The following is a 68,022-nucleotide window of genomic DNA, read 5'->3' on the forward strand; positions in this document are numbered from 1 at the left end:
TGGGTATCGTCGGCATAGATATGATAGGGAAGCATGTGGCGGCGGATGATATGGGTCAGTGGCCTCATATAGATGTTAAACAGGATTGGAGATAAAGCCGAACCCTGGGGGACTCCACACGTCAGGGAGATGTTAGAGGAGTAAAATGTCCCCAATTTTACCCTTTGAACCCTGTCGTGGAGAAACGAGGTCACCCAAGCTAGCGCCCTGTCATCCACACCAGCCACAGTAAGTAGCCTCTCTGTCAATCTATCATGATCGATGGTATCGAAGGCCGCCGATAAATGCAGGAGTACCAGGGCAATTTCCTCCCCTCTGTCCAAAGCCCACAGGAGATCGTCGTGGACTTTAACCAGGGCAGTTTCTGTCCCTCTACCAGGTCGAAATCCCGATTGGAAGTCATCCAGAATGTGATTAGATTCCAGGTGAGGCTGAATTTGCCATACCGCCGCTCTCTCGATGATCTTGGCCAAAAAAGGCAAGGTGGAAATAGGTCGATTGTTGCTCAACTCGGAGCGTGGCACAGTTGGTGTCTTCAGCAGAGGGATAACCACAGCCTGCTTCAGAATGCCAGGAACAACTCCGGTGGCAAATGACATACTAACAATGTCTGCAATATAGGGGGCCAAAGCATCAGCGGCATCCTTCACCAGCTGAGCAGTGCAGGGATCCAGCGATGAGGACGATGCCCTGAGAGACTTGAGGATGAACAGAATCTCGGATGAACTAACGGGTTTAAAATTCGAGAACATCGAGCCATCATAGGGTGTAAAAGTTTCTGCATCAGGTTCCACCACTATGTTGCTCCTGATTAGATCAATTTTTTGTTTAAAAAAGTGAGAAAGGCTTTCACAAAACTTTTGAGATGTTTCTTCTTGAGGAAGCGAACAGTTAGGATTTGCTAGGAGGTTTGTTGTGCGAAAAAGCTCTGCCGCTGAGTTTTTCGCTTTTGTAATCTTATCTGTGAAATATTGTTTTTTCGTATTTTTAATACTAGATTTATATAATTTTAAAGATTTTAAATATTCCAATTTAAGGTCAGTATTGTAATCTTTTCTCCACCGTTTTTCAGCTGCTCGACATCGCCATTTCATCTCCCTGGTCGCCTGATTAAACCAGGGAGGGTTTTTATCTACTTGTCTTACTAGACAAGTTTTTTTCAAGGGGGCTAGAAGTTCTATTGATTCTACGATCACTGAATTAAACAGTAAGATTTTCTCTTCTACTGTGTGGGAATCATGAAATTTAATAGGGTCCATTTTGCTGGAAAAGGTTGTGCTAAGAAGAGGTCCGGTGACTTTGGAAATGTCTCGAACCCATGAACATATATTATTTCTTTTTGGGATGTGGGGGATTTTCTTCATTTCAACACCTACTGCCTCAAACTTGATCAAATTATGATCACTCCAGGCCGTGGGTTGAGGAGTGGCAGTCGAGGAAATCAACCCATTGTGGAAAATCCAATCTAGTGTATGTCCGGTTCTATGTGTAGGGCCGGATACTGCTTGGTTATACCCTATGGTTTTAGCGTAGAGTATTAAACTCTGGGCATGAGAGTCCATAGGAGAATCAGCCCATAAGTTAAAGTCTCCCAAAATGATGGAGGAGGTAAACTTAAGACTTATAGTAGTTAGCAGTTCAGATATCTCCTCCATAAAGACGGGGGTACTAGTATTAGGCGGATGATAAATAAGAGCTAGGCCTGCCGTTTCCCTCTCAGTGCGCTGCCATAGGAGAGAGAGATATTCAAATGTGGTGGGGGATGTCACCTCCATCTCAATTTCACTGATTTTAAGGTGTTCTTTAAAAATAATCGCAATCCCCCCGCCTCTTCTTGTGGCCCGATTACACATAAGTATGTGATATCCAGGGGGGGCCAGTTCATCAAGACGAGGTGGGGTTGAGGGAGAAAACCATGTTTCTGTTAAAAACAAAAAATCAAGGTTGTTATCCTTAATTACAATATTGATGGCCTCAGCGTTCTTAATTGCTGAGCGAGCATTCAATAGAGCACCCTTAAAAGACGGGCCATGATTACTCTTTAGAGTATTATTAGTCTTGCTAAGGTTGCTAGCCAAATTAAGAATAGTTTTAATCTGGGAGCTTCCATAGTGAGATAATATTTTATTTTTCTTTAATTTGAGGGCAGTACGAATATCTATTGGGCCATTAGTATTTAAAGCCTTCAAATCAGAGGCAGAGTAATTCAAGTTACTCATGATGCTACAAGGTTTCAACAACTGAGGCACAATCTGCAGATTATATATAACAATAACAGATAACGACCAGGTTTACCAATTGTCAAAAATATGCGATCTTAACTTTTAGCAAAAAATGGTCAATAGCCAACAATGCGTAGAGTAACACTTACAGTTGAAGACAGGCTAAAGTTATCAAAATAAAAATAAAATAAAAATAACAGCATTAAAAAATAAAATAAATAGATAAGCAATAAGAAAATAAAAATGGGGGGATAATTAATAAAAACAAGTAAGAGGTAATTAAATTGTCGTTGGTCCGCCCGTCAAGCCCGTCCGGGGCACGGACGGGCACAGACGGGCTTCCCTCTGGCGCGCCTCCGGCAAATAAGGGGATACCAAGCCCCTCCTCCTGGTAACAGGATTGGCTCCGCCCACAGTGGTGCTGTCAATCAAGATGGCCACCAAAGTGAAAAAATAGGTGGTTTTGAAAATATAAACAGTGATGCCTGCGGTCTTCCCCGCCTGGGCAGAGTGCAAGTTCAAAGTGCAAAATGATGATAAAAGTGCTGAGGTGCAGTGGTCACGGCCACGTTTGAAAAGCTGGAGCTGGAGCTAATGTTCATGCGCAGCGCGCGGCAGCAAATAAGGGGATACCAAGCCCCTCCTCCTGGTAAGGTTTAATGGGGTTTAGGAAAGTTATTACATTTTCAGTTTTTAAACATTCAAATTTGGACTGGGCCTATGTTGCGTTTAAGACCGGCAGCCCAGGAATGAGAATTATCCCCATTATGACATACCATTTGCAAAACTATACAATCCAGTGTATTCAAAATGGGGTATGTCCAGTCTTTTTTAGTAGCCATTTTGTCACAAACCCTGGCAAAAGCTAACTTTCATATTTGTTTTTTTTTCAGTTTTTACAAAAAAAGCTGCCCTTTCACCTATGATATTATCATTATACATTTTACTGCTTTAAAACACTTAAATTTGTATTCAGAAATGTCTCACAAATACAGCAGTACTTCCATGTCCATGTTTAATGGTGTTCTGGAAAGTTACAGGATCATATTTAAGGCTTGTCCATTTAAATTTTACACATTTTACACATTGAAATGTATTGGTTATATCGGATGTACAGAGTCCGAGAAATCATTGTCTAAAGTCTGGGGCTCAAGGCTCTGTACATCTCCGAAATTAGTTCCATGAAGTTGCTTGGTTTAGTCCAGCGAATTCAAACTTTGCACCTAAACCAAGCAACAACCAATCAGCTGAAAGGTGCAAAACCAAATCACGCCAATCAGCTTGCAGGGAGGAGAGGAGTTTCACCTCCCAATCAGGCGAAAGGGCGCGAAACCCGGTTGCACCAATTGGCACCTGGGGAGGAGAGGGGTTTTGCTGCCCAATCAGGAGAAAATGCCATGTCTAGAATGAGGGGGTTGGATCACATAGTGACTCCCCTATGTGAATTAATATCTACAGTATTTTGGAGACAGATTCTTAGCAAAATATTCACGTGTTAACAGCAATGTTTGATAACAAGGATGTGTATGTTTCACTGTGAGCCTTGTATATCTAATATACCGTATATACTCGAGTATAAGACGAGTTTTTCAGCACATTTTTTGTGCTGAAAACCCCCCACTCGTCTTATACTCGAGTCAATGTCTGTATTATGGCAACTTACATTGCCATACTACAGACCAGGACCGCCGGGCTCATTACAAGTCCGGCGGTCCTGTTGGGGGCTGGCAGTGAGCTGTAACTTACCTTTCCTGCAGCTCCTGTCAGCTCCCTTCTCCTCCGGTCCGGTGAGCTCCCCTGTCAACTCCCACTGTAAGTCTCGCGAAAGCCACGGCGTCAGAGCGTTGCCACAGGTTACCCGCACGTCACTCACACCGCGAGACTTGCAGTGGAGCTGACAGGGGAGCTGACCGGACCAGAGGAGAAGGGAGCTGACAGGAGCTGCAGGAAAGGTAAGTTACTGGTCGCTGCCAGCCCCCCTCCTACACAGCCCATCCACTGGACCACCAGGGAATGAGCGCCCCCCTCCCTGGCCATGTATCAAGCAGGGAGGGGGGACGAATACAAATGTAAATAATAATAAAATATATTTTTTTTAATAATATAAAATAATAATAATAGAAATAATAATAATAATAATAATAATAATAAAAAGAAACAAGAATGCCCACCCCCCCCCCACCAAGGCTCTGCATCACATACACAAACACACTCTGCATCACACACACACACACTGCATCCCTACACACACACACTGCATTCATACACACACACACACTGCATGCATACACACACTGCACTCATACACACACACACTGCACTCATACACACACACTGCATTCCTACACACACACACACACACACACACACACACTGCATTCATACCCACACACACAGCATTCATTATATACACACACTGTAAATAAATATTCAATTAATATAATTTTTGGGGGATATAATTTTATTTAGAAATTTACCAATAGCTGCTGCATTTCCAACCCTAGTCTTATACTCGAGTCAATACGTTTTCACAGTTTTTTTGGGTAAAATTAGGTGTCTCGACTTATATTCGGGTCGACTTATACTCGAGTATATACGGTACACATCCAGGTGGATGAATTGGTATACACATTTAATTGTATACTATTTAGGATGTATAATGTATTAGAGCAATACAATCAATTAGACATCAATTATGTGCGTTTAAACATAGGGACAACTTTCTTTGAATAATGTTGTGTATAATGTCTAGATCACTTGTTTCAAAAATGTATTTCAGGATTTTTTTTTTATGGATTATCTGTAGATAATAATAAATCTTGAATTATTTATCCTAAAATGTCAGGACTCATTGCTATGTAGCTTTATAATAATGTAACTAAACAAATTCAATTGGAAAGTAGCTGCAAGTCACATTTATGGGTGCTTTCTTAAAGAAGCATCCCTTAATACCAAACAACATACTATATGCAAAAAAGATGCACACCTTAAAGGGACACTATAGTCACCTGAACAACTTTAGCTTAATGAAGCAGTTTTGGTGTATAGAACATCCCCCTGCAGCCTCACTGCTCAATCCTCTGCAATTTAGGAGTTAAATTCCTTTGTTTATGAACCCTCACACCTCCCTGCATGTGATTTGCACAGCCTTCCATAAACACTTCCTGTAAAGAGAGCCCTATTTAGGCTTTCTTTATTGCAAGTTCTGTTTAATTAAGATTTGCTTATCCCCTGCTATGCTAATAGCTTGCTAGACCCTGCAGGAGCCTCCTGTATGTGATTAAAGTTCAATTTAGAGATTGAGATACAATTATTTAAGGTAAATTACATCTGTTTTCATGCAGGCTCTGTCAATCATAGCCAGGGGAGGTGTAGCTAGGGCTGCATAAACAGAAACAAAGTGATTTAACTCCTAAATGACAGTGAATTGAGCAGTGAAATTGCAGGGGAATGATCTATCCACTAAAACTGCTTTATTTAGCTAAAGTAATTGATATGACTATAGTGTTCCTTTAATTAATAATCCAAATCTCCTTATTATACAAACAAAGTAAATCAAACAATAATACAAAACAAACACTGTTACAAAACTATAACAACCAGTGACAGAGGCTATAAAATATGCTCTAAATCAAACAGGCATAAAAGCTCACTTGCATATTACCTCAAAGGGCTGGACACGTGTACAGAAAAACAAAAAACAAAACAACAAAAAAACAAAGTTTCGGCAAAGCTACTGGTGCCTTTTTCAAGGGATCCCTTGAGAAAGGCACTCATAGCTGTGCCAAAATGTTGGGATTTTGTTCTGTACTATGGGAGTTTTAGAGATAAAATGTTTACTTTTATTTTCTACATTAAGGAGGCATAATGCATTCCAGCATTACAATCTATTTTAATATTAATGACCCATAGTACTCTTCTGTCCTGTGCCTTTAAATATGGGGCAGAGTCTGTTGAATAATTCAACACTATACTATCTTGATCCTCTTGACCCTGTCTAGATAGTTCTTTTTGACTCCGACCTCTCCTTCACCCCTCATGTCCGATCTATCGCCAAATCCTGCCACTTTCATCTCAAAAACATTGCGTGCATCCATCTCTAGTTAACGCCAAATACGGCTAAGGTGCTGGTCGACGCCACTGTCCTCTCTCCTTGACTACTGCAGTCCGTTTCTCAGTGTTCTTACGTGCTCCCAACTTGCCCCATTGCAATCTATAATAAATGTGGCGTGAGGCTTATCTTCCTTTCTGCCCGCACCTCCCATGCCTCACGCCTCTGTCAGTCCCTAAATTGGCTTCCCGTAAGATATAGGCTCAATATAAAATCCTTGTTCTTGCTTTCAAATCTCTGCATAATTCTATCTTCCCTAATACACAAGTATGTCCCGTCTAGGCACCTACGCTCTGCCAAATACCTACATCTATCCTCTGTTCGTACTCCCACCTATTATGTTTGCCCTCAAGACTTTTCTAGGGCTGCACCGTTCCTGTGGAACTCCTTTCCATTTTCCGTTAGAAGCTCACCCAATCTCCACTAGTACTTCAAAAAACTCATTCACAAAAGCATATAAATTAAACTGTTAATGGCTCCCAGCTGATGTATCTCCTGCAAGTGTCATAATTTTTTTATTTTATTTTTTAAACACCCTAAGTATTCACTGAATACTAATCTACCAATCTACTTTCCTACACTTCCCTTACCTTTTGTGTCACTTTACCGACTCCCTCTAGCATGTAAGCTCATTGAGCAGGGCCCTCAACCCCTCTGTTCCTGGGCGTCAAACTTGTCTGGTTGCAATGACATTTGTTAGTCCACCCACTGTAAAATGCTACGGAATTTATGTAAATTATATATAAATATAATAAGTTATTTTCTCTGTACACCTCTGATTGTGCATAGGTATAATGATCACATAGGTCTTTAGGTTAGAATGGTTAGTTTTACAATGCCTATTAGTTGAATGACATGACTGGGGGAGGTATTTCGTAATGTAATAATGAACCAAAAGTCCATGCCCCCCTCATTTTTTATTATTTAAACTTGTGGAGTTCATGAATCTTTTGCTATGGGTTCCTGGCAAGCTATATTAAACCAGAAATGCGAGTCAGGCTGTATATGAGTTTTTGTATGTTTTTCAGGGTAACTGTGGAGATTGATTTTGTCATGTTGGTTGCTTAACATTAGTCAGTTTTCCATTACACAGATGACTAGCTTAATTAAACTAAGGAATCCAGAACATCCTGGCTAGCAAGTTTCTAGTAGAAAAAACTAAGTAGCTGTAAGAGCACAAGTAGAGGTGATTGAATGTTTAGGCTGTCTTTGGTGCACTGTATACATTATGTAGATTGCATTTTTACGATAGTAGTATATTATAGGTGCACTTAGTTTTGCCTTCAAGTATCATGAAAGGTATTTGTAGTGGTAACAAAAGATTGCTGTATCATGCGATTTAAGGTATGAGACAAACCTTTAGTATGAGCATATACAGCCAGGGACAGAAAGCTTTGACACCAGTTCTACAATAGGCATCAAGCTAATTGAACAGTAACTTCATGACCTGATTGATAGGCAGGGATTGTATCAAAATTGCACGTGCCAGATCTGCATTGTATATCATTTTAACTGGATAGTTCTGTATCCCGATGAGCATTTTATTTACCACTAGATGTCACTCTACTCACAACATTGTAATAAATTGTATATATTTGTTTTCTTTCTGTCACATATCTCTTGCTCTGCCTATTAGAGAGCTGGCTAAACTGCACAGTCAGACTTCATCCTGCATGTTGGGGAATAGTGCCTCCTTAATAGTTTGTTTTTCTCTTCTTAGGTGCACTTTATGTATACTCATTTAATTACACTGCAAATTTCACTTGATCACTTGTGTGAATTTTAAATGATCCCGATAACATTTCCTTCTTTATTTTTGTGTGTGTATATATTGCAAGTTTTGTTTTATTAGTTTATTCCCCTTCAGCCCCCTCTCCTTGATTTTAAGGGAGTAGCATAAGTAATTGTGACTATTCATCATTTAGGCTCACACCATTTTGTTCATCTCTTTTTGAGACTTATAGTTCTACATAAGTTTCACAAACTAAAAATAGATCAAAAAAGCTAAAGGGGTATGTCATGCATTTAATGATTATGAATGCCTCTAGACACTTTTGGATTTGTTAAACTGTAATGAGTCTGAACTTCATACTTAGTTTTACACCTGAAAAACCAAATAAGATAAATAAAAGCATACAACAGGCAAAATAGACAGAGAATATATGAATAAAAACTCAAAAGTCCAGGGTAGACAATCTGTAAAGGTGTTACTTTGTAGAAAGGGGTACAGTCTTTTGGTAATGGGTGTATTCCTCAGAGTGGTATAGATACGTATTTGTAGCTCATATGAAATAGATAAAAATAACAACTGATGGTGTAGTATGTCCCAAAAGGAGTAAAGTATAAAGAATGTATGGTCCTACACTCACCCTGTGGAATCCAGAATGTGTAGAGATCTGTGATGTATATGATGAGGATTTTACAATCCATCCAGAAGAAAATGTAACCAACTCTGCTGTTCACTGCTGTTCCTCAAGTGACTCTTATTTTGACAATGATGAGCCTCGGCGATTCCGGGTTCTGATCAAGAACCCTCAGATTGGAGACTGTGAAGGGGACCAGGAAGATGAGATGCAGAGGCTACGAGACGCAGTGAGATGTTTGATACAACCACCAACAGCTGGGGTGTCTGTTCGGCGACAGACTAAACAGACAACAGTGGGTGTAGCCGTTATTAATGAAGACTCCCAAAGACTTATTCAAACAGATAAAACTGCTGTAAATTACTCCAACACTCCACCATCCACATTAACCAGCAGTTGTGATGCAGGTTCAGTGAGCCAATCCTTCCCGTCGCAGGCTTTATTTAGTCCTCTTCTGGAATCTGCTTTTGAGCCAGACCGGTTCACAGGGTATCCGGCATACAATCTCAACTCCAGCCCATCTCTATTTTTTTCCTCCTCACCTGAGAATGTAGAAGCATCTGATCTAGATTCTCCTTTTCACCCTCTTTCTGGACCGTCACCAGATTCTAGACCCTGGACTCCTCAGGATGACTCTTCACCTTGTGATTCTCTTCTAGTTCCCACTTCTTGCTCAGACTCTCCAGTAGATCTCACTACGGTTATGACATCTGAAACATTAACCTTTGAAAGTAGAGAAGCCTTAGAGGAAAACAATAATAGTCCCTAGTCCTCCAGTCATACCAAAGCTGGGAAACATGGAATCCTCATCCCGTAAACCTGATGCATGGGACTCTTCAAGTCTTCATGCCACTTTTTGTCCTCACACTCAGCCCTCAGTAACAGCACCTCATATTCCTAAGAGCAGTAACCTGAATATTCCTACGAATCAGTCCCTGTTGACGCCAAACTTACAGTATTCTTCACTCAATGATCGTGGATTCTTCTCTCCTCCACCCGTAGGATTATCATGTGGGCCAAGTCCAGTTATCCTAGGATCTCAAGAATCACTCCCAGTGGTGGCTGCGTTTACCGAATATGTTAATGCTGCATTTCAAGGGGGGAATTTAGAAGGATCCGGGATTAAAATTTCCAGAGGGCTCACAATGTCCTCTCCAGTAGGAATACTCAGAGTATTTACGGGCACCACTCCACCCCCAGTGCTTAGTTTCCGGCTGGTTCACACTTCCTATGTAGAGAATGTCACTCCAAATTCTGACCTTCTGTACAGTGACCTTTCTCAGAGCGCTCACAATGTCCTTTCGAGGAGGTATACTCAGAGTATTTACGGGCACCACGCCACCCCCAGTGCTTAGTTTCCAGCTGGTTCACACTTCCTATGTAGAGAATTTCACTCCAAATTCTGACCTTTGTCAGAGTGACCCAAAGGGATTTCTGGCTAGACATGCCAAGGCTAACTTGTTGTCTGCAAAACCTAGAAGAGCAGCAAACTGCTCCACACTACAATGCTATGTTGCTGAAATATCAGGTGTTTAAGTCAAGCCTTTCTGCTTCACCACTGCATCTTTTCTCCTCCTGGATCTGTGGCCCCTCATCCACTGAGTTTTGTCTGGATTACAAGCAGAATGGGACTGACCTGAGTGACCTTCAAATTATGCTTCCCCTAGTAGAACCTTTGTCCAACCTGTGCTGCACTGAGTGACGGTTGATCTGGCAGATCCCACAAATATCATCAGGGAAGGAACAAGAAGGTTGGGGAAGACTATGTGCTCGATGGCAGCCACTTCGCTCTCAAAGCAATCCTTCTCCAGCAGCGGCTCAGTTTACATGTGAGTAGTGATGTACCGAACTGTTCGCCGGCGAATAGTTCCCGGCGAACATAGCATGTTCGCGTCCGCCACCGCGGGCGAACACATGCAGTGTTCGGTCCGCCCCCTATTCGTCATCATTGAGTAAACTTTGACCCTGTACCTCACAGTCAGCAGACACATTACAGCCAATCAGCAGCACACCCTCCCTAGCAGACCCTCCCACCTACTGGACAGCATCCATTTTAGATTAATTCGGAAGCTGCAACCATTTTTTATTTTTTTTTCAATGTATTATTTTTTTTTTTTTTGTGCATATAAATGTTACAAGTAGATACTACCCCCAGACACTCTGTGTTACTGCAGATACTCCCTCCAGACACCCTGTGTTACTACAGATACTCCCCCAGACACTCTGTGTTACTGCAGATACTCCCTCCAGACACTGACACAGAGCAGAATAGGGACTGTTCCCCCTACATAGGGTCACTTGGCAGATATGGATTGACACCTATCCTAAGGATCCCTGATAAACACTGACACGGAGCCCTCCATGGGTGAAGATGGATTAATTTTTTTTTGTGCTCGAGTTTTTTATTTTATTTTTAAGTTCGACGGGTATGATGGCTTTTTATTTGGCATTTTTTGGGGCTAAAAAAATGAAGATTTTAGAAGAAGAAGACGTTGAATAGTAAGTTGAATTTTACTTTACAGGGTAGTAATTTTATTCCCCCTTCACTATTTTTTAGGGTGAGGGGGGTAGGTAGGGGCTTTTTTATTTGGTTGTGTGACTAGGGGCGTGGGGACACACACTGCATACACACTATACACACACTGCACACACTATACACACACTACACACAATATACACACACTACACACAATATACACACACTATACACACAATATACACACACACTGTACACACACTACACACACTGCATACACACACTACACACACTGCATACACACTGCACACACTATACACACTGCACACACTATACACACTCTGCACACTCTATACACACACTATACACACACTGCATACACTATACACACTCTACACACACTGCATACACACTGCACACACTGCATACACTATACACACACTGCACTAACTATACACACACTGCACACACTATACACACACTGCATACACTATACACACACTGCATACACACTATACACACACTGCATACACACTATACACACACTGCACACACTATACACACTATACACACACTACACACACTACACACACACACTGTACACACTATGCACACACTGCATACACTATGCACACACTATACACACACACTACATACACACTGCACACACTGCACACATTTACAGGGGAGCCATGTTACTCTGTATATAGAGAGGAGCCATGTTTACACTGTATATAGAGGGGAGCCATGTTACTCTGTATATAGAGAGGAGCCATGTTTACACTGTATATAGAGGGGAGCCATGTTACTCTGTATATAGAGGGGAGCCATGGTTACACTGTATATAGAGGGGAGCCATGTTACTCTGTATATAGAGGGGAGCCATGTTACTCTGTATATAGAGAGGAGCCATGTTTACACTGTATATAGAGGGGAGCCATGTTACTCTGTATATTGAGGGGAGCCATGTTACTCTGTATATAGAGAGGAGCCATGTTTACACTGTATATAGAGGGGAGCCATGTTACTCTGTATATAGAGGGGAGCCATGTTACACTGTATATAGAGGGAGCCATGTTACTCTGTATATAGAGGGAGCCATGTTACTCTGTATATAGAGGGAGCCATGTTTACACTGTATATAGAGGGGAGCCATGTTTACACAGTATACAGAGGGAGCCATGTTACTCTGTATATAGAGGGGAGCCATGTTACTCTGTATATAGAGAGGAGCCATGTTTACACTGTATATAGAGGGGAGCCATGTTACTCTGTATATAGAGGGGAGCCATGTTACTCTGTATATAGAGAGGAGCCATGTTTACACTGTATATAGAGGGGAGCCATGTTACTCTGTATATAGAGGGGAGCAATGTTACACTGTATATAGAGGGAGCCATGTTACTCTCTATATAGAGGGAGCCATGTTTACACTGTATATAGAGGGGAGCCATGTTTACACAGTATACAGAGGGAGCCATGTTACTCTGTATATAGAGGGAGCCATGTTTACTCTGTATATAGAGGACTGTTTGCGGTGCGTTAAACGGGGAGTTTGGTCTGTCACTGTGAAGCGGGCGTAACCCTTACACTACCTGATCGATACAACATCATACCTGATGTTTTAAAGCACGTTATTCCAAACAATTTAGGAATGTTAGGTGATTTCTGCCCTTTATGGATTAAAACCAGACTCTGCATCAACTATGTAATTTTCCATGGGAGTTTTGCCATGGATCCCCCTCCGGCATGCCACAGTCCAGGTGTTAGTCCCCTTGAAACAACTTTTCCATCACTATTGTGGCCAGAAAGAGTCCCTGTGTGTTTTAAAATTCGCCTGTCCATTGAAGTCTATGGCGGTTCGCACGGTTCGCCCGTTCGCGAACATTTGCGGAAGTTCGCGTTCGCCGTTCGCGAACCGAAAATTTCGGGTTCGCGACAACACTACATGTGAGGGTAGTAATCTGTCAGGTGTGGATATAGAACTGGCGGGCTCAGGATACAGAATGTTGCTGATCAAGAAAAGGTTTGCAGCAGGTAAATATGTAGTTTGCTGAAGGATGTCCCTGGCTTGCTCATCTTCGACCTGTTTGAAATCAATCTACTTCTGAACTTATTGCCATTGAAGCACCTTCAAAATTGCTCTTTGCTGCCAGGAGCTTCTGTGCTGGTCATATCAAAAATAGATAGAGTGGGAGGGACAAGATAAATTAAAATTTGATATGTGCCTGGCATAGCCACCATTTTAATACGCTTATCTCCTATGGTGGGAAACCTCTGAAATTTTAAGATGTTCCAATCTTTAGCAAAAAAGGTGTTATAGTTTGTGAAATATGAAACCTTTTCAGACTTGCACACCCAGTATCAAGTGACTCAGATAAATTGTACACATTAGTACAGTGACATGCTATTGAAGGATTATAACATTGTGAAACTCCTCTGCTACCTAGGTAGCAGGCATCTGAAACGGAGTGGCAAGTACTTGGCAGTTAATAAGATTGGGAACTTATGGAAATAAATGTGTTAACTTTCCATAGCATGTATGTAACGAGATGGGCACATTATGTACGTACAGAATTTTTGCTATTGAAGCTCATTGTTCATCTTAATTGTACTCCTGTTTTGTCTTGTTTGAGCTTCTGTGTGTTGAATATACGAACTGAGAAAAAATATATATTCAAAATATTGTGTGTAAAATAAAGTTTGATGTAAAAAAAAAATGTCAGACAAAGAAAACATTGTTTTGATTAACCCCTTAAGGACCGAGCCAAATGTACACATTGTGATCAAAACAAAACATAAAAAAAACCTGGAATTTGACTATATGTCTGTTCAACCGTAATTCACCTCTTTCATATTAAGTGCACCCACACTTACTATTTATAGTTTTATTCAGGGGAAACAGGGCTTTAATTTAACATCAAATATTTAACTATGAAACATAATTGAATTTGAATAAAATATAAAGAAAAATGGGGGAAAATAAGAAATTTTATTTTTTTATTCCTACATGACATTTTAACTGTGAATGTCATAATACTGTTTGCTTTTACTGCAATAAAATACACATTTGTATTCAGCAGTGTCTCACATGTAAAAAAGTACCCCCTATGTACAGTTTTTTTGGTGTTTTGGAAAGTTACAGGGTCAAATAGAGCACGTTACATTTTTCATTTTTTTCACATTGAAATTCGCCAGATTGGTTATGTTGCCTTTGAGACAGTATGGTAGCCCAGGAATGAGAATTACCCCCATGATGGCATACCATTTGCAAAAGTAGACAACACAAGGTATTGCAAATGGGGTATGTCCAGTCTTTTTTTAGTAGCCACTTGGTCACAAACACTGGCCAAAGTGTGAAAGTAGGTAGGGGTGCTTGTCATCAGAAACACTCATACTTTGTGGTAGAATTGCTAAATGTTATATCTACAATATCTTCCTATTATTACCAGGTGCAGGGGACTGCAATGTGGACTGCAATGTGGACGCCTTGTGCTGCATTGTATGTCTACTTGGACCTAATTTTGATGCGAAAGGTTTGTGGTGTTCTCAGAGGAAAATGTTATATAAACTTAATTTGTGTTCCTGTGGAAAAGAAACATCAATGATGTATTAATCATCAGGACTAGAACTGTTTAAATGGTTAAAACCTTTGCAGGATCTTTGAACAGTAATGAACTTAATCTTAAATTGACAGTGGGAATTGGTAACCTTTTATTAAACCCTTAAGGACCAAACTTCTGGAATAAAAGGGAATCATAACATGTCACACATGTCATGTGTCCTTAAGGGGTTAAACGTCTTGGATGTAACCATCTCCATTGATAGAACCAACAGGTTATAAATTTCCCTGTACAGAAAACTGACTGCAACCGATAACATCTTTAGCTGTGATAGTCATCATGCCCATTTACCGTAAAGGGGTATCCAAGTAGGGCATTATCCAAGATTCAGGAGAAACTGCTCCACAAGGAACATATATACCTTAACTGGTGTTTAAACTGCCTACCAAAGGGTTTTGAATATAGATCAAGAATGTTTGTTGCACAACAAGACTGAAACTTCCACAGATCAACCTCTTCTAAGGTGCATTGCAAATTCCGACACCATGTGGCATGAGGCCAAGCCAGCGATTAAGAGATGTTGTCTACATTTAAAGGAGATTGTCACCCATTTCTCTAACAGCAAGGAGAGTATGCAACCTTACAGGTTTTTTTTAATTCAGCTATTTGTCAAGCCTCAAAACTAGTTCTAATTGGTTACACAAACCCTAGGGGCACATATCGGTGTGGCTGATGTGTCAATGCAAGTACATATTACTTGAATCAAAAACTCATGCATAGCAAAGGATAAAAGGTTCAAGTTAAGTAAGCTTCAAGTAAAACAATTTTTCAGTTGCAGAATGATGGGGTAGTGTACCTGCTTATATGCTTTTGTGGTGTCAAATATAAGGGGAACATTTTCCATATTTTAAAAAACAAATCTTGGAAAATGTTCATTCAGTTTGATCCTATATTTAAAACCATCATCACATGTAATTTCAAGCATTTAAAATACATTTTCACAGGGACGAGGGGGCCTGATGGTAAGCTGATGGAGTAGGACAAATGGATGCTGAGCTCTGGCTTGGGATCATTGACTTTGCATCATCCACAGCAATTGCCTTTGAGTAACTGAAGTACCTGCTAACAAGACTCACCAAAATGCACTCCAAATCATGTAAATCCAATTTGTATTCATGTTGATACAAAATGTCTCTAATATTGTATTGGTTTTTACTTTTTATTTTGGTCTGTACTTTTCATTTTTTTTGTCACTACATATATATATATATATATATATATGTCACTACATATGTCACTTTGATGACAGGACATGCAGTGGCATCTCACTGGGCAGGAGGAGCAGATTCAAACTCAGGGAAGACAGTGAGGGAAAGCTTTTTTGTACATTTGCCTTTTACAATCACTTATTCTTTATTGCTATGCCAGTGACACTGTTATGTTTTAAGAAACATATTTTGTTCGGAGCGAACATCCTAAATTTTCCTCTCAATATTTTCCAATCAGCTATCATTCTTGATGCAAGACAAAGAAAATTGCAATGTCTGTTTTAACTAGTTTCTCAGTTGATTTTACTTGTACAAAAAGATAACTAATTAAAATGAGAGATTCCTGATTTTGCTATTTTTTTTTTAAATCATAAACTACCGTATATACTCGAGTATAAGCCGACCCGAATATAAGCCGAGGCCCCTAATTTTACCCCAAAAAACTGGGAAAAATGATTGACTCGAGTATAAGACTAGGGTGGGAAATGCAGCAGCTACTGGTAAATTTCAAAAATAAAAATAGATACCAATAAAATTACAATAATTGAGGCATCAGTAGGTTAAAGGTTTTTGAATATTTATTTCAAAGAAAAACAATATGGTATCAACAATAACTTTAACAGTACAAAAAACAACTAAAGCTAAAACAGCTAAAAGAGTTAAAATCCTTCAAAACTGGATTCCTCATCGTCTGTATGTCCAAACAGAGCTTCAACTGTAGCTGGTGTGAGGTTATCAGCGTAGACATTGTCATCATCACTGAGTTCGCAGTCATCACCATCACTGCTGTCCTCATACAAAGCGCTGTCTTCACTGCCATCCATAGCATTACTAATGCCACATTTCTTGAAGGCGCGTTGCACCATGTCCTCTGGAATCTCTTCCCATGCATCACGAACCCATGTTGCTATCAATTCTATGTCGAGCTTCATCAGATTTCCAACTTTTGTCAGTCGGGGTTGACCAGATGACATCCATTCATGCCACCTCTTTCGCACACGGTCTTTGAAAGGTTTATTTAAACACACATCTAGGGGCTGCAATACAGATGTAAGCCCACCTGGAATAACGGCCAAAGTAACTTGAGATGACTTTGCCAATTTTTTTATGTCATCAGATGTGTGGGCTCTGAACATATCCCAAACTAGCAATGATGGTTGTAACGGACCGTTTCAGCATATGAGGGGTTAAAATCCATTTAGGCGATAATCCCCTTTTCTCAGAAAGGCACAGCTACTGCAGAACATCAAAACTCACGAACTAGATACAGGCGAATGCATCAAACTCCCGAACTGCATACCAGGGAATAAGATAGCACTCCAAGCTGGAACCTCACGAATAGCTGCTAGCAGATGAATAGGAAAAGCAGACATCAGCTTACACTCCTAGCAGTCAATCTCCAACAGCATACAGTGAATCCCCCCAAGAACGAGACAAGGCTCCGTGTTGAAGGTCAAGCAGTGGTTTGAGGTGCTGGGGCACCCAGCCTGGTTTTTATTACATGAGTACACATACAGGCCACACCCAGGGGGAGGCATAAAATAACCAATAACATAGATGTTACCTCCCACACATCCCCTCCCCTTAGTGTGACACTTAATCCCATTATGTGTACAGTTCAAAATATACTTTTACATAACTTTCATAACTTTACAACCATACATCGTATCCACATAACAATCACATATTCAGACTCAGCATACTTTAAACATAAACACTTCCAAAATTCAGGCAAATCCCTCCAGTGGATCAAAAGTTACACGGAAGTCCTTTTATGACCGACCGCAAGCACATTTTCTTGCCCAAAACAGTTCCATAGATTTGGGCTGTGCGGTCGGTCAATTCCTGGCATAAAAACGGCTTCGACAGCTTCGACAGCTTCGACAGTGTCCAAAGTGCCATATACAAAAGTACCAATCTGTCCACAAAGTATTTAAAGAGCTAGGGACAGTATAATACAATCCACCTGCCCAAAAGTAGTTCTTAAAGGGTCAGTACATTATGGTAGCAGTCCATAAGCCCCAATTCAGTCCCTTAAAGGGCACTATCTCCCAGGGACCATAATCACTGGGCAGGAGGCTAGCAACCAGGCTTCTCCAGTTCTCAGTGGCGAGGTTGGTTTCGTCACAATGGTTTTTTCTTTAAGGCTGCTCCTGGTCGTCCGTAACAAATTTCTTCCAGCCATTTTTTTGTTCCGTCTTCATCCATCCAGCCTTTAACATGTGCGCGCACTGTAATTCGTGGTGGGAATTTTACCTTTTTAGGCAAGGTCTTTCTTTTAAAAATAATGACAGGCCGTAGCTTAGTTCCATTAGCCAAACATGACAGAACAACTGTGAAATGTTTTTTTTTCATTTCCTGTGGTTCTGAGTAAAATAGTTTTTTCTCCCAAACTTGCCACAGTTCTGTTGCTTGGAAGATCAAAGGTCATAGGTGTTTCATCCATATTCCCAATATCTCCCAGGTCATAGTCATGGATCCTTATTTGTTTTATGATGAATGAATGGAATGACATCACTTTTTCATCAAGGTCTTTTGGCAACTTCTGGGAAATCTTTGTTCTTTGCCGCAAACATAGGGCAAACCTATTCATGAAGCGGGTACACCATCCTGCTGATGCAACAAAATTTTCAATGCCTGGTGCTTTTAATTTTTCATCTTTAGCCATTTGAAGGGCACGTAAGCGAATTCCCATGCGTGTTACGCAGTAACCATTTTGACGACACTCCATAACCCATTTATTCAATTCAGTCTCTAGAGCCCCATATGAAGTTGTTAAACCACGTGGAGCTTTTTTTGCCTTTGGAATCTTTTCCAAGTCAGCTTTCATTTTCCGCCACTCCCTCACCTGTTTTTCGCCAACACAAAATTCCCTACTTGCAATACTGTTATTGCTTTCTTCTGCTCTTGACACAACCTTGAGCTTGAAACCAGCTTCGTATGACCTGCGTTTTTGTTTTGGTCCGGGATTAGAAGTACTGGGATCCATTCCTAACAGGATAAAAAAAAGACTTTGAAAAAGAATGGCAACTATGTTTGCATAGAGCAGCCTGTGTTGGGGCTCATACTATACACGCAGTGTTACTGCATGCGCTGCGTTACGGCCGGCGTGCAGGAGAAAAGAAGAGCGGTGATATCAATAGTCATTGGACCACCCACAGAGGCTGTGGAGGATGAGTGGGAGACACTGGAGAACACCCGCACTGCACCGGAGAACCGGTAAGTGGGACCAGTGGCCCCTCCCTCCCTCCTTCTTACCCCCCCGACAGACAATAACACACACACATACAGAGACACACACACATACATACAGGCACACATACATAGACACACACACATACATACAGAGACATACAGAGACACACACACATACAGAGACACACACACACACATACATACAGACACACACACACACACACACATACATACAGAGACATACAGACACACACACACCCACACATACATACAGAGACATACAGACACACACACACATACATACAGGCACACATTCATACAGACACACTCACACACATACAAAGACACATACATACAGACAGATCGACACAGTCAGACACACACAAGCCATACATACAAAGGCACATATACAAACAGACAGGCACACATACATATTACAGACAGACACCCTGCCCTGAGCGGCGGGTAGGGGCCCTAACATTCTCAATAAGGGGGGCGACCTACTGTCCCCCCCCAGCCCCCACCCCTGAGCGGCGGGTGGGGGCCCTAAAATTCACACTAATTCATACTATAATCAATGTGTATCTGGCAAGTGGGAGAAAAATCTAATTTTGAACTAATTTGTTGCCTAAAGTCACTACGAATCTACATGGGGAATTAATCCTGGAAGGGTATTGCAATGTTATATTAAATCCGCATTATGATTCTTCTACAACTGGTGGTAGTTATAGGTCAGGGACCTATCTGGTTTTCTTTTATCACGATTTGTATGATGTATGTAGAACAGGCCTGCACAAATTGCGGCCCCCTAGATGTTTTGAACTACCATGCCCATATTTCTTTGAATGAAACAGCTAGCCAGGGAATCATGGGAGTTATTGTTCAAAATATCTGGGAGGCTGCACGTTGTGCAGGCCTGATGTAGAGTAGTAAATCACTCTAAAGAGAAAGACTTTACATTTTATTCCCATGTACACAATACCTAATCAAGAATAAATAGGTTTTTAATCTTTTCTACTTGTTTACAATTTGTGGAGCGTGTTCCATAGGGTTAATAACCTGGTCAGACAATACCATGTTACTCTGAGATTGATGGTAAATTTTGCTAAAAAAAGGTACTGATACCTGGAGGTTAATTGAAAATCTTCTCACTAATCCACATCTTGTTGAGGCTGTACAGAGATGATCTCTTACTTAAAGACCCATCAGATGTGCAAATAATTACTGTTTGGGTAGCTCATAAAGATTTGATATAAGGCATATCAATTAAACATGCACATTCCCCAGCAAGTTTTGCTACTATTTGCAGTCTCCAGAACTCACTCAATGCATATTTTGCACACAAAAAGAAAAAATGTAAAGGCGTTTGAAATGTACAGATTATACAAAGGGTAATGGAGCATTCCTAGCATTCCTAGCAAAACAACTTAAAGGGACACTGTAGGCATCCATACCACAGCTAATTGAAGTGGTATGGGAGCTGTGTCCCTTTTGCACCTAGTGCTGCAATGTTAAACATTGCAGTTCCAGAGAAATTGCAATGTTTACATTGCAGCACTAAGTCTACCAGACAGCCACTAGAGCACTTCCTGGATTGAAATGGACCTTTGGTCTGGTACCTGACTCTGGATGTCTCCACACTCTGCATGAGGACACCCAGTATCAGATTTTTCCACATAGGAAATCATTGATTCAATGCTTTCCTATGGGGAGGTGTAATGCACCCGGACTGGGAGGGGTAGAGCCATGATCCAGCACCAAGAAAGGGGGAGCGATGGTGTCAGGAATACAGCTTTGTATTCCTGACACTATAGTTTCCTTTAAACAGAGACAAGCTATCTCTGATATCTCTCATTTACTTGATCAGACAGGATGTAAAATTTTAAATCACAAGCATTTCGCTGCTGAGCTTGCATCCTTTTATTCTAAATGATACAACCTCCAGGAAGACTCTGCTAATTTCCATCCCTCATGGGTGGAAATTTACCTCTTTTTGTATTCCATTGTGATCTTGCAATAGACAGCGTTCTCATCAGGTGAATATTTCATCTCGTTCCAACAGGGTAAGGTGATTCTGAGAACAGTTCCACTGTTTAGGTCTAAAGTGGTTTCATCATTTCATATGAACCAAGATGAAATGCCTGCTTACTTCCCATCTCCTTCTTCTGAGGAGGAATGATTGTCTCGCATCCTGGATGTGGTTTTCTACTTCAACACTACTGGCAGCTGCAGAAGATCCTCTAGGCTTTTTATCCTCCCTCTAGGAATGATAAGGGCCTGCAGGCATCTCCTAAAACCAAATAAAATATACAGGTAGCGCCAAGAAAAATACTCCAAACACATTAGTATATAATAATAACAATAAAATCAATAAGAGCAATAAAAAACCCACAGGATATAAAAAGAGTCCACAATAAAACTTAAAAGAATAAAAAATACCAAATGGTAAGGCACAGTCTCAAAGGTGGCAATAGATCTTCTAGTCCTGGTATGGGACTTTCTTGGTAGCTTTGCTTAATAGCATAATATGAAAAGGAAGCAAAAACAGAGGCAAACCAATAGTGCAATATGGTAGTACGTGGTAGGACAAACGTCACTTAGATAAGATGTCAACTCACATATGGTAGAGCTATAACCAGCTCTAGGTAAAACAGCATGCAGTGGTATACAATCCCCACTTGCAGGATATCCCTCTGGTTTTGTTACATAGTAGAATGATGGCAAATCACAACTGGATAACGATGAGGTAGATGATATGGAATAACAAAAAAAGCAGCCATTAGAGCGCTCTATATAGATAGGTAAGTATCAATAAGGTAAATAAAAATATGCTTACAATGAGAAGACTAACCACTCTATGTATCAAGCCTGGTTGGTATAATCCCCATCAAGGATTTCTTTGGTTGGTTGTCCACAGTAGGTGATGGGTCCAGATTAGAGTTGAGCGGACACCTGGATGTCTGGGTCCGGCGGGTTCGGCCGAACTTTGAAAAAAAGTCCGAGTTCGGGCTCGAACTTGAACCCGAACTTGGCCCCGAACCCCATTGAAGTTAATGTGAGCACAAAAATGCGCGGTGGGTGGGGGCCATAAATAAGATTTTTTTTGGGTGGGACCTACTGTCCTCCCCCCCCAGCCCCCACCGCTGTGCGGCGGGTGGTGGCCCTAAATAACAATAAGGGGGGACCTTCTGTCCTCCCCCCCATCCCCCACCCCTGAGCGGTGGGTGGGGGGCCATAAATAAAAATTGGGGGTAGACCTTATGTCCTCCTCCCCGGCCCCTACCCCTGAGCGGTGGGTGGAGGCCATAAAAAAAATTCCCCAAAGGTGTATAGGGGTCCCCAAAACCCTAGTCATCCCCCTTCCCCAAAAAAATTACTCCTACCTACCCACTTATACTAAAAATAATGAGGGGGAACCCTTGTCTAAATACCTGTGAAAAATAAATAGAGTGCTCTTTAGAGCTGCTCATTTTACACAGCGTGGGAAAATTCCAAAGAACTGAACAAGAACTGATTGGTGGATTTTAAGCCAACCAATCAGAGTGCTGTGACAGGTAAATGTAGGGTTTGGAGACCCCTAGTCACCTGGGGGGGGGGGATTTTTTATTTATGGCCCCCACCCACCACTCAGGCATAATATGAAATTTATGGGGAGGACATTAGGTCCCCCCCATTTTTATTTATGGCCCCAACCCACCGCACGGGGGGGGCGGGGTGGAGGACAGTAGATCCCCCCCTTATTATTTAGGGCCCCCACCCACAGCTCAGGGGTGGGGGCCGGGGGGGACAATAGGTCCCCCCCTTATTGTTATTGATAGCCCCCACCCGCCGCACAGTGGTGGGGGCTGGGGGGGAGGACAGTAGGTCCCCCCCTTATTGTTATTTAGGGCCCCCACCCATTGCTCAGTGGTGGGGGCAGAGGGGGGACAATAGGTGAATCAAGAGGGGGGAATTTTTTTTTTAACAGTGAGCAGCCACAGGATGCTCACTGTTTAATAGACACGCCCCTACTCGCCGTATGGTGAGTAGGGGCATAATTTACTAATACTAAGTGACCAGCTTCTATAGAGGCTGGGTCACTTGCTGCACTGGCCAATCACAGCCATGCCATTAGTAGGCATGCCTGTGATGGCTTCCAAGGGCACACGAGTCAAACGCTTGTTGATTGGCTGCCCTGCGGCCTTTCAAAACGCATCATTAAATCGCCAAACTCCGAGCTCCAACCCCCAACATACAGTGATATATCCGTGTTCGGGTCCGGGGTCCATAAAACGTAATGTTCAGTACGAACCCAAACTTTTCAGTTCGGGCTCGCTCAACTCTAGTCCAGATGTCAGGTAAAAGTATAAAAATAAATAATAAGTTCTAAAAATATATGGCTAAAAGGCAGGTAGTGAGGTAGCCAAAATGCTTTATTTTAACAACAGCATAGCCCCTTAGGGCTTTCTGAAGTGGTAAACACAGATACCCGACATAACTGGGTTTATATAGACTTTAAAACACTTAATTTTGGCGCCAGAATTATGTCATTAATCACATGACCAAAATTGCATGGCTATGGCTAATAAAAAATAGTAACTTTATAAGGTCTAAGCAATATAGTGTGTGTGGCAGTGGAGCCTGCATAATTGGATATTAAAAACGAGGGTTTAGGAATGAACAATATGACATATTAGAGGAGGGGGTAGTATTAAAAAGTATCAAATGAGCATTTTTAGACAAGAGATATACCAATTGATAGAAAATGAATACAAAGAAACACAGCCTTTAGGCATATCTGTTGTACAGTGACAATTAAAAACATATTCAAAACAGATTCTACAGAAAGTTACAAATATCAAAATCAGCATTTAAACCTTCTGGTACCAAAGTTCTCAAGTTAAAAACCCACTGCACCTCATTGTCAGGATCATCATTGGGTTTTACACAATATTGTGTATTTGGGTCTGGCTGGGATCAAACCTGAGTTGCCTGCATCCCAGTCAGGATCCTTACATTGGGCTCCACGCATATTTGACTGTTTCTACATGTCCTTGGTATCCTGTAGCCTGAGCCTGTTTGCCTGGGATTTGCACACCTGTTCCTGGTTCCATGATCATTGCTTGAGACTCCCTATTTAAACCTCGCAAGTCTGGTCCTTGTTGTCAGATCGTGTTTCCTGTTCCGTTTGGTTTCACTGCTGTTTATCTGACTCCTGGTTTTGATCTCCTGCTCGTCTACTGTTTTCGCCTGATTGCCGCCAGCCCTGACTTCTGATTCTGTTACCGACTACTCTTCTGGATTTCCCTTGTCTGTACTGCGTTCCAGGAAGCACTGGTTATTTCAGCCCCAGTGCACTGTGTCACACCCTTGGGGATTTCTGTCCTGAGTCCCCTCGGTCTGTGCCGAATTGCAAAGGGTGCCTTAACTCTGCCTGCCGGACTCCCACTCCAGGTAAGATCCCTGACACTCATTCTTTCCCAGAATTTTTGCATCTTATTCTTTCCCAGAATTTTTTTCTGCATGCTGTTTTACCTAGAGCTGGTTATAGCTCTACCATATGTGAGTTGACATGTTATCTAAGTGTCGTTTTGTCCTACCACATACTACGATATTGAACTATTGGTTTGCTTCTGTTTTGGCTTCTATTTCATATTCTGCTATTAAGCAAAGTTACCAGGAAAGTCCCATACCAGGACCATTTGGTATTTTTTATTCTTTTTTATTGTAGACTCTTTTTATATCCTGTGGTTTTTTTATTGATCTTATTTATTTTTATTCTTCTTATTATATACTATTGTGTTTGAAGTATTTTTCTTGGCGCTACCTGTATATTGTTGTTTAACTTGTTCTAGTTTTCTTGGGGGGGTGGAGGGATTCCCCTATTATGAGGTATGCTGCCTCCCATCTTAGTGTTCTTAGTTTGTTTAGCGCTGCTCTATTCCTTGTTCAATCTCCTAAAACCATCTCTAGGTGGCTGGTCTCGGCCATTACTAGGGCTTATGAGACTAAATAGGTTCCGGTGCCTCAAGGTCTGAAAGGTCATTCCACTTCTTGGGCAGCTGTTGCATAAGTCTCTTCTGATCAGATATGCACGGCAGCTACATGGTCATCTCAAAATACCTTTATCCGGCATTATCGACTGGATGTGAGATCCTCTAAAGAGGCTCAATTTGGTTCTGCCGTCTTATCCTGAGCTGTTCCTGAGCAGGTTTTGGTTTTATTTTTGTTAAATTATGACACTGTGTAATATCTCATGTGTTGTTGTTCATTTGAGGTAGCTTTTACCTAATTTTAGGACCTTGTAAGAAACAGATGATTGTTATTATGTCCTGATATAAAAACCATAGAATTAGAAGAATGTGTACTTTTGTTTTAAAATGACTACCTGATACTTTAATTTTATGTATGAGAGAAATCATATTTGCCTTAATAGAGTGTTTACCAGAGTGGTTCCCTAATACTTTTATGGTCTCAAATCATATCTCGCCTAAGATAATGTGAGATGAAAGATTTGAACAGGAGTAGAAAGAAAATTAATGAATCAATTATTTTTTCTTTTTCATTTTCTTCCAATCTATGTGCTTTTTCTTTTAGCCATTTAGAGTACGAAGGTGTATATGCTGGTCTATTTAGAAACAACAGTGTTCATCTTTCTGATATAGAGCTTGATATTTTCATTTTAGGTATTCAGAATATGATTGAAAGGGCTTTTGATGTTCTGTGGGCCAAAATAAGTAAATTTCCTCAATTTTAGCAGTGGGAAGAAATGAGAATTGAAGATCGATTTGTTTGGAAGTATCCTGATTTGACATGCTTACAGTCTAGCTAAATGATAATATCTTATTGTAAAATGACTGTACAAATATCCAGGATTATTTTTGTAGCGGTAAGTGCATTTATTGCTGTTATGTGTTACTTATTATTTTTTTATAAAGTGCCAACATAGATCACAGCATTGTACTATAGATGGACTAACAAGCAAGTTGTTGCAACAGCAGGACAAAGATGAAAGTTTCCTGCTCAAATAAGCTTACAATCAATATTTAAACTATATGGTTATATTGTGTTAATAGTGGGTGGTTATGTTGAAAATTAGAGGCATTTATATTATTTCTATACACAATTCAGTGAAGTTTGTGTCCTGGTATGACCCCTCTGAATAGCATGGTGAGTTGTACAGTAAATGTTAATTCCCATTTTCTATGCAGTACAACAGAAAGGCTTCGATAGCAACAATCAAAAATAATACATATTATTCTAATTGTTGTGCTCAAACGAAGAGCAGTTCAATTTAGTGTGTGTTTGCATTTTATAGCTGAAAGGCTTTACGTACAAAAAAAAAAACAAAAAAAAAACCTACAGAATGAAATCGATTGACTAATTAAATACTATTTAAAATGCTGTCAGCAACATATATAACAATAGTGCTACGGAAAAATACAATAAGTGAACTGTGTGAATTATAAATGCCAATTGAAAAGATCGAGATTTTTCAAGAGAGTTAATATATGCAAGCCCTGCCTTTGAGGCAACATATTTAAGTAGGGACACTTTGCACACAAGGAATTGAGGACAGTTGTGAAAACCATCTAAAATGGGGAAGGTAGGTGCAATACTATTGTACTGATGCAAATGAGAATCAGAGAAAACTACATCAGAATTCACAAAAAGCATTATGGTCAGAGTTAGGAAAAGTTAAAGGCAATATTACATTTACAAAACCACATAGCAAAACAAAGGTCAAATAATACGGTAATGCTTAATATAATATACACATTTAAAATAGCCATGTCAAATATTGTGGAAGAAATGGGGATTGCTGTTTATAAAGAATACACTGAATCAATGTCTATAGTATGAAAATGCATACAGGTATGTGTGATACAATATATCTCCAAGAAATTGTATTTTGAAACATATTTCTTATACTACGTTTGATTCTTATTTCTATGTTAGTTCTAACATGTTACATTATATTACATTGTGATTTAAATATTAATTTACAAATATGTATTTTAAACATATACATAAATTGTAATAGTAGTAGTAAATAGTAATCAATATACAATACACAATATCCAGCGCACTCCCTTATCCACTAAACAGCAACTTCAATGCCGAAATACCAGAGTATTGCAGTATGCAATGATACCTTTTTTATTGGACTAACATAATATTTCAAAGACTAGCTTTCAAGAGTATACTGCAATACTCTGGTATTTTGGCATTTTGTCTACTGGATTAATATGGCTAATCCAATCTACAATATATATATATATATATATATATATATATATATATATATATATATATATATATATATATATATATTGTACATAAACATTTCCATAGCCTTGTAAGACAAATAGTTTAGTAGAGAAAATGTATTATATCGCTATAGCTATTTTATACATGTAAAAAGTGTAAATGTTGCAACTATATTTTTCTTGATATAAATTTGTTTTCATATAGATGCAATCTTGTAGATAAATTGCTATCATAATTATTACTACAGTGTTGGTAGTACATAATTAATACTACAGTATGTTAAAGGCATATTGAAATTTACATCAAACTTAATTTACTTGCCTTGAATAAAGCATGTGACTTAGAAAATTCATGTCTCCTTCTGTCTTTTATTTAATGGTTTGTTGCATTAAATTAAAATGTTATCCTTTTCAAACAGATCATCTTCTATGAGGACAAAAACTTTCAGGGTCGATCATATGAGTGCAACTGTGACTCAGCTGACTTGCACTCATTTTTCAGCCGTTGTAATTCCATCAGAGTTGAAAATGGAAACTGGATGATCTACGAACACCCCAATTACAAGGGACACCAATATTTCCTGAAAAAAGGAGAATACCCTGACTTCCAGCAGTGGTTGGGATTCAATGATTCAGTCAGGTCCTGCCGCTTAACACCACAAGTAGGATATCTTTCTGCTATCAGCATAAAAACAAAAATGTAGAATGTATTTATTTTTAAACAGACATTCCTACAAACAATAGAACACTTTATTGTCCACTATATTTAAAGCATAAAATAAGGTGTTAATATTATGATAGTTTTTGAACATAGGTACAACCACCCTACATACCTACATAGCGCTGGTTGTCATACCACTAATAAAATGATCTAATAATATAAGACTCATGATATATTATGTGTATGATAGTATAAGGTGTTGCATTCTTGAGTTTAGTTATCATCCTGAGATGGAATCCAGATCATATAACAAAGATTGCTCATTTGATTCAAAGCTCTCTGATAAAGTCTGGAATAGGGCAGATTTTTAGATAGAACATGGTAGCTAATAGAAATAAAAAGAATTAAAAAAAAACAAACAAAAAAAAAACACAAATAAACAAAACAAAAACCAAGAAGCAGAAGAGTACAAAAATGGTATAGCAATCTTTTTGTTAGGTCTCATCCAATGTTCAGGGCAGACAGCATATAATCACTGTAAAGGCAGGAAAACAAACGGTAGGGAAGGCAAAATACTGGTAAAGGAATGAAAGAAGGACCTAAAGAGCGAGGGGTAATTATTGAGATGAATATGTTTTGTCTGTGATATATGGCATGCACATTATTGGAAACCACTGCATTGCCTAGGCAATGTAAATGGAATAACCCAACCATAATCACAAGAAGCTGAGTGTGTTTGCATCACCTCAATGCAGGCACAACATGATACATTGATGCTAGTGTTGTGCTGCACTGAGACATGTAAAAACAGCTTCGTATGGCCATGCAATTATAGCAGCTGGTCAGCATTTCTTAGTATATTGAGAGGTATGCTGTAGGCATTCCTAACCTTAAATACACTCATGTCACTTAAAAATGAATCAGCACATCACAATGTAATTATAAATGTTGGAAAGAAAATTATTAAAATATATATTTTTTACAGCATCGTGGAACTTTCAAGATCAGGGTTTATGAGAAAGAGGATTTTGGTGGGCACATGATGGAATTCACTGAAGATTGTCCCAATGTCCCTGAACGTTTCAGGAATAATGACATCCACTCTTGCAGCATCCCTGAAGGCCAGTGGATTTTCTATGAAGAACCTAATTACAGAGGTCGTCAATATTACCTGAGACCTGGAGAGTATAGAAGATTCTCTGACTGGGGAGCAAGCAGTCCCAAAGTTGGCTCTTTCAGGAAAGTCCAGGATTTTTATTAGGTGTACCAATAAAATGTAATCTTTAAAGCAATAAAGGTATCATCTTAAGCAAAAAAAAAGAAGTTTTTTTTATAACTTTATTTTCTCAAGTAATACATTGCTTTAATTAAGCATGGTTTAAAATATGAAAAAAAAATAAAAAGAGTGAAAGAGTACTGAGAACAGACGACAGTTCAAATAGCCTGCCCTTCTGTGGGTCCCCGCTCAGGTCTCAAGCTAGTTTTAACTGATCTTGTGCCATTACAAGAAGAATGAGGTCCATTTGCATATCAGACTGATCCCACCCAAAAGGGTGGTCCAGAACCAAAATGCAGGCCAGCTCTCTGCACGAGAGATACCACTACCCCAGATGATCATTTCAGCCTTCTTAGGAATCGTCAGTGAGGTATAGCGGATGCCTCTCTAGGCACCATGAGTAAGGGGTCCATGTCTGGATTACCCTTTAAATTTAGGAAGAGCAAAAAAAATAAAAACAAGGTGCAAGAGAGTACTGAGAACAGACAACAGTTCAAATAGCTTGCCCTTCGGTGGGTGCCCGCTCAGTTCTCATGCTAGTTGCAGCTCATCTTTTGTCATTACAAAAAGAACTAGGACCATTGCAAATCAGACTGATCCCACCCAAAAGAGTGGTCCAGAACTCGTTTAAAATAAGGAATATAATTAATAAAATGTTATGGGTTAAATAATAGCACTCCATTTTAATGCTTTATGTCCTTGGACATACATTCATTTTTACAATAGGGAAAAAAAAGGTAAAATGTCAGTGCCTCGATATTACTGATACAGTTCAGATAGGCAGCTTCACAACTGTATAAAAATAAAAACAACTGCTGTAATACACTAATGCGTTTCACCTTTGTTTAGGCTTTATCAAAGTGTTACAGAGTATGGTGACCTTCACTGTTTAAATAGCAGATGCTAATTCTGAAAATAACAGTCACATGATCCTTCCCGGAACATGCCAGAAATGTTACAAACACTGGGTCAAAGTCAGGGGTAAGGGCCACTTTATTTGGTAGTGTTCCACCCAAAGCTTCACCCTGACTTCCTTATCCAGAGGGCGGTGGAACGAACACTTGAGGAACTCTGTAATGTGGCCGTGGAGTGTCCACTGGGGTTTGTGTGTTGAAGGGAGGCCATCCAGAAGGATCTAGTATCTTCATGGGATCATCAGCAAGGGTCGACTGGGGTCATAGAGCATTAACGTAGCAGAAGTAACAACCAAAGGTCCTTTCTCTAGACAAGCAGCAAACAAGCTGCCAGCACTGTAGAAATCAAGGGGGGCCCTGAGAATTGCAAACAAGGGCCCCCGAGAAGGTGTCTGCATGTCTGGCTGCACCGGGACCAAGTCTAGCTAATTTAGCGGGTAATTTGCCCTTGTGCACTTTAGCCTTTCCAGGGACACTTGAATGCAGAGCTCGTCCCCAGGGAGTGTAGAGATCCATCTGATTTAGAGTCTTTAGAGTCAGGGGTGAGAGGAGTAGGCTGCGAGGCAATCGGGGGGGTCATCCCCAAGGAAGGCGTCAAGCGCCTTAGGTAAGGAGGCCATGAAAGGGACACACAGACAGGCCTGACACATAAAGGCTGAGACATCGGCCATAGTAGCTCCACTGAAACAGAGAAAAAAGCACAGGTCAGTCCAGTAGAGGGAGCATGGCCAGCTGGAGGTTACCAGAGTTCAAGAGGGGGTCACCCAAAGAGCACTATAGCTTAAAGCAGAGCAGCCCAATAGAGAGGGGGTCACCCTACGTCTGATGGAATTATTTGTGAATGAGAAGATGGCTGGCTGTGAGTGACCAGACGGCACCCAGTGACTGTTCATAAGTGACAGGATGGCTAGCTGTGAGTGACAGGATGGTAAATCTGTAGCCGGATGTGAGTGACAAGATGACTCCTTGTGGCTGGCTGTCAGTAACAGGAATCAGCAGCCAAAACACATTTCACATCATGGCCAGGACAGGGCTGGAGGGTGGGGGGCACTAGACATTGTAAGATCATGAGGTCAGTAACAAGGGGCCTGAACACCAGGCATTCAGCGATGTGGCACTCTGCAATAAACAATCTCCCCCCAGGGAGGGGGCTGGAATACACAACACAAACACTACAATTTAGTTGGTGGTAATTCAAACAAACAGTGAGGGGGGAGCAGCACACCCACAGGGCCGTCTTTAATGTGGGGCAAACGGGGCAGCTGCCCCAAGCCCTGTCCCTGCTGGGGGGCCCAAGACAGCTAATCCGTTTGCCCTCTGCCCGCAAACTATGGGGGCCCATCGGGTGGCCCATGCACTTAGGGCCACCCGGTGGGCCTGTGTCAGCAGGGGCCCGGTCAGGCACTGTGGCGCTTTAACAGCGCAACCGGGCCCTTGCTTTTCGGCAGCACTGGGAGGAAGTGACAGCCGCGCGTCACTTCCTCCCACAGAAAAACGAGCCGCGCGGGAGGAAGGAGGACCAGCTGTTCAGGAGGGGGCCAGGCCGGGAGAGCTTAACTCCTAGCCACCCCAGCCAGCCCACTGGACCTCAGGGAAGCCACCCTCCAGGAAAAGGTAAGAAACTGGAGGGTGGTTATCAAATTTTGCATGAGTGTCTTAGTGTGTGTGTGTGTGTGTCAGTATATATGTATGTGTGTATGTCTGTCAGTGTGTCAGTATGTCTGTGTGTGTGTGAGTCCGTCAGTGTCTGTGTGGTTCAGTATGTATGTGTGTCTGTGTGTTTCAGTATGGCTGTCTGTGAGTGTCAAAATGTCTGTATGTGTGTTTGTCTCTCAGTGTCTGTGTGTCTGTGTGTCTGTGTGTTTCAGTATGTCTGTCTGTCTGTGTGTATGTGTGCCAGAATGTCTGTCAGTGTGTCAGTATGTCTGTGTGTGTGTGAGTCTGTCAGTGTCTGTGTGGTTCAGTATGTATGTGTGTATGTGTGTTTCAGTATGGCTGTCTGTGAGTGTCAAAATGTCTGTATGTGTGTATGTCTGTCAGTGTCTGTGTGTATGTGTGTCAGTATGTCTGTGTGTGTGTGAGTCTGTCAGTGTCTGTGTGGTTCAGTGTGTATGTGTGTTTCAGTATGGCTGTCTGTGAATGTCAAAATGTCTTTATGTGTGTATGTCTGTCAGTGTCTGTGTGTATGTGTGCTTCAGTATGTCTGTCTGTCTGTGTGTATGTGTGACAGAATGTCTATGTGTGAGTCTGTTAGTGTCCGTGTGGTTCTGTATGTCTGTGTTTGTCAATATGTCTGTCAGTGTATGTGTGTTTCAGTATGTACATCTATCTGTGTGTATATGTGCCAGTATGTCTGTCAGTGTATCTGTATGTCTGTGTGGGTCCGTCAGTGTCTGTGTGGTTTCAGTGTGTGTTTCAGTATGGCTGTCTGTGTCAGTACGTCTGTCAGAATGTGTCTCTGTATCTGTATGTTGTCCATTTGTGTTTGTGTGTGTATCTGTATGTGTCAGTGTTTGTATCTGTATATCTGCATGTGTGTCAGGTTGTGTATCTGTGTGTCTGTATGTGTGTCAGTGTATCTATATGTAGTCAGTGTGTGTACCTTTGTATCTGCATGTATGCCAGTGTTTGTATCTGTGTGTGTGTGTCTATGTGTGTGTCAGTGTGTATCTGTATGTTCTTGTGTGTATCTATATGCAGTCAGTGTGTATCTGCATGTGTGTCAGGTAGTGTATCTATATGTAGTCGGGGGGCCCAAGTAAATGCTTGCCCAGGATCCAATCAAAATTATATTATATATATATCCCATACCAAAGACCAATTTGTATGTGTCCTGTTTATAAGCTATAGCCCATCTTTGTCTTTCTGAGTAGATGTGGTTACGGCTATTTTCTGCTATTATTGAATTTAATAAAGTAAATTGATATTTTATGTCTTAGATGTTGTTTGTAATTGTATTCTATGTTATTTCCGGGTTAAAATGCCTTTTTTTTTGTCTGTGGCATATTGCTCGGCTATGTGATATGTTTGTCTTTTTAAAATCTATCAAAAAAAGAAAAATTTCAATAAAAAATAAACAAACAAAAAAATAAAATCTATGAAGGGAAGACGCGACAGAGTGGACAGGGGAAAAGGGGCCTGGCAGGCTCACAAAAATGACGCAACCATAGCAATGCGCAATGAGGGCAGACCTGTGCAGGGGAAAAAGCAGGGCTCGAGTCCTGCAGGAACGCATGGGAACGGCGTTCCTGCACTTTTTCCAAAGCAGGAACGCCGTTCCCGCTAGTGATCCTGCAGGACCTGCCCAGGGGGCGCAATGTCGCTGTGCTGCCTCATTTCTCCCCGTCCCCAGCATAGTGCCGCACACAATGCACTGTCTGCTGTTGGTGAGATGATGGCTGTCAAGATGCAGGAGATGTGCCTGCTCACACTACTCTCCCCCGTGGTAGTTTACTGAGGAGTGAAGCCTGCAGTGGGCGGGGCATTTAACTTCACTTCCTGTCAGGCCCTGCTAGAGGATTACCGAGCAGGGAGGAGTAAGAAGATCTATTTTCAGCTACTTACACCACCAACGGTAAGTAGCCATGTTTTATTTATTTTTTCATTAAATAATTATATATCCAGCACAGAGCTCCACAGAGCTAAATCTTATAGTTCATGTGGAGCTCTGTGTTTTATTGGTCCAACAGTGCCACCTCACTTCTATTCCTCTTATGCTTCCTCTCCCCTAAACACTAACAGCCATCCCTCTCTCACCCCTATTACTAGCAGCCATCCCCTTCTCCCCATCACTAGCAGCCATCCCTCACTCACCCCTATCACTAGCAGCCATCCCTCACTCACCCCTATCACTAGCATCCATCCCTCACTCACCCCTATCACTAGCAGCCACCCCTCACTCACCCCTATCACTAGCAGCCATCCCTCACTCACCCCTATCACTAGCAGCCATCCCTCACTCACCCCTATCACTAGCAGCCATCCTCCTCTGCCCTATCATTAGCAGCCAATCCCTTTCTCCCCTATCACTAGCAGCCATCCCTCACTCACCCCTATCACCAGCAGCCATCCCCTTCTCCTACCATCACTAGCAGCCACCCCCTCTCACCCCTATCACTAGCAGCAATCCTCCTCTCTCTGTTACTAACAGCTATCATCCTCTCTCCCTCCCATCACTTGCAGCCACTCCTTATCTCCCTCACATCACTAGCAGCCATCCCTTATCCCTCTATCACTAGCAGCCATCCCTCTCCTCCTCTCATCACAAGCAGTATATGTCTGTTTATGTATGTCTCTGTATGACTCTGTATGACTGTGCATGACTGGTTGCTTGCAGGGCCGGTGCAAAGATTTTTGGCTACACAGGCGAAGGTGAATTTTGCCGCCCCCCCCCCCCCAAGGACAGGGGGACAGGGGCTGTAGTTGAGAGTTAGGGGCTGTAATTGAGTAGTTAGGGGCTGTAGTAGGGGGACAGGGGCTGTAGTTAAGAGTTAGGGGCTGTAATTGGGGGCTTAGTAAATGTAGTGGGGAATTGGGGCTGTAGTAGGGGGTTAGGGACTGAAGTAGGTTGATGGCTGCAAGTGGGAACAGGGGCTGTAGTGTGGGGGATATGGGCAGCAATTGGGGGAGAGGGGCTGTAGTGGGGGTAAGGACTGTAGTAAGGGAATAGGGGCTGTACAAGGGAGTGGAAGGGATGTGAAGTAAGGGAGTTAGGGGCTGTAGAAGGGAGTATAGGGGCTGTGGTGGGAAACGGGCAGTAGAGGGGGACACAGGGGCAGAATGGTGTGGGCACAGGCTGTAACGAGGGACACTGCTGCAATAAAGCAGTGTCACAGGAACAGTATGGTGGGGGTAAATGGGAAGTAGAGAGGGGGACGGGGGGAACAGGGGCTGTATAGGGGGTAGGGGAAGTAGAGGGGGGAGACAGAGGCAGTAGAGGCGTGTGAAAGGGGGGCAGAGGCAGGGGGCAGGGTCTGTAGAGGGAAATAGAGGAGGCACAGGGGATAAAGAGGGGGTCACAGAAGCAATAGAGGGGGACATGGGCAGTATAGTGAGGACAGGGGCTGTAGAGGGGGGGCATGGGCTGTATAGGGGGCGCATGGGCAGTATGGTGGGGGCAGGCGCTATAGAGGGATGTAGAGGGGGCATGGGCAGAATGGTGGGGGCTGGGGCTATAGAGGGAAGTAGAAGTGCTGGAGAGGGGCACATGGGGCAGTAGAGGGGGGCTGGGGCAGTATGGTGGGGACAGAGGCTATAGAGAGGCTGTTAAGGGGCAGGGGTAGTATGGTGGGGCAGGGGCTGTAGAGGGGGCAGGGGTAGTATGGTGGGGCAGGGGCTATAGAGGGGGCAGGGGCAGTATGGTGGGGCAGGGGCTATAGAGGGGGCAGGGGCAGTATGGTGGGGCAGGGGCTATAGAGGGGGCAGGGGCAGTATGGTGGGGCAGGGGCTATAGAGGGGGCAGGGGCAGTATAGTGGGGCAGACGCATAGAGGGGCTGTAGAGGGGGCAGGGGCAGTATGGTGGGGCAGGGGCTATAGAGGGGCTGTAAAGGGGGCAGTATGGTGGGGCAGGGGCTATAGAGGTAAATAGAAGTGCTGTAGAGGGGGCAGGGGCACTATGGTGGGGGCAGGGGGAGTATAGTGGGGGCAGGGGGATCATAGTGGGGGCAGGGGGATCATAGTGGGGGCAGGGGCAGTATGGTGGGGGGCAGGGGCAGTATGGTGGGGGCAGGGGCAGTATGGTGGGGGCAGGGGCAGTATGGTGGGGCAGGGGCAGTATGGTGGGGCAGGGGCTATAGAGGGGCTGTAAAGGGGGCAGTATGGTGGGGCAGGGGCTATAGAGGGAAATAGAAGTGCTGTAGAGGGGGCAGGGGCACTATGGTGGGGGCAGGGGGAGTATAGTGGGGGCAGGGGGATCATAGTGGGGGCAGGGGCAGTATGGTGGGGGGCAGGGGGAGTATGGTGGGGGCAGGGGCAGTATGGTGGGGGCAGGGGCAGTATGGTGGGGGCAGGGGCAGTATGGTGGGGGCAGGGGCAGTGTGGTGGGGCAGGGGCAGTATGGTGGGGGCAGGGGCAGTATGGTGGGGGCAGGGGCAGTATAGTGTATAGTGGGGGCAGGGGTAGTATGGTGGGGCAGGGGTAGTATAGTGGGGGCAGGGGTAGTATGGTGGGGGCAGGGGTAGTATGGTGGGGCAGGGGCAGTATAGTGTATGGTGGGGGCAGTATGGAGGGGGCAGGGGCAGTATGGTGGGGGCATTATAGTGTATAGTGGGGGCAGGGGTAGTATGGTGGGGCAGGGGTAGTATGGTGGGGGCAGGGGCAGTATAGTGTATGGTGGGGGCAGGGGCAGTATGGTGGGGGCGCAGTATGGTGGGGGCAGTATAGTGTATAGTGGGGGCAGGGGTAGTATGGTGGGGGCAGGGGGAGTATAGTGTATGGTGGGGGCAGGGGCAGTATGGTGGGGGCGCAGTATGGTGGGGGCAGTATAGTGTATAGTGGGGGCAGGGGCACTATGGTGGGGGCAGGGGGAGTATAGTGGGGGCAGGGGGATCATAGTGGGGGCAGGGGGATCATAGTGGGGGCAGGGGCAGTATGGTGGGGCAGGGGTAGTATGGTGGGGGCAGGGGCAGTATAGTGTATGGTGGGGGCAGGGGCAGTATGGTGGGGGCGCAGTATGGTGGGGGCAGTATAGTGTATAGTGGGGGCAGGGGCACTATGGTGGGGGCAGGGGGAGTATAGTGGGGGCAGGGGGATCATAGTGGGGGCAGGGGGATCATAGTGGGGGCAGGGGCAGTATGGTGGGGGGCAGGGGCAGTATGGTGGGGGCAGGGGCAGTATGGTGGGGGCAGGGGCAGTATGGTGGGGCAGGGGCAGTATGGTGGGGCAGGGGCTATAGAGGGGCTGTAAAGGGGGCAGTATGGTGGGGCAGGGGCTATAGAGGGAAATAGAAGTGCTGTAGAGGGGGCAGGGGCACTATGGTGGGGGCAGGGGGAGTATAGTGGGGGCAGGGGGATCATAGTGGGGGCAGGGGCAGTATGGTGGGGGGCAGGGGGAGTATGGTGGGGGCAGGGGCAGTATGGTGGGGGCAGGGGCAGTATGGTGGGGGCAGGGGCAGTATGGTGGGGGCAGGGGCAGTGTGGTGGGGCAGGGGCAGTATGGTGGGGGCAGGGGCAGTATGGTGGGGGCAGGGGCAGTATAGTGTATAGTGGGGGCAGGGGTAGTATGGTGGGGCAGGGGTAGTATAGTGGGGGCAGGGGTAGTATGGTGGGGGCAGGGGTAGTATGGTGGGGCAGGGGCAGTATAGTGTATGGTGGGGGCAGTATGGAGGGGGCAGGGGCAGTATGGTGGGGGCATTATAGTGTATAGTGGGGGCAGGGGTAGTATGGTGGGGCAGGGGTAGTATGGTGGGGGCAGGGGCAGTATAGTGTATGGTGGGGGCAGGGGCAGTATGGTGGGGGCGCAGTATGGTGGGGGCAGTATAGTGTATAGTGGGGGCAGGGGTAGTATGGTGGGGGCAGGGGCAGTATGGTGGGGGCAGTAGAGAGGGGCTGCAAAAAAACAAACAAAAAAACGTTTTGATTTAAAAAAATAAAATAAAAGTAAACATACTAAAAGTTATTCCCTCTCCCTCTCCCTCTCCCTCTCCCTCTCCCCCTCCCTCTCCCCCTCCCCCTCCCCCTCCCCCCTCCCCCCCCCTCCCCCTCCCCCGTCCCCTCCCCCTCCCCTGTCCCCTCCCCCTTCCCCGTCCCCTCTCCCTCCCCCTCCCCCTCCCCCTCCCCCTCCCCCTCTCCCTCCCCCTCCCCCTCCCCCTCCCCCTCCCCCTTCCCCTCCCCCTCCCAGGGGCTTACCTTGGGCCAGGAGGGAGAACCTTATCCCTGGTGGTCGGCTGGGACAGGCTGGAGCTGCAGATAGAGTCAGGACCGGTGGGGAGTCTGGGAGCAGTAGAAGTCGAGCCCCCTTCTAACATCATCAGAGGAGGACGGCTGACTTCACTGCCAGGCTCCTGCTGTGTGCTGGCTGCAGGGAGAGGGGTGAGATTAAAAATCTGAGTCTCCAGCCAGAGGCAGGGGATTCGGATTTTTGCGCCCCCCTCCTCTGGCGCCCTAAGGCGGCCGCCTGTGCCGCCTTATGGACGCGCCGGCCCTGGTTGCTTGTATGACTGTGTTTGTTTGTATTCCTTTTATGACTATGTGTCTGTATGGTTGTGCCTTTGTGCATGTATGTATTTGTACCTGTATATCTATGTCTGTATGGTTTGGGAGGAAAAAGCCAGGCACAAAAGGGGCTGATGAGGAAGTAAGAGAAACACAAAGGTTGTGGTAGGAAGAAAGAGATATACAAAGGGCCTGGAGAGGGAACACAGAGTGTGCTGGGCCCCCGTGTGCAGCGTTTGGCTCTCTCCACCATACCACTGGACCACCAGGTGATCTCCCCCCTCCCTGGCAAGGTAAGAAGCAGGGAAGGGGGAATAAAAAAATATGAACACATAAATTAAAAAAAAAAAAAATGCTTCCCCCCTATCATCCAGCACACACACACGCGCACACACACACACATCATCCAGCACACACACACACACACACCATTCAGCACACACACATCCACATCTTCCAGCACACACACACACACACATCTTCCAGCACACGCACACTGCATTCATTACACACAATCTGCACTTACTACAAACACACTACATTCATTATACACACTCTGCACTCACTACAAAAGCACTACATTCATTATACACACTCTGCACTCACTACAAACACACTACATTCACTATACAGACTCTGCACTCACTACATTCACTATACACACTGCATTCATTATGCACACTCTGCACTCACTACAAACACACTACATTCACTACACACACTGCATTCATTATACACACTTTGCACTAACTACAAACACACTGCATTCACTATACACTCTGCACTCACTACAAACACACTACATTTATTATACACACTCTGCACTCACTACATTCACTATACACACTCTGCATTCATTATGCACACTCTGCACTCACTACAAACACTACATTCACTACACACAATGCATTCATTCTACACACACTGCACTCATTCTACACACACTCTGCATTCACTATACACACTCTGCACTCACTACAAACACACTACATTCACTACACACACTGCATTCATTATACACACTTTGCACTAACTACAAACACACTACATTGACTATACACACTCTGCACTCACTACAAACACACTACATTTATTATACACACTGCACTCACTACAAACACACTACATTCATTATACACACTGCACTCACTACAAACACACTTCATTCATTATACACACTGCACTCACTACAAACACACTTCATTCATTATACACACTGCACTCACTACACATTACATTTATTATACACACTGCACTCACTACAAACACATTACATTCATTATACACAATCTGCACTTACTACAAACACACTACATTCATTATACACACTCTGCACTCACTACAAACACACTACATACATTATTCATACTATGCATTCACTACAAACACACTACATGTGCATTATACACACCCTGCACTGCACTATATGCATAGGAGTGTAAATTATTATTATTTGGGGGGGGGGGGGGTTGGGGGGTGCGGGAATCTTGGATGAGTTCCCACACTTTTTTTCCCCAGGACTTGACCCCTGGGAAAAAGCACACTATCCCAAACACCCTACACAAAACTAGATGGTAGATAAACAATCAAATATACTAGACTACATACAGCAAACATCAAGGCAAAATGCAGCATATATTAAAATATGAAAAATAAAGTAATAAGCACAAGCCTGAGCAGACACACGCTCTGAGTTGTGGAATGCTTACCAGGCACACAGCCCAAGAGCTCCACACAAAAACTAGATGGAATAAATAACCAAACATACTAACTAAACACAGCCTAGAATCAAGGCAAACATGCAGCATATAGCAATAAATGAACAATAAAGCAATAAAAATCCCAGAGCAGACAAACTCTCTCAGTTGGGGAGTGCTCACCTGGAGGCAGCAGCAAAGAAAGAGGAAGTGGGAGGAACTTCCTGAGAGTTTTGTTCTACTGTTATATTTTCTGATTGGTTGTTTCTGAAAAGTTATGTTAACTATTTCTTTGCTGCTGGGGGTTTCAGTAAAGAAGGTAAAGCAAATATGAGGCCTCCTGTCTTACCATAAAATTGTGATGTAAAGGATTCTCTTTACACCAAAGTATTCACTTAGGGTGGTCTGATGTAGCTGAGGGAGATTTCAGTTTTCTTGCTAAGTTCACAATATCTGTACCTGACAGGAAACTACGCTCCTCAGACAAACCAGCATTGATTAGTGATTTCAAGTGTTGTGGTGTGTATGCGAACAGCTCGACACAGTTCTCAGTCAAAGATGAAATATCTAAAAAAGTACATAATAAATATTTCCACTCCAATAAGTAGCCAATAAATCATAAACAGAATTATTCAGGCTTGAACACACTATAATATTTTTATTTTTACCTTGCACAGCATAGGTATATATATTGCTATGGTTAGCTTAGCCAAAAAATCAAGCATTAGAAAAATAAAAATATACTTAGTTAATAAGGCCCACTGGTGAAACCCACTGGTGGAAGAGCATACCTAAACACAAAAATTTCAGAACCTTGTCCCTTTATCCATGCAACAATGTCCTTAATATGCCCTTAACAGTTCACACACAAATATATAAGAAGAAAGGAAAAACCTTCCACCCATTAAATCTGTTTGTGGCGGAACCCACCTCGCCACTGGACATTGGAGGGGCCTGGCTGCCTGCCTCTTACCTGCTGACTATGGCCCCTGGAAAATTGGTACACTTAAAGATTTATATTTGGGCATATTGTACTGTATATTGCTGCTATTGGCCCTTTTAACAGCATCTATGGACACATTGGGACTTTTGGGACTACTGTCCCTTTAAGACTGTGAAGCATGTTCTAGTGTGCTGCCTGTAATATTGTATATGTATTCATGTGTTAAGTTTAGCCTGGGTGATATGTATGCAGCATTCAACTGATTGTTCGGTAGAATCACTCCATTCATTATATTGAGTGAAACTACCGAACAACCAGACCACCCAGGAATAAGTGTGCCTCCAATTACAGTTTGCAACAATGTTGCAAACGGGTAATTGGCAATCAGTGTAATGTGTCCTTTGTCCTCTGGGTGGCCGCCATTCGGGAAACAAACACGTGGCGGCGGCCATCTTAAACTACCGAACAGCGGTGTTTTGCCGTCGAGTGTCTGGAACTAAAATCGGACACTTGACTAGGCAAACACCGCTGAGACCTCCATACTTCCAGAAATTCGTATGGAAACTACCGAATGACCCGCCGTTCGGTAGAAAGAACCCCATAAACAAGGGAATTCATTCAAACCCTCTCCAGGCTCTATAACACAGGCAATTCGCCTGTTTTCATTCCCTTGTTTGTGACCGACCGCAGGGCCAAAATGCATGGAACTGTTTTCGGATACTTTACCCATGCGGTCGGTCAAATCTTTGGAACCCCATATCTCACGAACCATTCATCCGAATTACTTGAATTTTGGATATGTTGTCCCCCTGAATAAGGGCTATCCAGCGATGCTGGATTTAAAGGTGTACCCCCGGGTTTTGGGGTACATCCAGAACTTGGCTGAAAAAGTGTACCGGATAATTGAGTTTAATGTTATCTGAGGGGAGGGGATGTGTGGGCTGAACCATGTATGTGATTGGTTATTTTATGCCTCCCCCTGGGTGTGGCCTGTATGTGGATTAGTGTAATAAAAGCCAGGCTGGATGAGCCAGTCCTGAGTTCCTGTTTAACCCTCAAAGTGATGTGTCGTCTCATTATTGGGGGGAAGGATTTATTGAGTGCTGTTCCAGTTGACTGCTAGGAGTACAAGCCTATTCGTATGGTTCCTATTCAATGGTCTACAGCATTCATATGCTTGGGAGAATTTAAAAGGTTTCTCGGATTCGGTGATTGTGGTGTCTGCCAGAGTGCTTGGAGTCCTCAGGAAGCACTAGGAGCATCCATTAACGGAGGTACCAAGTCGGGGTGCCAGGTGATCCGTTACATTGGTGGCAAGCGGTGGGATGGCGTCCTAGTGTGAGGTAAAGCAGCTCAGAGACACTGTTTGGATTTACAAATTGAGGGCAACGCTAGCAGTCGTGCAGCGCCCCTGGGAGCAGACAAGTATGGAAGGTTCTGGCTCTGGAGATGATTGGCTGGCCGAGGTGAGGCAGCGAGTGGCCGAGTATGGGGATGATATACCCATGGAGACACGCCGGGTGATCTGGAACCAGGTCATGGCTGAGCGAAACACAAGGCTGGAGCGAGAATTCCGGTTGGCGAAAGAGAGGAAGTATGCTCAGCAGCAGGAGCGTTACAGCAGCCGAGTAGAGGCTGCATCCGAGGAGGTTAGCCGTCTTTCCCTGAGGCGGCGGGAGGAACCCGAAGTGGGGGTCCTCATAGACTGGTCATGTGAGGAACCACAACAGGCAGGTAGAGATGGGACCAAGGTCTCTCCACCGGGATGCTGGGCAACCGGCCCAGATCCCCAGCAGCAGCCAGAGTTGCCAGGTGGGGAAGCAGGTGGCCCTTACTCACAAATGTTGAGGGGCCTCATGGATTGGTCCTGGGAAGACCCACAGATGGCAGGTGGAGATGGGACTGCGGTCTCTCTACCGGCCCTACAGGGATGCTGGGCAGTCGGCCCAGATCCCCAGCGGCAGTGTGAAGTGCAGGGAGAGGAGAGCAGCGTCCTCCCTCCCCAGCGGCAGGCTGAGTTACAGGGGGCAGAGGTAGTTGGTCCTACCCCCCAGCAGCAGCGTGATTTTTTGGGAATAGAGAGCCCAGTCTCCGTTCCCCAGCAGCAGGACACTGAATTGGGAGGAGAGACAGTCGGTCTCCCTCCACAAAGACTGAAAGTAGGCATGGGAGAGGAGATTGTTACCTCCTCTCCCCAGCGGCAGATCATCAATGGGCAGAGTGTTCTAATGGGAGAGGAGATTGTTACCACCTCTCCCCAGCAGCGGATCATCAATGGGCAGAGTGTTCTAATGGGAGAGGAGCTGGTTACCACCTCTCCCCAGCGGCAGCTTAATGTACCAGGGGGAGACTGTAAGCCCCACACCAGCACAGATGGGACCGTGGTCTCTGTGCCCAAGTTACAGGGAGCTGAAGGGGCCGTCCTCCCTCCCCAGTGGCAGTGTGATTTGTTGGGAATTGGGAGCCCAGTCTCCATTCCCCGGCAGCAGAGTGTCCAGCAGGGAAGAGAGAGCCCAGTCTCCTTTCCCCAGCAGCAGGACACTGTATTGGGAGTAGAGACAGTCGGTCTCCCTCCACAGAGTATAGAAGTATGTAGGGGAGAGGAGCTTGCTACCACCTCTCCCCAGCGGCGGATCAGTAAAGTGCAGGGAGAGGAGAGCAGCGTCCTCCCTCCCCAGCGGCAGCCTAACACACCAAGGGGAGACAGTAAGCCCCACACCAGCACAGATGGGACCGTGGTCTCTGTGCCCAAGCTACAGGGAGCTGAAGGAGATGTCCTTGCTCCCCAGCGGCAGTCTACGGTTCAGGGAGAGGAGGTTGTTATTCCCTCTCCCCAGCGGCAGCACAGCTCACCAAGGGGAGACAATAAGCCCCACAACAGCACAGATGGGACCGTGGTCTCTGTGCCCAAGTTACAGGGAGCTGAAGGAGCCGTCCTTGCTCCCCAGCGGCAGTCTACGGTTCAGGGAGAGGAGTTTGTCATCCCCTCTCCCCAGCGGCAGCTTAGCACACCAAGGGGAGACAGTAAACCCCACAACCGTGCAGATGGGACCGTAGTCTCTGCACCTACACCACTGGGGATAGGGACAGTCGGTCCTAGTCCACAACAGCCAGACAAAATATCGGAAGGGGAGACAGTCGTTTTTCCCCAACAACAGCTGTGTTCAACCAGGGGAGAGGACACCCTGGTTACTTTTTCCCCAAGCCTTGGACTTACAACTGGACACGAGTGGCAGGGGGCCATCTGGACAACTACCCCCTGTAAGGACAGCCAGCCGACTATCAGAGCCCCAGACCGACTGGAGGTCTGGAGTCTGGATAGTCTAAATGGGAAAGGGGAGAAATGTGGCGGAACCCACCTCGCCACTGGACATTGGAGGGGCCTGGCTGCCTGCCTCTTACCTGCTGACTATGGCCCCTGGAAAATTGGTACACTTAAAGATTTATATTTGGGCATATTGTACTGTATATTGCTGCTACTGGCCCTTTTAACAGCATCTATGGACACATTGGGACTTTTGGGACTACTGTCCCTTTAAGACTGTGAAGCATGTTCTAGTGTGCTGCCTGTAATATTGTATATGTATTCATGTGTTAAGTTTAGCCTGGGTGATATGTATGCAGCATTCAACTGATTGTTCGGTAGAATCACTCCATTCATTATATTGAGTGAAACTACCGAACAACCAGACCACCCAGGAATAAGTGTGCCTCCAATTACAGTTTGCAACAATGTTGCAAACGGGTAATTGGCAATCAGTGTAATGTGTCCTTTGTCCTCTGGGTGGCCGCCATTCGGGAAACAAACACGTGGCGGCGGCCATCTTAAACTACCGAACAGCGGTGTTTTGCCGTCGAGTGTCTGGAACTAAAATCGGACACTTGACTAGGCAAACACCGCTGAGACCTCCATACTTCCAGAAATTCGTATGGAAACTACCGAATGACCCGCCGTTCGGTAGAAAGAACCCCATAAACAAGGGAATTCATTCAAACCCTCTCCAGGCTCTATAACACAGGCAATTCGCCTGTTTTCATTCCCTTGTTTGTGACCGACCGCAGGGCCAAAATGCATGGAACTGTTTTCGGATACTTTACCCATGCGGTCGGTCAAATCTTTGGAACCCCATATCTCACGAACCATTCATCCGAATTACTTGAATTTTGGATATGTTGTCCCCCTGAATAAGGGCTATCCAGCGATGCTGGATTTAAAGGTGTACCCCCGGGTTTTGGGGTACATCCAGAACTTGGCTGAAAAAGTGTACCGGATAATTGAGTTTAATGTTATCTGAGGGGAGGGGATGTGTGGGCTGAACCATGTATGTGATTGGTTATTTTATGCCTCCCCCTGGGTGTGGCCTGTATGTGGATTAGTGTAATAAAAGCCAGGCTGGATGAGCCAGTCCTGAGTTCCTGTTTAACCCTCAAAGTGATGTGTCGTCTCATTATTGGGGGGAAGGATTTATTGAGTGCTGTTCCAGTTGACTGCTAGGAGTACAAGCCTATTCGTATGGTTCCTATTCAATGGTCTACAGCATTCATATGCTTGGGAGAATTTAAAAGGTTTCTCGGATTCGGTGATTGTGGTGTCTGCCAGAGTGCTTGGAGTCCTCAGGAAGCACTAGGAGCATCCATTAACGGAGGTACCAAGTCGGGGTGCCAGGTGATCCGTTACACTGTTTCCTCTAGCTTCATGCCCAATACCATTGCAGCAGGTCTCGCGAGATGTACAAAATTATGCGAGACTATGGTCAGTATACACATTGTTGCTAGGCAACAAAGTCTTGGCAATCCCTAGAACCTGGAGCAAGGTTATTAAGTGCGATAAATCAAAATACACAGGAGAATTAGATTAAATAAAGGCAAATACAACTATAAATATAACTACATATAAGAACAAATCAGGGATTGCAAATATTAATTTAGAACAACTCATAACACTTAAAGGCACATATCAGAAAAACACTTAAAGGCACATATCAGAAAAAGTAATGCACCCTAGGGACCAAAATAAAAATATGCATACTAGTAAATCTAAATAAAATGTAAACGCGTCGGTGTATTACAGAATTAGTTTTTCCTTTTACACTTTTATTGATTTTTTTTATTAATAAAGTACTTTTTTTGACCTGAACCTTCCTGTGCTGCTACTTACCTCCTGGGCTCCATATCCACACACAACAGTATGCACCATATAGTTTCATTTTCTTGTTTCATACCTGTAATGGCTCCAAAAAAAAGTAATTGGATATCTACCGAATTACTTACAGAATACCTCCCTGCGGACATACTGCACTATATTACTTTTTCTGTTGTCCTTTTTATGTCCATGAGACCCACAAGTATAATCGCTTGTTACGCTACACTATATCTACAAGTGTGGATCATACCACTCAGACTCATAATTTGGAGCTACTCATAGATACAAAAAAGTGTAAGTGTACCTCTTACCTTACCTTTTACCCTCCAAATACACTATCAATCCCTGTATTCTTTACTGTTTTTGTTATCCCATATACTACTAGGACATAAGGGCATACATCTACCCCCTGTTCTACATAATTTTTTACAAGATTTAAAACATGGATTACAGAATGTTAATTTCTGAAGATAGCCTTATGAGGTACTTTAAAAACATTAGAGATTGAAATCCAAGAAACATTTTAAAGGCATATAATAGGCACTCGGTCTGGTTGGCAGGTCCTCCCTTTTTTAGCTCTGGAGCTGATAACCAATGTCTGCTGACACCATGAACCATGACCAGGAGGGCCTTCAATCACTTGTGGTGGATTTATTCAATTTCAACTTACCGTAGCTTTGATTGATAGCCTCCTACTCCCTGGATAAACATATGTAGCAAAAAGATTACTTATTACATCCCTGGTTCTAAGAGAACACAAATAAATCATTAGTAATAGAACTCCGGGTACATCCCATCATGAATTTTAAAGTCACTTAAAGTCACATGGTTTTTATTGTATGTATTGAATCTGAGCGCAGAAATACTTTTTTTGTATTTGTATTTGATTTTGTATCACACAGCCATGTTAAAATTATGCTGTCAAGCCCATGTGTTCCATATTAAGATTTAATAAGTGTGTAGGGGTCTAGAAAAATACCCCTCTCTGTCTTACTAGAGATTGTTTTGCCTAAAGCAAAAGGGAGCAGGGTGTAGGACCCAGGGCCGGATTGGGAAAAAAATTTGGCCCAGGTATTTTTTACTCAGAGCACACCACTGAAAAGGGGGCATGGCCAGAGAGCGGTGTTTTGTAATCACCAATGGCAAGCATGCCCCCTCTCAAAGTGCTTGTGTTGGTTTATTGCTCTTCAATGGTTGCCCATGTGCAGAGCCCTGCTGAAGAGCTCTTAAGTGAGAAAAAGGCCCTGTGTTTATTCTGCGCAGAGCAGGCAATTTTATTAACATGCCTGCTCTGTGTTTGCTTGTGACTCCATAAGTGGGATGCCAGATGACAAAAGGGCCTGTAAATTGTATTGTGCATGTGTTTGGAGTCTGCTTGTGGGATTGTGTGTGTAGAGTGAGCTGGTAGTGGTTTGGTTGTTAGTGCAAATAGAAAAAAACAAGGGGAAGGAAGATAGTACAATAATCTTACTCCTGGGCGGGGGTTAACCCCCTAGTGCCACGAAATGCACTATAAAACTAAACAATAAGGAAGGGCGACAGGAGAAGGGACAGTATAAATGATAGAGTTTCCTGCAGAGTGGTAGTTGCCTCTTTATAGAGGGGTGACCTTAGGATAGGTTGGGCTCGGGGAGATCACAAAAGAGGAAAGATAATTAAAACTTCACTTTTAATATAAATAGTTAAAAGGGGGGTATACAAACAAATTTTAGTTCAAATAACTGTTGTAAAAAATCCTCAAGTGATACAGTTACACTTCATTCAAATGACTGTTGTAAGAAATCCTCAAGTGATGCAGTTACACTGCCTGTTAACAGAGTGAAATGCCACTGTGGGAACAGAAGCTATAAATTAGTAGCGTCAATAATGTATCGATATACCAGTATCCGGGCTCAAGGAAAAATAGCCAAGTCCCAGTGAGCTGCATTGAAGCTGTTAACAAAGCTAATCATATTTAACAAAACTGCAGTGTCTGGACTCCAAAACAAGCTTGAGAGTGCCAGTATACTGCAGAAAAGAGCATCTCAGAAATGATGACAGGGTCCTGTGTTAAAGCGGCACTGTCATGCCGAACTTACCTTTCCTCAATCTCTTCCCCTTCTCCCCCTCTCTCAGGATCTCTTCTCCGTTTCATCCTGTCTGCTATAGTTTTCTTTAAAATCATGAGACAAAGTAGGGACTCTTTGCCTTATGGAGGATTCCTCCGCTTGACCAGCTCTGACCAGCGGAGGAGCAAAGTGTGCTTCATTTCCGCTGGTCAGAGCAATTTTCCCATAATTCTCACCTTTCCTCTGTGTTCCCACGATGCTTCCTGTCATTTTAGACGAAACTGCCAAATTGCGTTTTAACTGAATGAGAACAGTATGTTCCTTTGTTTTAGAATGCAATTCGGCACTTTGTTCGTATCGGAATTTAATTTGAATGAATGAAACTCTGATCCTATTCATTGCCGCGGCTGCATCTTGCAGCCGATTAGTAGATAACTCCCTAATTCCCACGGTATCAGGGAGCTATCTACTAAAAGGCTGAAAGACCTAAATTGGTCTTTCAGCCACATTTACTAATACTAAGTAAAGATTACTTAGTATTAGTAAATTATGCCCCTACTCGCTATACCGCTAGTAAGGGCATGTCTAGTAAACAATGAGCAGCCTATGGCTGCTCACTGTAAAAAAAATAAAAACCTATTGGCCCCCACCCCTAAACGATGGGTGGGGGCCCTAAAGTAAAATAAGGTGGGAGACCTATTGTCCCCCCCCCCGGCCCCCACCCCTGAGCGGTGGGTGGGGGCCATAAAGATAATGGGGGGGGACCTACTGTCCTCCCCCCGGCCCCCCTCCTGCGTGTTGGGTGGGGCCCATAATGATAATGAGGGGGGGACCTACTCTTCTCCCCCTCCCGCCCCCACCCCTGGGCGGCGGGTGGGGGCCATAACGGTAATGAAGGGGGGGGACCTACTGTCTTCCTCCCCCCGGCCCCCACGCCTGCACGGTGGGTGGGGTCCATAAATTACAATGGGGGAGACCTACTGTCCTCCCCCTCTCCGGCCCCACCCCTGTGTGGCAGGTTGGGGCCATAATGATAATGAGGGGGGGGACCTACTGTCCTCCCCCCCGGCCCCCACCCCAGGCCCCCACCAGCCCCCACCCCTGGCCCACGCTGTGTAAAATGACACAGAGCACTGTGATTGGATGGCTTGAAATCCATCCAATCACAGTGCTCTGTGTCATTTTACACAGTGTGGGAAAATCCCAAAGAACTTTCCCACGCTGTGTAAAATGACACAGAGCACTGTGATTGGATGGCTTGAAACCCATCCAATCACAGTGCTCTGTGTCATTTTACACAGCGTGGGAAAGTTCTTTGGAATTAAACCCACCAATCAGAGTGTTCTTAGCCTAATTGCAGGGCGGCGCAAGGCTTTATAAGCCTTCCCCCGCCCTGCGGAGCTCAGTCTGCGCGGAGCGCTCCATGGGTGAAGATGGATTATTTTATTTGCACTCGGGTTATTTCTTTTTTGTCAGGTTTTTTTTTGTGCTCGGGTTTTTTATTTTATTTTAAGTTCGACAGGTATAATGGATTTTTATTTCGCCTTTTTTGGGGCTGAAAAATGGAGATTTTAGAAAAATGAAGACATCGAATGGTAAGTTTAATTTTACTTTACAGGGTAGTAATTTTATTCCCCCCTCACTATTTTTTAGGGTGAGGGGGGTATGTAGGGGCTTTTTTATTTGGGTGGGGGATGGGTGACTAGGGGCTTGGGGACCCCTAGTCACCTTTGATGGAGGGGGGTATTTGATTTAGGGCCCCCACCCGCCGACCAGGGGTGGAGGCCGGAGAGGGGGAGGAAAGTAGATCCCCCCTCGTTATCTTTATGGCCCCCACCCGCCGCCCAGGGGTGGGGGCCGAGGGGGGGAGGACAGTAGGTTCCCCCCCTTCATTATCATTATGGCCCCCACCTGCCGCCCATGGGTGGGGGCCAGGGGGGAGGACAGTAGGTCCCCCCTTCATTATCATTATGGCCCCCACCCGCCGCCCAGTGGTGGGGGCCAGGGGGCTGGACAGTAGGCTCCCCCCATTATCATTATGGCCCCCACCCACCGCCCAGGGGTGGGGGCCGGGGGGAGGACAGTAGGTGTCCCCCCCTCGTTATCTGTATGGCCCCCACCCGCCGCCCAGGGGTGGGGGCCGGGGGGAGGACAGTAGGTTCCCCCCCCCCTCATTATAATTATGGCCCCCACCCGCTGCCCAGGGGTGGGGGCCGGGGGAGAGGACAGTAGGCCTCCCCTCCTCATTATCATTATGGCCCCCACCCGCCACTCAAGGGTGGGGGCCGGCGGGGGATGGACAGTAGGTCCCCTCCCCCCATAGTAATTTATGGCCCCCACCCGCTGCGCAGGGGTGGGGCCCGGACAGTAGGGTTTTTTTTTACAGTGAGCAGCCACAGGACATGCCCCTACTCGCGGTATAGCGAGTAGGGGCATTCGGGAGATTTTAATCTACCTTATGCTATTATGGGGGTCATATTGACCCCCATAGAGTGAGGGGGGGACCTGGGGGGTTTAGGAAGTGGTGGGGAGCACTGCTCCCTGCCGCTTCTATCTTTACATATTACAAGGAGGGAGCTACGTGCCGGTAGCTCCCTCCTTGTAACAAACTGAACGAACAAACAAACAGTGATCCACAGTGTTTGTTCGTCTGATTTTTCTATTTATTCATTCGTATGTCTGATGAATGAATGAATAGTTGAAATTCCCGTTCGCATGTCCAGGTGTTTCACTGGCCATGTGCGGGAATCTCAGCGCTATCTAGTGTGGGCAGATGACGTGTCCCACAGGGACTTCACATACCAACACAAAGATAACGGCACCCTGAATATAGATCGGGGCAGAAAATAAAGATTAATAAATAGGTAATCTGGGGGGCTTAGGGGCATTTTGGGGTGACTTTTGGGGTCAATTGGATGTAGTGGAGGCGGGAGGGGGGTTAAAAAAAAACGGGTTTCGGCATGACAGTGCCGCTTTAAAGACAGTGAGAAATAGCATCTAGAGGTATGTGCTGGCGGGAGTATCCGCAGTATGGTAACTAGGAGGTACAAACTGCAAAATGTTGCCTGGTAGATTCTGCAGGAACCGGCTTAATAAACAACAAGCTATTGGTAGAGAGGGGTTAACTACAAAAACACAAGGACATCCTAGTGTTATGGTATGTGCAGGCGGGAGTATCTGCAGTATAGTAACTAGGAGGTGCAGACTGCAAAGATATTGCCTGGTATATTCTGCAGTAACTGGCTAAATAACCAACAAGCTATGGGTAGAGAGGGGTTAACTACTAAAACACTAGGAATCCTCCTGTGCTTGTGGTCCCTAAGTGCTTGTGCCTTCAAGGGCACCCCCTTAGCCAAAAGCCTACAATCTCCTATGGAAATACAAAAAGAACATTTCCCACCAATACTGCTACAATGAAAGAAGTGTGCTGGAAATGCCTAGACTTTGTAGGCTGCTTCAAGTGCTGCTGGGTAACGGCCAAGCCGATGGCGATAGAAAGCTGTAATTGGTATGGTAAGTAAAGAGGTCAATCTTAGTGCAGTGACAGGCAGGGCCGGTGCAAGGATTTTTGCCGCCCTAGGCAAAAAAATTTTTGCCGCCCCCCCATATGTCTAGCCCACCATGTGACATCACAATGCCCCGCCCATATGCTCTGCCATATGGGCCAACGCCAGTCTTCACAAAGTGTCTTATCTGAAAAGATAACATCATTAAAAAGCCTACAGGCACAGGCTATAGACACCAGAACCACTACATTATGCTGTAGTGCTTCTGGTGACTATAGTATCCATTTAATGTGAGGTAAATTAGAGATTAGTGCCACTAATAATATATTGGATTGCCTACTTACCACCAGATGAGGACAAGAGGCTGATGATGGGCTCAGTCTGGCTCCACAGGTCTGGTGTAGAAGAGGCTCTCTGGAGACTGTTTTTAACAGTGCTCACAACAATTAACGAACAGGAAGCAGCTCCATTTTTTTAGGGCCCCTTACACAGCTCAAGGTCTGGGCCCCCAGGGGGCATACGCCTACAATGCCCACCCATAAATCCACCTACATGGCACATCCATGAGTTGGGGATGTTTTATGTGTGCAATTTGTGTAAGGGATGTAGTGTGGTTATAGGGGATGTAGTGTGTGTTTGCGTGTAAGGAATGCATTGTATGTTTCTGGGTGTGTGTGTGTGTGTGTGTAAGGGGTGCAAGGTTTGTTTCTGTGTATGTAATTGAATGCAGTGTGTGTCTGTAAGGGGTGCATTAATTATGTAAGAGAACGTAAGGGATGAATTGTGTGTTTCGGGTGTGTCTGTGTGTGAGTAGGAATGCATTGTATGTTTCTGTGTGTGTGGGGGGGGATGCATTGTGTATGTGTGTAGTGTAAAATAGAGGGTTTGTGGGGTAGGATAGGGACTGAGATGGGAACAGCTTTCTTTTTTTTAAAAAAAATTCATAGTGCTCTCCCCTCAATTATTGATTTCCCCTTCCCTTTTGTCCCTCCGTGTTCTCCCCTTCTGTCACTTAGTGCTCTCCCTTGGCCCCCTGTCCCTCTGCAGTCCCCCTTGGTGGTCTTCTCACTCCCCCCTCCCCCCTTAGTGGTCCTCCCTCTCCCAAACCCCTTAGTGGTCCTCCCTCTCCCAAACCCCTTAGTAGACCTTCCCCTACTCCCCCCACCCCCTTAGTGGTAATCACCCTCCTCCCCTCTCCTTAGTAGTCCTCCCTCCTTACCCCCCTTTGGTGGTCCTTCCCCCCATTAGTGGTCCTTATCCCCCCTCCCCTAGTGGTCCTTATCCCCCCCTCCCCTAGTGGTCCTTATCCCCCCTCCCCTAGTGGTCCTTATCCCCCCTCCCCTAGTGGTCCTTATCCCCCCTCCCCTAGTGGTCCTTATCCCCCCCCAACCTCCCATAGTGGTCCTTATCCCCCCTCCCTCCCATAGTGGTCCTTATCCCCCCTCCCTCCCATAGTGGTCCTTATCCCCCTCCCTCCCATAGTGCTCCTTATCCCCCCCCCCTCCCATAGTGGTCCTTATCCCCCTCCCTCCCATAGTGGTCCTTATCCCCCCCCTCCCTCCCATAGTGGTCCTTACCCCCCCTCCCTTAGTGGTCCTTATACCCCCCCCCCTTAGTGGTCCTTAACCCCCCCCCTCTCCCTTAGTGGTCCTTAACCCCCCCCTCCCTTAGTGGTCCTTAACCCCCCCCCCCCCTTCCTCCCCTTAGTGGTCCTTAAACCCCCCCCTCCCCCCTTAGTGGTCCTTACCCTCCCCTCCTGCCCATGTAGCGTGGCCGGGAGGCGCGGAACGCGGGACAGGAACCTTTGTTTCCTGTACCCGGCCGCCGGCGGAATGACAGGAAATGCTCACTGAGTGAGCACTTCCTGTCCTTCCGCCGGCGGCCGGGTACAGGAAACAAAGGTTCCTGTCCCGCGTTCCGCGCCGCCCGGCCACGCTACATGGAGAGACCGGCAGGAGGGAGCGCTCTGCGCTTCCCTCCTGCCGGTCATAAACCCGGCCGCCCTCCATGCAGCAGTGCTGCAACGCCTGGGGCTTGCTAAAGCGCTCAGGCGGCGCAGCATGAGGAGGCGCAGCGGGGACAGGGATCCGGCGCCCCCTGGTAAGTTGCGCCCTAGGCGGCTGCCTAGGTCGCCTTACAGGTGGCGCCGGCCCTGGTGACAGGTCACTCTTAGTAAAGTGACTGGTGGATAGCGCCAGTGATGTTTCCCCTGATGCGCGTTTCACCTCACAGGTTCATCAGAGGGGAGGGAGCTCTAAGCCCGGATACTGGTATATAGATACATTATTGACACTACTAATTTGTAGCTGCTGTTCCCACAGTGACATTTCACTGTGGTAACAGGCAGTGTAACTGCACCACTTGAGGATTTCTTACAACAGTCATTTGAATAAAGTGTAACTGTATCACTTGAGGTTTTCTTATAACATTTATTTGAACTAAAATGTGTTTGTATACCCCCCTTTTAACTATTTATATTAAAAGTGAAGTTTTAATTATCTTTCCTCTTTTATGATCTCCCCGAGCCCAACCTATCCTAAGGTCACCCCTCTATAACGAGGCAACTACCACTCTGCAGGACACTCTATCATTTATCCTGTCCCTTCTCCTGTCTCCCTTCCTTATTGTTTAGTGCAAATAGGTTTCAGTTGTGTTGTGTGTTGTGTGTTGTGGTGTAATATGTGTGGCTAGGGGCTGGAGAGAGTGTGTATGTGTAGGGGGCATAGTGTGCATAGGGGGTGTAGTGTACATGTGTATAGGTGATGTAGTGTGTGTAGTCTGTAAGCTAACACATACTACCTTTAGGGAAGGTAGTATGTGTGATACACGGGTTCTAGCGTGTGCATAGGGGATTCAGAGTGCATATGTCGGATATGTAGTGTGTGTAGGTGGTTCAGTGTGTGCCAATAGGGGATCTATTGTGTGTATAGGGGATCTAGTGTGCGGAGGACCCATTGTGTGTATGGGAGAATTAGTGTTGTGTGTGTGTGTGTGTGTGTGTATGTGTGTATGTGTAGAGGTCGCAGAGTTGTGTAGGGGATCCTGTGTGTGTAACTGGTTTGTAATGTGTGTAGAGTAAGTGTAGGGGGGTGGTGCTATGTGTGAATGTGGGGGGGACCAACACATTTTAAAATATGTAATTTTAAAGCCAATTTGTATCTGCAGAGGTGGCAGGCAAAGTTACACCACAAGTCAGCCATGCAGGGTGGAACCACAATGATTAAATGCATTTGCAAACCTTAAAACCACCACCATCATCACCACAAAATACCTTAAGAAACTAAGAAACAAAAAAAAATTAATGTGATGTCAGTTTGAGTCTGGGAAGACCAGGCATGCCAAATCCCTACAGCTAAAGCCATTTTAAACAAGGGGGATCTGCAGGAACCGAATTAATTTAAGTAAGAAAACAGATTTTTCAATCCTAATTTAAATTGTGCTATTGAACCATACAATCTTATGTTTTAAAGAACTAGATCAGAAATAAAGAAAAGAAGAATGGATTCCTGAGAGAGGAAGAGAAGAAGAAACAATAGGAGACTGGTACATTTATCATGACTGTGTCACTTTAATAGTTTACCAGTTTAATACTGATGTCTTCAATATAGCTATTTCTGAAGAAATATTACATGTTCATATTGTCACACTTTCCAACTTGCCTAGTCAAAATTTGGACCCATATTACTTATTTTAGGAGTCAATTATATGTTCATTATTGCTTCTTAAAATGATCACAGTATTTTATGAGATCTAGATACACTTTCTGAATGAGTACATTTAAACACTTTATATTTCCAGAAGACATTGAATTGAAATAAATAGCTGAGTGCTTCCACCCTCAGTATTTACAGTATTTTCAGCACATGCTGATCTTCACTTTAGTTCAACAACAGAAATAGACAATAGCACTGTACAAATGTGGAACAATTGGACCTACAACGTAAACTGAAACAATCTATTAATTTCATTGCTAGGCAGAAAAACATACACTATAACACATATATTCACAACTCAGCAGAGTATAGCCTATAAAAGCTCAGTGCTAGAATACAGCCCTACTGAGAGTTGATATCTCCAGCACACCTGAGACAAAATGGGAAAGGTAAATGTATAATGTAAATTGCTATTGAAATTTCTCCAACATGTATTTCAACATTTTATCTTGTTTATCCATGCTTAGGTGTAAGGTATGCATCGTGCTGTCTTAGCTTCCTTGAAGAGAAACACTTGTCCACTACAGATTTTTATTAAAGATCTGAGGTTGTTTTCATCCAAATAAAGTACTAAATTACTTCTGTTACTAGATTCAGGTGATAACATGTAATTCAATAACTTTACGAGTTAAGTTACCTCTAACAAGAAATTGAGTGCTTTGTTTTCGAGGTTTCGGTTTTATGCTTTTTATTTTTACATGTTTTTTTTCTGCAATTAAAAGACTTAAGAATGAAATGGTATCAACCCACTGCCTCAAAATGAAGGACAAAAATATTATTTTTAGAATTTTCTTTTGGTGTGGCGGTAAGGGCATTTTAATTGGTGAAGTGCATTAAAATCTGTGGGGCACGTTTTTAGAACTTTGTGAAAGACGAAAATGTGAAGAACTATAAACCACATTGTGTAACAAATCTCTCCAACACCCAGTTTAATAATTTGCTTCATTTTCTGTTAATCAGTATACTCCAAGGATATCCACACTATGATATGATAGCAATTCCAGGTCTAAAGAGAGGAATTATTTGCACCTTGTGATTTCACATACAGCTCAACAAATGTAATTTTTTTTTACTATGTATCTGTATTTGCTTGAACTGATTGCATTTATTTCCTAAATAATAATCTACCTCTCACTGCTTTCCCACACACTTACATGATGATCTTATCGCCAACATTGTCTTCCCTCTTACAAACCTACTGTAGATTGCATGTATGGCCCTCAATAGAATCTTGTTTCCTGTTAAAGTGACTCTATAGACACCTAGACAACTTAATCTCAATGAAGTGGTCAGAGTGCCATGTCCTTGTCTGTTCAACCCAGCAACTGAAACATCACTGAGCTGTGGAAATTAGCTACTAGGAGCACTTCCATAGCTCTAACCCACTTAAACTCCATTATAGCTCAAACAACTCTCATTGAGTGCATTTGATTGGGGCAGCAGGGTACTTTGACAAAAATGTGCACTTGCCTCCCAATTCATCCCTACGGGTAGCATTGGATTGGCTAGGATCATAGAGAATAATGATCTCAGCTATGGAGGTGGATCACCAGCATGGAGACCAGTGAGCAGCAGAATGTAAGGTAAGTAAAACTTACCTTGTTATCCCCTGCAAAGGGGTAAACACCTACATAAAATCATTAGGAATACATATTTGTAATCCTAATCCCATATTGTTCCTTTAACATTTGTTATATGTTATCTCTTATTTGCTTTTTTAACCCCATGTTAAACTGTTATCAAATGTGTTAGTTTTTTATAAATTCCAATAATAACAAATACCGTATATACTCGAGTATAAGCCGACCCGAATATAAGCCGAGGCCCCTAATTTTACCCCAAAAAACTGGGAAAACTTATTGACTCGAGTATAAGACTAGGGTGGGAAATGCAGCAGCTACTGGTAAATTTCTAAATAAAATTAGATCCTAAAAAAAATTATATTAATTTAATATTTATTTACAGTGTGTGTATATAATGAATGCAGTGTGTGCGTATGAGTGCAGTGCGTGTATGAGTGCAGTGCGTGTATGAGTGCAGTGCGTGTATGAGTGCAGTGCGAGTGCAGTGTGTGTGTATGAGTGCAGTGTGTGTGCGTATATATTAATTGAATATTTATTTCCAGTGTGTGTATATAATGAGTGCAGTGTGTATGAGTGCAGTGTGTGTGAGTGCAGTGTGTGTGAGTGCAGTGTGTGTGAGTGCAGTGTGTGTGTGCAGTGTGTGTGAGTGCAGTGTGTGTGAGTGCAGTGTGTGTGTGAGTGCAGTGTGTGTGTGTGTGTGTGTGAGTGCAGTGTGTGTGTGTGAGTGCATTGTGTGTGGGTAAGTGCAGTGTGTGTGAGTGCAGTGTGTGTGAGTGCAGTGTGTGTGCGTATATATTAATTGAATATTTATTTCCAGTGTGTGTATATAATGAGTGCAGTGTGTATGAGTGCAGTGTGTATGAGTGCAGTGTGTATGAGTGCAGTGTGTGTGAGTGCAGTGTGTGTGAGTGCAGTGTGTGTGAGTGCAGTGTGTGTGAGTGCAGTGTGTGTGTGCAGTGTGTGTGAGTGCAGTGTGTGTGAGTGCAGTGTGTGTGTGAGTGCAGTGTGTGTGTGTGTGTGTGTGTGTGTGTGTGAGTGCAGTGTGTGTGTGTGAGTGCATTGTGTGTGAGTGCAGTGTGTGTGAGTGCAGTGTGTGTGAGTACAGTGTGTGTGAGTGCAGTGTGTGTATATGAATGAAGTGTGAGTGTGTGTGAGTGCAGTGTGTGTGAGTGCAGTGTGTATATGAATGAAGTGTGTGAGTGCAGTGTGTGTGAGTGCAGTGTGTGTGAGTGCAGTGTGTGTGAGTGCAGTGTGTATGAGTGCAGTGTGTGAGTGCAGTGTGTGTGAGTGCAGTGTGTGTGAGTGCAGTGTGTGTGAGTGCAGTGTGTGTATATGAATGAAGTGTGAGTGTGTGTGAGTGCAGTGTGTGTGAGTGCAGGGTGTGTGAGTGCAGTGTGTGTATGAATGCAGTGTGTGAGTGCAGTGTGTATGAGTGCAGTGTGTGTGTATGAGTGCAGTGTGTGTGTATGAGTGCAGTGTGTGTGTATGAGTGCAGTGTGTGTATATAAATGAAGTGTGAGTGTGTGTGATGCAGTGTGTGTTTGTGTATGTGTTGGTGGGGGTGGGCATTTAATATATTATTAATTATTATTATTTTTTATATATTATTATTATTATTATTTTTAATTATTATTTATTATTTAATTATTAATTTTTTTTTAAATTATATATTTTTTTCGTCCCCCCTCCCTGCTTGATACATAGCAGGGAGGGGGGCTCCTTCCCTGGTGGTCCAGTGTCATTGGCAGTTCAGTGGGGGGGAGAGGGGTGCTGGCAGAGCTGTACTTAACTTTTCTTGCAGCTCCTGTCAGCTCTCTCCTCCTCCGCGCGGTCTGTGCAGCTCCCTCTGTCAGCTCCCAGTGTAAGTCTCGCGAGAGCCGCGGCTCTCGCGAGACTTACACTGGGAGCTGACCGAGGTGCTGAACGGACGGCGCGGAGGAGGAGAGAGCTGACAGGAGCTGCAGGAAAGGTAAGTACAGCTCTGCCAGCCCCCCTCTCCCCCGGTCTGTATTATGGCAATGTAAATTGCCATAATACAGACTATGACTCGAGTATAAGCCGAGTTGGGGTTTTTCAGCACAAAAAATGTGCTGAAAAACTCGGCTTATACTCGAGTATATACGGTAATTACAAGTCAGGCGGAGTTGCCATTTACCTGCATAACGGAATAATCATCCAAATCGCCCCCTTTTTTTTTTAAATCACAAAAGAATGATAATGCTCAACAAACCAACAATTTTCTCATCACTAACAAAACAAAATATTAACTTATGCTGTAGATCATCTTCTACGAGGACAAGAACTTCCAGGGCCGCTCTTATGAATGCAGCTCAGATTGCTCTGATCTGCACTCTTACTTCAACCGATGCAATTCCATAAAGGTAGAAAATGGAAACTGGATGCTCTACGAATTTCCCAACTACAAAGGACACCAGTATTTTCTGAGAAGAGGGGAGTATCCAGACTTTCAGCAGTGGATGGGATTTAATGACTCTGTAAGATCCTGTCGCCTAACACCTCAGGTGAGTTTGGGCAAATGTTCCAGTAAGATGCTAGTCTCAATATTATATTAAAAAAACAATTACTTTTAACTGTATAATTCATATTTCAATTAAATTATTAGAGAAAAGAGATCAAAGCATATATATATATTTTATATTTTAATTTAATAAGCATCGGGACTCTTACAAGGTGAGAAGTTATGAAAGAGAGTTTTTTTAAGATCAAACTATAACATGTATTCTGTATTCAACTGAATTAGCACCGGGGCTCTTACAAGGTTAGAATCTACGAGAGAGAGGACTTTCGTGGTCAAATGATGGAGTTCACTGAAGATTGTTCCAGCGTCCATGAGCAATTTCGTTATCATGAGATAAACTCCTGCAATGTTCTTGAAGGATACTGGATATTCTATGAAGAACCCAACTATAGAGGACGTCAGTACTACTTGAGACCTGGAGAATACAAAAGATACAGTGACTGGGGAGCTATGAATAGTCGTGTTGGCTCATTCAGACGAGCCACAGATTTATACTAAGAATGTCCATGCCGCAAAACTTCACTTTTGTTTATGGCATATATTTAAGTATTTTATTACTGCATTTCACTTAAGCAAATCAAATAAAAAGAACATAAACATGCTTAAAATTGCTGTAGTGTCATACTTTGGTTTAAATAATATATACTGAATTTATACAATGAAATATGTACTCCAATAATGGTTTGCAAAAATGAGCACTACAATCATACAAATTACAAGTATAATAAATTAAGGTTTTTTGAAATTTGGTTAAAGTGATAAAGGTACAACATTTTGTATAATTTAATTTCAATGCATTCCACATATTCTAAATTATGATACACATTAAGTACCATTCAATTGGGTAATAGTAACATCCCCTGGATGTTGGGCAAAGATAACATCCACAGGAAGTACTTGAATATCAAAGTGCTATATTTTTATATTGGGTAAAAAGTCCTCTCAAATAATCTTTAAAGCACTATATACATAGGTATGAATAATTTAATTGCAATGGTATTTCCGAGTAAAATTATAGAGTTTTCAATGCTGGCATAACTGGTTCGGTATGGAAAATACTAAATGCTAAATAATCTTGTATCTTTTCAGTGATGTTAACATTCACATTAGCAGGCTCTATTAAACTGGGCTCATTATTGTTAAAGAAAAAATGCAGTGGTAACAACCACAAGACAAAACAGTTCATATTTACCTTTGCTATCTCCCAAGTATAGTGGAAGGTTCTGAAAAGTTAACAGGGCTGTCCACTTAAGTGAGAATTATCTGAAATCCAAAGTAAATTCAAAGGGATTTTCAAATTTATGATAAATAACAGCAAGTCAAAATAGAGGCATAGGACTTGGAGATTATTTACAGCATGGTAATTTTAGCTTTAAATTCGATATTCATGTTGAATTACCAGCAATTCACACTTATATGAATAGCACTATAAGTGAGATTATTGCGGCATTTTGTAGAATAGGGAATACTGATAGCAAGTGGAAGGAAAAATTATAAATATCAAGGAGCAAAAATAAGAGATCACAATAATATTTAACAGTCTCTCCAAGCACAGTGGCAGATTCTTAGAATGTCAAGGGTGAATAACAAATGCCCACAGATTTAGTAGTAAGTAGTGATGTACCGAACTGTTCGCTGGCGAATAGTTCCCAGCGAACATAGCGTGTTCGCGTTCGCCACCGCGGGCGAACACATGCGCGGTTTGATTCCCCCCCTATTCGTCATCATTGAGCAAACTTTGACCCTGAGCCTCACGGTCAGCAGACACATTCCAGCAAATTAGCAGCAGACCCTCCCTTCCAGACCCTCCCACCTCCCTCCCAGCATCCATTTTAGATTAATTCTGAAGCTGCATTCTTAGTGAGAGGAGGGAAAGTGTAGCTGCTGCTCATTAGATAGGGACATTTATAGCTAGGCTAGGGTATTCAGTGTCCACTACAGTCCTAAAGGACTCATCGGATCTCTGCTGTAAGAACAGCACCCCAAAAAGCCCTTTTTAGGGCTAGAACATCAGTCTGCTTTTTTTTTGTGTGTAAAGTAATTGCAGTTGCCTGCCTGCCAGCTTCTGTGTCAGGCTCACAGTGGATACTGTGCCCATTTGCCCAGTGCCACCACTCATATCTGGTGTCACAATAGCTTAAGCTTGACATTTAAAAAGAACATTTTTTTTCACTGTAATAGATTGAATAGCAGTTAGTTGTCTGCCAGCTTCTGTGTCAGGCTCAGAGGATACTGTGGCCATTTGCCCAGTGCTACCACTCATATCTGGTGTCACAATAGCTTAAGCTTGACATTTAAGAAGAAACATTTTTTTTTCAACGTAATAGATTGAATAGCAGTTAGTTGTCTGCCAGCTTCTGTGTCAGGCTCAGTGGATACTGTGCCCATTTGCCCAGTGCCACCACTCATATCTGGTGTCACAATAGCTTAAGCTTGACATTTAAAAAGAAAACATTTTTTTTCACTGTAATAGATTGAAGAGCAGTTAGTTGCCTGCCAGCTTCTGTGTCAGGCTCAGTGGATACTGTGCCCATTTTCCCAGTGCCACCACTCATATCTGGTGTCTCAATAGCTTAAGCTTGACATTTAAAAATATTTTTTTTTCACTGTAATAGATTGAAGAGCAGTTAGTTGCCTGCCAGCTTCTGTGTCAGGCTCAGTTGATACTGTGCCCATTTGCCCAGTGCCACCACTCATATCTGGTGTCACAATAGCTTAAGCTTGACATTTAAAAATAACATTTTTTTTTCAGTGTAATAGATTGAATAGCAGTTAGTTGTCTGCCAGCTTCTGTGTCAGGCTCAGAGGATACTGTGCCCATTTGCCCAGTGCTACCACTCATATCTGGTGTCACAATAGCTTAAGCTTGACATTTAAGAAGAACATTTTTTTTTCACTGTAATAGATTGAATAGCAGTTAGTTGTCTGCCAGCTTCTGTGTCAGGCTCAGTTGATACTGTGCCCATTTGCCCAGTGCCACCACTCATATCTGGTGTCACAATAGCTTAAGCTTGACATTTAAAAAGAACACATTTTTTTTCACTGTAATAGATTGAAGAGCAGTTAGTTGCCTGCCAGCTTCTGTGTCAGGCTCAGTGGATACTGTGCCCATTTGCCCAGTGCCACCACTCATATCTGGTGTCACAATAGCTTAAGCTTGACATTTAAAAATATTTTTTTTCACTGTAATAGATTGAAGAGCAGTTAGTTGCCTGCCAGCTTCTGTGTCAGGCTCAGTGGATACTGTGCCCATTTGCCCAGTGCCACCACTCATATCTGGTGTCACAATAGCTTAAGCTTGACATTTAAAAAGAAAACATTTTTTTTCACTGTAATAGATTGAATAGCAGTTAGTTGTCTGCAAGCGTCTGGGTGTCAGGCCTTCAGCGTGTACTCTGCCAACCTCTGCCAGTGTACTTTGCCACTCATATATGGTGTCTCTATAGCGTGCCTTTACAAAGAAAAAAAGTTTTTCCCTGTAAGCTAATAGCAGTTAGTTGTCTGCAAGCGTTTGGGTGTCAGGCCTTCAGCATGTACTCTGCCAACCTCAGCAAGTGCACTTTTCCACTCATATCTGGTGTGACTATAGCGTGCCTTTAAAAAGAAAAAAAGTTTTTCACAGTAAGCTAATAGCAGTTAGTGTCCTTAGAGCGGGTGTCAGGCCTACAGCGTGAACTCTGCAGACCTCTGCCAGTGCACATTGCCACTCATATCTGGTGTCACAATATCGTGCATTTAAAACCAAAAAACTTTTTTCACTGTTATAAATTGAATAGCAGTTACTTGTCTTCAAGCGGGTGTGTCAGGCCTACAGCGTGTACTCTGCCAACCTCTGCAAGTGCACATTGCCACTCATATCTGGTGTCACAATAGCTTAAGCTTGACATTTAAAAATACATTTTTTTTTCACTGTAATAGATTGAATAGCAGTTAGTTGTCTGCAAGCGTCTGGGTGTCAGGCCTTCAGCGTATACTCTGCCAACCTCTGCCAGTGTACTTTGCCACTCATATCTAGTGTCTCTATAGCGTGCCTTTACAAAGAAAAAAATGTTTCACTTTAAGCTAATAGCAGTTAGTTTTCTGCAAGCGTCTGGGTGTCAGGCCTTCAGCGTGTACTCTGCCAACCTCAGCAAGTGCACTTTTCCACTCATATCTGGTGTGACTATAGCGTTCCTTTAAAAAGAAAAAAAGGTTTCCAGTGTAAGCTAATAGCAGTCAGTGTCCTTAAAGCGGGTGTGTCAGGCCTTCAGCCTGTGCTCTGCAGACCTGTGCCAGTGCACATTGCCACTCATATCTGGTGTCACAATAGTGTGCATTTAAAACCAAAAAACTTTTTTCACTGTTATAGATTGAATAGCAGTTACTTGTCTTCAAGCGGGTGTGTCAGGCCTAGAGCGTGTACTCTGCCAACCTCTGCAAGTGTACTTTGCCACTCATATCTGGTGTCTCTATAGCGTGCCTTTCTAAAGAAAAAAGTTTTTCACTGTAAGCTAATAGCAGTTAGTGTCCTTAAAGCGGGTGTCAGGCCTACAGCATGTACTCTGCAGACCTCTGCCAGTGCACATTGCCACTCATATCTGGTGTCACAATAGCGTGCATTTAAAACCAAAAAACTTTTTTCACTGTTATTGAATAGCAGTTACTTGTCTTCAAGCGGGTGTGTCAGGCCTACAGCGTGTACTCTGCCAACCTCTGCCAGTGCACATTGCCACTCATATCTGGTCTCACAGTAGCTTGCACGCATAGTACCACTAATCCAAAAAAAAAAATGACAGGCAGAGGCAGGCCACCCCGCAGGGGCCATCGTGGTCGTGGTGTTGTGATTCCCTTTGGCCCTAGAATAATGCCCATTTTTCAGAGGCCACGTACCCTGAACTTGAAAAGTTCTGAGGACATAGTTGACTGGCTAACACAGGACATCCAATCTTCTACAGCTTCCGCTCGGAACCTTGACGCACCATCCTCCTCCAGCTTAGCTTCAGGCACCTCTCAAGATACCACTCACCCGCCTGCCGCCACCACCAAAACTAGCACCACAGCCGCTTTACTTGGTATGTCAGAGGAGTTATTCACACATCCATTTAAAGAAATGAGTGATGCGCAACCATTATTGCCAGAGGATGTAGATAACAGGGATATGTCTCAGGCAGGCAGCATTACATACATGGACGTACGGTGTGATGATGATGATGTTGTACCCGCTGCTGCTTCCTTTTCTGAGTTGTCAGATACAAGTGAAGCGGTTGATGATGACGACGCGTCCATGGATGTCACGTGGGTGCCCGCTCGGCAAGAAGAAGAACAGGGCAAAAGTTCAGATGGGGAGACAGAGAGGAGGAGGAGGAGGAGACGAGTTGGAAGCAGGGGGAGGTCGTCGCAAGGAGCTAGTTGCACAGTCAGACAGCATGCATCGGCACCCGGGGTCAGCCCGACAGCACGCCAATCAACGCATGCTGTGTCCACCACCAAAATGCTGTCATTGCAGAGCTCAGCAGTGTGGACTTTTTTTTGTGTGTCTGCCTCTGACAACAGCGATACCATTTGCAACCTGTGCCAAAAGAAACTGAGTTGTGGGAAGTCCAACACCCACCTAGGTACAACTGCTTTGCGTAGGCACATGATCGCACATCACAAACGCCTATGGGCTCAACACATGAGTACAAGCAGCACGCAAACTCTAAGCCGCCATCCTCCTCCTGGTCCAGCATCTTCAGCCACGTCAACCACTGCTGTCCTCCTTGCCCCCTCTCAACCATCCGCCACTCCGTCTCCCACCTTGAGCAGTTCCCGCTCATCTGCCCACAGTCATGTGTCTGTTAAGGACATGTTTGAGCGTAAGAAGCCAATGTCAGAAAGTCACCCCCTTGCCCAGCGTCTGACAGCTGGCTTGTCCGAACTATTAGCCCGCCAGCTTTTACCATACAAGCTGGTGGAGTCTGAGGCGTTCAAATAATTTGTAGCTATTGGGACACCGCAGTGGAAGGTACCCGGACGAAATTTCTTTTCACAAAAGGCAATCCCAAACCTGTACTCGATTGTGCAAAAGGAAGTAATGGCATGTCTGGCACACAGTGTTGGGGCAAGGGTCCATCTGACCACTGATACCTGGTCTGCAAAGCATTGTCAGGGCAGGTATATCACCTACACTGCGCATTGGGTAAACCTGCTGACGGCTGCCAAGCATGGAATGTGCAGTGCAGCAGGAGGTATTCTTACTGAGAAGAGAAGTCGCCTAGGTCAAAAAAGTCTAGATTACCTCACCTTTATTAAGATGAATGAGGGATGGATCCCGAAGGGACTGACACTGGGCGATACATTCGACTAAAAAAGGCATGATGAGATGAGCTGCCTTGGGCTAAAAATGGTCCGCACGCTGCTGTATTTTAGCTCTGAATGCCGGTTGACTTGCGTGACTTATCCGCCACCAACTAGGGTTCAAGCCACAATGTTTTAGGGCACTTTCTGCCTGGAAAACAAACATCAATTTTTATGTCCACTGCTACAGCAGCGGCTGCAACAATACCTAATTTTTCAGGCATCTGTACATGCCTACTTTTTCGGCCCTATGGTGCTGCACTGTGGCTTCAAAAACCAAACCAAACAAAAGGCATATAGTGACCCTATGTAGGGGGAACAGTCCCTATTCTGCTCTGAGTCAGTGTGTATCAGGGATCCTTAGGATAGGTGTCAATCCATATCTGCCAAGTGACCCTATGTAGGGGGAACAGTCTCTATTCTGCTCTGTGTCAGTGTGTAACAGGGATCCTTAGGATAGGTGTCAATCCATATCTGCCAAGTGACCCTATGTAGGGGGAACAGTCTCTATTCTGCTCTGTGTCAGTGTGTAACAGGGATCCATAGGATAGGTGTCAATCCATATCTGCCAAGTGACCCTATGTAGGGGGAACAGTCCCTATTCTGCTCTGTGTCAGTGTGTATCAGGGATCCTTAGGACAGGTGTCAATCCATATCTGCCAAGTGACCCTATGTAGGGGGAACAGTCTCTATTCTGCTCTGTGTCAGTGTGTAGTATGGTCTCTGAGGACAGGTGTCAATCCATATCTGCCAAGTGACCCTATGTAGGGGGAACAGTCCCTATTCTGCTCTGTGTGAGGAGGAGGAATGGGAAATGAGTAGCTCGGCATCCAACCTTGTGCAAATGGGGTCTTTCATGCTGTCGTGCCTGTTGAGGGACCCTCGTATAAAAAGGCTGAAGGAGAACGACCTGTGCTGGGTGTCCACGCTACAAGACCCCTGGTATAAGCAGACAGTGGCGGAAATGTTACCGAATTACAAGTCGGAAAGGATGCAGCATTTGCAAAATAAATTAAAAAGTATGCTTTACACAGCGTATAAGGGTGATGTCACAGCACAACGGGAATCTAACAGGGGAAGAGGTGAAAGTAATCCTCCTCCTCCCACGACCACGCCGGCAAGGACAGGACTCTTTACAGACGAGTTGTTGATGGAGGACATGCAGAGCTTTTTAAGTCCTACGCATCATCACAGCCCTTCCGGATCCACCCTCAGAGAACGACTCAACCGACAGGTAGCAGACTACCTCGCCTTAACTGCAGATATCGACACTCTGAGGAGCGATGAACCCCTTGACTACTGGGTGTGCAGGCTTGACCTGTGGCCTGAGCTATCCCAATTTGCGATAGAACTTCTGGCCTGACAGTGTCCTGTCAGAAAGGACCTTCAGTGCAGCAGGAGGTATTGTCACTGAGAAGAGAAATCGCCTAGGTCAAAAAAGTCTAGATTACTTCACCTTTATTAAGATGAATGAGGGATGGATCCCGAAGGGACTGACAGTGGGCGATACATTCGACTAAAAAAGGCCTGATGAGATGAGCTGCCTTGGGCTAAAAATGGTCCCCACGCTGCTGTATTTTAGCTCTTAATGCCGGTTGACTTGCGTGACTTATCCACCACCAACTAGGGTTCAAGCCGCAATGTTTTAGGGCACTTTCTGCCTGGAAAACAAACATCAATTTTTATGTCCACTGCTACAGCAGCGGCTGCAACAATACCTAATTTTTCAGGCATGTGTACATGCCTAATTTCTCGGGCCTCTGGTGCTGCACTGTGGCTTCAAAAACCAAACCAAAAAAAAGGCACATAACAGGGATTAAACTGATAGGAATAGTACTACTTAACACACCACTCCTATCTGGTGGCACATTAGATTGCACGCGCAGTGCCCCAAATTTGAAGTAGGAGGACCGACCAAGCATCTTTTTCCATCTCCCGGTTCCTAAAATCGATGCCATATACACATCCCCTGATAGGGCGCCAGCTCGTTATTCTCTTGGGCGCCAGCTCGTTATTCTCTTTTTCACTTCACTAGGGACACTTTACTGCACTATGGGCACTTAGACTCACTCTTTGTCTTGCACAG

General features: G+C 44.1%; 2 protein-coding genes across 3 annotated transcripts; both read left to right on the plus strand.

Moving 5' to 3' along the window:
* Positions 1–8,682: 8,682 nt before the first annotated feature.
* Positions 8,683–9,465, plus strand: LOC134570662 (F-BAR domain only protein 1-like). Its single transcript, XM_063428596.1, has one exon. The coding sequence runs from the start codon at positions 8,683–8,685 to the stop codon at positions 9,463–9,465; it is 783 nt and encodes a 260-aa protein (XP_063284666.1).
* Positions 9,466–26,695: 17,230 nt separating this feature from the next.
* On the plus strand, positions 26,696–60,229 carry LOC134571624 (gamma-crystallin 1-like). 2 transcript variants are annotated; one of them, XM_063430092.1, is made up of 5 exons: positions 26,696–26,783; positions 27,867–28,109; positions 29,094–29,333; positions 59,362–59,604; positions 59,844–60,229. In XM_063430092.1, exons 1-5 carry the CDS (start codon positions 26,775–26,777, stop codon positions 60,117–60,119), a joined length of 1,011 nt encoding a protein of 336 aa, XP_063286162.1. In that variant the 5' UTR covers positions 26,696–26,774; the 3' UTR covers positions 60,120–60,229. The 2 variants fall into 2 exon arrangements, with proteins under 2 accessions (XP_063286162.1, XP_063286163.1); XM_063430093.1 differs by lacking the exons at positions 26,696–26,783; positions 27,867–28,109; positions 29,094–29,333 and adding an exon at positions 55,784–55,888.
* Positions 60,230–68,022: the final 7,793 nt, after the last annotated feature.

The sequence above is a fragment of the Pelobates fuscus genome, chromosome 8 (assembly GCF_036172605.1).
Source record: "Pelobates fuscus isolate aPelFus1 chromosome 8, aPelFus1.pri, whole genome shotgun sequence".
Classification (NCBI taxonomy): Eukaryota; Metazoa; Chordata; class Amphibia; order Anura; family Pelobatidae; genus Pelobates; species Pelobates fuscus.

Bases quoted from the DNA above. Each gene is read 5' to 3' on its own strand.
- LOC134570662 (XM_063428596.1), top strand. From the start codon at position 8,683: ATGTATGGTCCTACACTCACCCTGTGGAATCCAGAATGTGTAGAGATC.
- LOC134571624 (XM_063430092.1), top strand. The intron at 28,110-29,093 runs GTAGGATATCTT...TATTTTTTACAG, and splicing joins CCTGCCGCTTAACACCACAA to CATCGTGGAACTTTCAAGAT. The intron at 59,605-59,843 runs GTGAGTTTGGGC...CAACTGAATTAG, and splicing joins CCTGTCGCCTAACACCTCAG to CACCGGGGCTCTTACAAGGT.